General features: G+C 48.0%; 3 protein-coding genes and 1 long non-coding RNA gene across 4 annotated transcripts; 1 reads left to right on the plus strand and 3 right to left on the minus strand.

The window, feature by feature from the left end:
• Nucleotides 1-396: 396 nt before the first annotated feature.
• On the minus strand, nt 397-4,875 carry LOC148050830 (uncharacterized). Its single transcript, XR_015700668.1, has 3 exons — nt 4,766-4,875; nt 2,392-2,488; nt 397-2,139 (listed from the first exon to the last, which is right to left on the minus strand). It is a non-coding gene; the product is annotated as an uncharacterized LOC148050830 (long non-coding RNA).
• Nucleotides 4,876-20,478: 15,603 nt separating this feature from the next.
• CLDN1 (claudin 1) lies at nt 20,479-33,317 on the minus strand. Its single transcript, XM_009468452.2, has 4 exons — nt 32,968-33,317; nt 23,987-24,151; nt 23,398-23,482; nt 20,479-22,556 (listed from the first exon to the last, which is right to left on the minus strand). Exons 1-4 carry the CDS (start codon nt 33,188-33,190, stop codon nt 22,394-22,396), a joined length of 636 nt encoding a protein of 211 aa, XP_009466727.1. The 5' UTR covers nt 33,191-33,317; the 3' UTR covers nt 20,479-22,393.
• A 14,893-nt stretch (nt 33,318-48,210) lies between these two features.
• On the plus strand, nt 48,211-60,163 carry CLDN16 (claudin 16). Its single transcript, XM_009468453.2, has 5 exons — nt 48,211-48,993; nt 53,764-53,866; nt 54,127-54,291; nt 55,399-55,590; nt 55,933-60,163. The coding sequence occupies exons 1-5, from the start codon at nt 48,880-48,882 to the stop codon at nt 56,070-56,072; spliced, it is 714 nt and encodes a 237-aa protein (XP_009466728.1). The 5' UTR covers nt 48,211-48,879; the 3' UTR covers nt 56,073-60,163.
• A 2,342-nt stretch (nt 60,164-62,505) lies between these two features.
• Nucleotides 62,506-68,221, minus strand: TMEM207 (transmembrane protein 207). Its single transcript, XM_009468454.2, has 5 exons — nt 68,060-68,221; nt 66,197-66,234; nt 65,734-65,778; nt 65,145-65,287; nt 62,506-64,178 (listed from the first exon to the last, which is right to left on the minus strand). Exons 1-5 carry the CDS (start codon nt 68,132-68,134, stop codon nt 64,030-64,032), a joined length of 450 nt encoding a protein of 149 aa, XP_009466729.1. The 5' UTR covers nt 68,135-68,221; the 3' UTR covers nt 62,506-64,029.
• Between the last annotated feature and the right edge of the window lie 1,995 nt (nt 68,222-70,216).

Raw genomic sequence — 70,216 nt, forward strand, 5'->3', positions numbered from 1 at the left:
GTGTGCAACAGCCGCTTTACCATCGCGTGGTACCTTCCTAATTGCCCTCTTGTAGCTTTGAAGTAATCAAGGCACGCTCTGCTCCAGACTGTACTGCTTGGATTTACCATGTGTGAAAGTGTAAGTTGATTGATGCCATTTATGTGCTTCTTGCCACCTTACTCAGTATGGAGAGATTGCAAACCTGCAGGTGAAGCCAGGCCAACAGCAGCCCAGCTGTGCCACGAAAGGCACTGGGCTTGGTCCAGGGACCTGAAATCTCACACATCAGTCTCTGCATCAGACAAATGAGCTGATGAAAGAACCATGCTTGACTGCTAAAAACAACGAACAGGATCGTAGCAGTTTATTTCATACAGACTGGTCACATCAGCCCTGACAAGGTCATATACACAGAAGGTTGCAAAAACTCTTCTGGGAGTCTTAATGAGAGTAGTCTGCTTTACAGTCTCAAATTAAGTGAACATCGCTCACCTGCATGGAAGGCAGTAATATTAACGTTGCATTTCAGACATCTACAGCACTTTGCAGTGATTAACTAGTTAATACCCATAACACCTCTAAGCAACTTTTGCTGAGGCATCATTATTCCCCATTTTACATATCACAGGCGGTGGGATTTCTCCAAGCCTAAACTTCAGAGCCAGCAGTTCCCAGACTCTGGGTTCGTGGTCAGTCTAACTGTCTCTACTGCCATCTTCTCCAGATGGATGCATGAGCAAGGGCTGTGCACATAGGCACAAGAGATGGGGTGCAAAGTGCTCACCTGGCTGACAGGAGGGACCATGCTCATCGTGGCTTAGGTTAATGGGATCGACACACATCCCATGAGCAGCCTAGCCTAAATGCTTTGCTTCAAAGAGAGCTGGAAGCCTGATGAACTGACCATCTCTGGCTCATTTTGTCAGCTTTGTTTTCATGTACCAAGGAAAACTGTTAAGTTAAAAGCCTTGTAGGTCAGTGCTCCTGTTTATCTTGTAATCTTGTACAGCAACAGCAGCCACCATGAAATCTAACTTGACAGTGAGTCAGCCCTGGGCTGAGGAGCCTTTTTCTTCCTGGGCAGTTTTTCCACAGTCTGCTCCAGTATCTTGGCATTCTCACCTGTGCGGGGTCTGCCAAGCACTGCCCACCAACATCTCAGAGCAGGTGCCTTCCACAACACACAGCAAAATGGACATGAATTGCATAGGCAAGCCCCACACTAGGTTTTGTAGGATTGCTGTTAAAAAGCTTTGCATTGCTGCTATTAATAATGCATGACCTCCTCAGTCATGGCTGCTCCCAGGATGTTGGTTTTAGTTGCAGATGAGGATGTTTAAGGTCTTCCCAGTCCTCATATCCCCTCCTTGTAGAGTGCTAATCTGATCATACATGGCCTGGGTCAATGCAGTAACCAAATGGCTGTGGTTTCGAAGGTGTGCAGAGCCACCACCACAACCATTGCAGCCACCAAAGGAGCAATGAGAGTTGCTCCAGTCTTTGGAGGATGCAGGCTCTCCCTTTGACCGTTAACAGGCCACAGCCCTGCACAGAGCTAGGAGCAGGCTGCCACGGTCCCCTGCCTGTCCTGAGGAGCACTGAGTGAAGAGGGACACCATGGTGATGAAATGTTGTTATAGGCTCTGGCTTAACTGTTGATGGACTTTGCACTGAGGCCAAATACACCTTCCTGCCTGCTCCAGGGACAGTTGCAAGTGGCAGGGGGTAACATGGGCAAATGGGGACAGGAACCTCTGCATGCTCCTTAGACGACCTTCCCAGGACTTGCTGCCTATAGCTTTGTGGTCCTTTTTCTCCACAGAAATCCAGCAGCAAGCAGAACAACTGCTGGAAAGTTTAAAAATGTGGATGTCAGCAAATGGTTCACATCACACCAGGAGCCCGTGTCCCAGCAGGGACTGGAGCTAAAGGTAACGGCCACACATCCTTCCTCTCCTCATAGTTAGATGATGAATTTTTCCTCAGTGTCCCAGTGAAATCCTGTCTTGAGGGAAGATCTGAAGGAGGATAAAAAGGATCTTACAGACTGGTTCAAAGAGTTTGGAGGATGAAGCGTGAGAACACACCGCGTGGCGGGGCAGACAGTCGGACAGCCAGGTGGAGCGGCACCCCGGTGTTGCAATGAAGGGCAGGAACCTGACGGAAAGGGCCAGACAGCAACAGTTTGTGTAAGCCCAGCATGACCAACGCAGCCTGGATGGAAATCCAGGCTGCGGGGAGCTGAGCTCTGCACAGGCACAGCCTGGGCTGAGCACCTGCAGATGGAGCTGCAAGAGCGGCTCCAGCGCAGCGGCAGGCAACGAGCTGCAGGCAACACCCACCCTGCCTGCAAAGGACGGGGTGGGGGGTGAGGCAGGCAGGGGTGGAGGGGAGCACATTGACCCTCACCTGGCCTCAGACTTTGGCACAGGAAGACCAGGGCTCACCAGGCTGGGAATCAGTCTTTGTGTTTGGAGGAATCCAGCAATGCTTTGCGAGCTGTTTCCTAAATAGGGTGGGAGAGAAATCCCAGAGATGGTGAGAAAATGCCCTGACAACAGCACAAGTACCCAAACCAACAGCCACTAACCCCAATGTCAGGATATTTGCTTAGAAAAAAGGCTGAAACTCATGTTCTGCGCAGTTTAAGGCAGGGAGTGGGCCCACCACCACAAGGAGCTGTAGGGGCAGCCTTTGCGTTGCCAGGCTTTTCAATTAGCATAAATATTCAATATTCACTGACCTAGAAAGACTGACCCTGTCCCCAGGGTCTGGCTACAGGAGATCCTGCTAGGCTCTCCTGAGATTTCTGTCTTTTTCTGCAAAACCTTGTTCCCGAACTGTAGAAATTTTCCCAAGAGAAAAACCTAAACACCACCTATCACCATGAAACGCTCTGCAAAGTTTTCCAGTTTTGTGGAAAATTGTCACCATGAGCCCTCCTCCTGCACAGCCCCCCCCCCCCCCCCGGAGCAGCAGCTAGGGCAGTGCCCCCCACAGCTGCACCACACCCTAGGGAAGATGCGGGATTCCCCATGCATCATCCCTTCCAGCCCCACGTCCCTTCCCTATGCAAGGCCAGCTGCTCCAGGCATTTTGGGGTGCTCCAGCAGCTTCTGCCAAGCGCTTCCCCAGCGGAGTGCAGTTCTCCGGCAGCTCAGCTGGCTGCACTCTCAGCTCCGCTTTGGAAGCGAGAGTGCTTGAAGCAGAAACTCATCTCAGAGCCATCCAGGACCAGCAGGTTCCTGCGTTCTTGGCAAAGGAAAAAAAAAAAGTCAGCAAGTGAGCAGAGGCAATGGTGGTGTCAGCAGAGGTGGGGGATGTTCAGCTTTAGCTACCTGTGTGTCAGCCCAGGGGGTGTAACATCAGGGTGCTACAATCTCTGCAGAGTGCTCTGCTGGCTGGTATAACACTTAGCCTCTCTAAGCATTGCACCCAGAAAACAGCTCATCCCTATGCACCCCTCCAGGGTCAGGCATTGGCCCCATTTCACCTGAAAAATGTCTTTTTATTGCTGTTATTTAGTGTGAGAGCAGCCAGGAAGGGTGGGGGTGTACAAAAAGGTGGTCAGCTGGTGAGAGAGAAACACTCAGTAATACAGAATGTATCCACAGCCCAGCTCATTTCTCTGCCAAGCTCCCTGCAGCCCCCCAAGCCCATTTCCTCACCAGCAGTGGCAAGGTCCTGCTCCCCGTGAGATGCGAGCCCTACCCATGGGTTCATTTCCCCGGCTCAACTGCTCTGAAGTGACCCCGCTCTCTGGGAAGGGGCTGCAGGATCCAACTATCCAGGAGGCCAAACAAGGAAAGCCTTTCTTGGCAAGGGAGAAAAAGGACCTGGGAGGCCCCCTCAGCCCAGGTGACCCATCCAACCCCCCATTGCAAACAGCTATAAATCCTCCCGCTTCCCCACCACAGCATTCCCTGGTTCTCCCCCTCTCCCTGGAGCTGGGCCTGGCTCTGCAAAGCACGTCAGTGCTGGCCGACATTGGAAGGTAAATACACAGCTGGCTGACTTCTTTATCAGAGGATTTTTCTGGCTGACTTTAACCAGTGCATAGCACTGCTGAGGACAAGCTGGCTGTTTGGCTCTGCCAGGCTCCCTGCAGGACCGGTTCACCCAGACCCCGTTATCCGGCTTCATCAAGACTAGGTCCCTGCTAGGAGCCCCGGGGAGCCCGTCACCAGGCATTCTCATCCTGCTGCCATCAGCCGGGACTCACTCCATCTCTCTGCACTTGCCAAGTTAGCAGCAAGCAGTGCATTTCTGCCATGCACAGAAGGATGGAGTGTCAGGGCTGGCTCCTGCATACCCCACGGATGAGATACCTGCTCAGCAAGTCTGTAGAGAAGGATTAACTTGATAGAGATTAGCTGAATCTCCATATCTGTCCTCAGAGCCTCTCATGCCTCTGTCCATTTGTGGCAGAAAGCTGGGAAACAATCTGCCACGTTTCCCTTCCTCTGCTGGTTCTTCCCCCAGCTCCATCCCATCACCCCAGCAAGGCTGCTCCCAGTGTCCACACATTCTGCTGTCACCTCACTCTACACCTTCACCAGCCTCTCCTCCCCAGCCAAGCTCCCAAGCACTCCTCCCTCTCCTAAATCCCCCCTTCAGCGCAGCCTGTCCTGCCTCCTCCCTTCCAGGATCACCCCCCTCTACCCCCTCCCCATCCCAACCCCTTTCTTGCTGGCTTGGTTCTCCCTCAAGATATGCCTGCCCAGGAGGTATGAGTATCCATCTGCTCCCCACGCAGGGAAAAGCCCTCTGGCAGGGTTGTTACCTTGGCCCCCTGCCACGCAGCATCACAGCTCTGGTTAGCCCAGGGCAGGGGGAGCCCATGGGTGCCTCTGCCAGAGACCAGGGGGGTCCAGAAGCTTCCAAGCATTCTGCATGCAATTTATCATAGTTCACAGGTGCCCATACCATGGAAACTTGGTGTTTTCTGTAAGTGATTGCTAATTGTTACCACAGGGCTTACCCATAGTAATGGCACAAATAGGCTGCAGTCCCCATGAATCACACCTGGTGCAGATCTCAGCTCCTCCTCAGATGGAGAAACAAAACGCACAGCTGAGATCGTGTGGATAAGGGTGACACAAACTTGTTCATCCTTCAAGGTGCCAAGGGATCACCCATGCAGGAGGCAGGGTGCTGGTTTGGGGGTGCTGCCCTGCATTGCAGCTTCTGCCCCGTCCCGGCATTCACAGCACGAGCTGCCGGCAGGGAGGCTGCAGTGTCCTGCTGCGGTCTGGGTTTCGGGGGCCATCAGCAGAGGACACACGTGGTGGTGCAGGGTGTGGGTGACACCCTGCGAAGGGAAGGCAGGGGAGTGGTGGCAAGGCAGTTTCCAGGCAGAAGGGCTGTGACCCATGGGGTGCTCAGGTGGAATGTCAGGCAGGTCCGGTGAATCATGCCTTCCTACCAGTTTCTCCTCATCGATTATGAAAGGAGCCGAGATGGCTGCTGCAGATACCGGTGTGTGTCCCCCTCCGGCTGACTGCCACTGCCGTGGGCCCCGCTCCGCAGCAGCAGCCACCCACAAGGCGACCCATCACCCTATACTGACGCACCAGCACCATAGAGGCCCAGGCCACTGAGGATTTGCAGCCCTTGGGATAGAGACCTAAGATCTCTAAGATGTTTTTAAGAGGTTTCTGGCACTTTGGTTAAACAATGTCGGAGTTTGCAGTACAAACAGCACAGAGGGACCGCTTCCTCGAGCTCCTGCTCCAGGGAGCCAGAAGCTGCTAAAACTCACCAAACTTCCACCATCACCTTTTTTATTCCAGCTCAGTCCTTAAGGCTTAACTGCCCCATGTCTAGCTGCGTCCCACCCAACTTTTTGAGATTCAACAATATTATCCTTGGGAGCGTTAAACTCAAATACATAAGAGAGTCACATGTAGTTAACCTAAATAACAAGCTGAGGGCTTCCAAGAGATACTTCCTCACCAGCCCAGCCCAGCTACCCAAGATGTGTGCCTCTGAGTGATCACACCGGGTAGCATCAGGATACTTGCCATCATCTTCAAACCTTTCTATTAAACCATCTTCTGGGGCTGCAATGACTCATCATGGTCCTGTGTTTTAAATGGATGTAAACAGTCCTTGGCTCCTGTACCTCTTTACCCTTGTGCAGTGCCTGCATTCGAGCTGGAGCGCTCCGATGCTCAGATACCCCCCCACCTGATTTTTTTTTTCCTGCTTCAGAAGCCATCAGTTTCCACTGGCAGAATATCCCCCTGGTTTTAGGCAGGACCTGTGGTAAGAATTATTGTTTAGAGTGTGCCAGCTCTCTCAGTTGCTCCACACTTCAGTCAGGAATGCCCTTTTTTTTCTTTTTTATTTCAGGAATGTTGTAAGTAAATTCACAGCTGAACAACAGTGGGAATGGAAACCCTCAGAGCCGAGGGCTGCCGACGTTACAGGTACGGTAATTCCAAACTGATCCTCCTTTGTGCTGATAACAGGGCTGGCTATTGTTTTCCTGAAGTCCACATGTCTGAAAACACCGCAGGCGTAGATAATTGCAGTGAGCATGTGCTTTTGAATCTGTTTCTAAAACACGCCTGGGATTTAAGCTTTTTTAAAATCATGACCCTGATTCTGCTTTTTTCAAACTCAAAAGCAAAAATTCCCTTGGCTCGAAATGAAGAAGGGTTTAGCTCTTAAATACAACTTATAAAGGGGCAAATATGCCCCTCTCTTTTTTCTTTCTTGTGATGAAAGAACAAAGCCTGAAAGCTTTCAGTGGTTCCCCAGCTTCTTTCTTTTTTTTTTTCCCCTTTGATTTTATTTCCTTTTTTAGCCGTAGAAAGTCAGATCTTACCTGAAGTGACTGGATAATTTGAAACTCTACCGCTTTTGCTATTTTACTCTGATGACGATGCTCATTTAGGTTAAGCTTTGTCTTTGGCTATAGTGTAGGGTTTTCTTTTAGCTTTTGGTTGGGCACTTGGCTCACGATGGCCACCCTTTCATCCTTTCATGTTGTGCCACTGGGCAGCCAAGTCTGCAAACTTCATACAGCTAAAGAAAGAAAATGAGTGAGGGATAGCCTAATGAGCAGGATGCTTCCATAAGCTATTTTCTGGTGAAAACCAAGGTACCTTTTGGCCTCTTTGTTATCTAACAGGGTAGTAGAGATTTGGGGACCATTCGCTTGGGCTCTGAATCTTCATTTTACTTGTGTTGTATGTGAGCTGTTGGTCTGTAGTCCCTTCATCATTGATACACCAGCAAAGCACATGACACACAATGGAAAATGGGAAAAATCCTGAATATATTACTCTCCAGTTAAATATTTTTAGGATAGGACACAAGAAAGGAAAAAAAATTGCTCTGTGTCCCTATGTCCTTCTTCCCCATCTCCTCTTACACCCAAGAAGATTTTGACCTGGCCAAGGTATGACGTGCTTATGGTTACGTCGTCACGGAGCTGGCTCAGCTGGGACAAACGTGAAGTTGTAAACATGTTGTTACTCAGGGCCTAATTCCTCTTGGTGTAACATGGCTGCACAGTTGATGTTTGTATTGTGGATCCTTCAGCTCCCCATGTCCCAGCTTAGAGGGATCATAATTACATCTCACCTTACCGATCTTTTTGGCTTGCCTGCCTTGAATTGCTGCCACAGACCTGCTCGACTTGTTTGGCTGCTGCTTATTATTCAGCACAAGCCCCCACCCACTGCCCTTTCATGTACATTCATGTTTGTGTCTAAAACCCACAAAGGGACATTTTTTGAGGGGGAAGGTGACGAGCTGAAGTTGGCTGCTGACTGGACCCCCGGCTCGCTGGACTCCTGGGGCCAGTCGTGGGGCAGGGGTGAGTTGTGTGCTTGGTTCAGCACACAGAGCAAGGACAAAACAGGGGCTGGCTCAGTAAGAGTGAGTCACTCCATTTCAAAATACGGACAATTTAATGAGACGCTTCCTGAAACTTGAGTTTTGCTCCCACAAAGCACAGGAGCAAATGCAAACCAGAATAAAGCAAGGAGCTAAGGCAAGGGTGTAGATAGAGACTCAGAGAGGGAGCCCGGTCCCTTCCTGCTCCCCCTCCCTGTAACTCCAAAGTGGGTATAACGCAGGCAGGTGCAGGAAGCACTGATGGAAACAACCTCTCTGGGTGAAACTTTGCTCTCTCCAATGATGCCAGCTCCTTTCTAATGTGGAAAACTTGGTCTCACGCTGGCCCTTTGAGCAACATGGCTCTGACACTAGCAGTGAGAATCCCCTCACTGAACAGAGGGCTGCTTTTTGACTCTAGGCTTGGTCCTACCTGTTGCAAAAGGACTTTCTATGTGTAGAGGAACATGCTAAGGGTTAAGAATGATGTAGGAGATTTCATACTGCTCTGATTCTGCATGAAGAGATGGCTGCGCAGCTCCACAAGCAGCAGTGAAATGGAGGGGGCTCTTGCAGCAGGCATCCTGCTGCCTTAGACTGTATTTGGTGTTGCTCTGTAGACAATGACCCCAGCCTAAGGCAGCAGTTAAGCTTGCTCTCAAATCCATAAATCCTAGAGTGACTCCTTCATCCAGTGTCTGATTCACCTGAGTCTGAAGTCATACCGTGATTTAAGAGGTGCTCCTCAGTGAAGCTGAATGAGAGAGTTGGGCTGAGTCAGCCACCGAGATTGCTGATCGACTGGTCTCAGCTGGTGGGAATGGGCCGGACTCCCAGGCCACAGTTCCTCACTCGAGGGTGTCCGTGTACCTATCAGGATCCCAAGCTTTCACCAAGCTGTGCCAAGGTGCCCAAGAGCTGAGGCCCTGCAAAGGAGCAGCTCAAGCTGGATGCCCTAAAGAACTCACAGGCATTTCCCCAGCCTCTTCCCCTGGTGTGCTCAAAGCTGAAAATAGGGCCAGCTTGAGCAAAGGCAGCCTGTACAGGTGCTGGCAGTAGGGGTGTCCATGTGAGAGGTGGAAGATCTAATTCATGTTCCTGCTCTGGTCAGTTTGGAGGCTGCAAACATCCTCCGAAGGGAGTGCCCTAACCTAGGGGTGGTGGCTATTCTGGGTGGCTCCCTGTCCTCCACTCTGGTCAAGGTGTGCCTGGTTTGAAAACACTCATCAGGAAAGATGGGACTCAGAGAAGACTCCTGTGCTCCTGGTGAGTCAGTCTCGCTCTGGACATCTGAGTCACTCAAGGCTCGGCTCGGCTCCAGCAGGTGTGATCCTTCCATTCCCGCACCCTGCCCATGCTGCTGCAACGTTGTCACAGGAAAACGGCTCTGGGGCTTCTCTTTGGGTGGCCAGGTACAGGCGTACGAGGGGAGTGGGGATCATTAAGGTTTCATCAGACTTCTGAGACACTGGTATTGGAACAAGCCTGAGCATGACTGAGCGAGGCAGTTGGGACAGCAAATTCCAGGGGAGGAGAAACTGCTGCACAGGAACAAAGGAAGTTTGTCTGAGGGCAGAAACACAAAGAAAAGTCCTCGTTGTTGCAGCTCTAAGAGAGAGATGAAACTGTTTCTAAAGTTAGTCGAAGCTCCCTGCCTCCCAGCCATCCCTCATTTGTCACCCAAATTACACTGAGTCCTGGGGCAGCACCTACGTTTATTAAACTGAGATATTTGCATCCAAAAAGAGTGATTAAAAAAAAAGGTTCAGGCAATGCTACTGATCTTGTTCACCTGACCTCCTTTAAGATTACCGTCAGACTTTAGATTTTATTTATGCTCCTCTGGCATTTGATTCCAGCAGAGTTATATCTACTGTGCCGCAGTGTAACTGAGCTGATAATCAGATTTATCGATGCAAAGAATATACTTCCCTGAGTGGTGCCAGCAAGGAGTTGTGGCAGAGGCAGATGCGGGAAGCCTTCCTCCACCTGGATTCTGCTGCCAGCTCAGCCTGGCGCTGTGACCAGGCAGTGTGCCCTGCCTGCTCCCGCTGAAACTGCCTCTGACCTTAACGGAAAAGGGGAGAGTCTTTCTGGATGACTCACAACATTGAATATTATGTTGGGAAATGAGCAGTTTAGATCAGTAAACTAGCTTGCTTTCGTTTTCCGGAGTGACTGTTCTGTTGGATGGGGATCAGGGAGGCAAAGGGTGGTTTCTTTATCCAAAAGGAGAAAGGGCTTAGTCCAAGTTTTGGTGGCTGATGAGAGTCCAGAGTTGGTAGGTGAAGATTGCCCTCAGGGCACTTCCAGATCTGAAAATCTGATTACATTTTCAAATAGTAACAGTCTGGAGAGATTGGGATCTTTTCTGGATTTGAACTGGTGTGAGCACCCAAATGAAGCAGGGGCTCACCACTAGTATTGTCAGAAGCTTGTCAACCGCATTTAGGACATTTTAGCTCACAACTCAAGAGCTTTCTATTCAATCAGCTGCAGTCAGGAGTTTCTATCATGAGAACCAAGCGAGACCCTTTCCTAATGGGGTCCAATATACCCCTTTCCTGCACTAGCGTAAGGAAAGGTAGACGTGTTACATCTTTGATCTACTGCGTGCTTAATTAAATCTAGATAAAAGCTGGCTGTAGCTTGTTACTGTTTACTGAATGGTAGCTATGGACCAGATCTAGTTTGAATACAGACCTCAACCAGATGAGAAAAGGGATATGATGACAAAGGTAGCTGTAATAGCAAGATAAAGGAAAACCTCTTCCCTTCCTGTGTTGTTACAACAAACAAATGGACTTAGCCTTTTTCCCAGTGGGAACCCCATATAAAAATAACAGAAATTGCCCCACAAATGGCAGCAGTCCCAAGCTTTCATTACTCTTATGGTGCTGCTAGAAGCCTTTTTCAAGCAGATGCTGTGATCTTCTCTAACGTTCTGGCATTCGCCCTTGCAAAGGTAGTCCAGTGTGCATTTGTCACCTACACGTGTGCGTATGTCACCTGCACGTGTGCACACTCGCACAAATACACTTTTAGACCTGCAGGTCCTAGAATGGATACCCATTCTCCGCTCTGCTGAGTAGTTAAACTTCACCCTGCTGGAAGGCTGCCTGTGTTGGGCTGTGCTATATTACACTGACACACATGCACAGCATTTCCAAAAGGCAGAATTATCCTGGGAGTCTAACTTCACCAGTCAGCTTAAAATTTGACTGATCATCTGTAACAGAATCTCGCTAACTGGTTTTCACAGATGAGTAAGAAGAGATATTGCTGCTTTTTTTAATTGCTACCATCAAGCTTAATTGGATGTTCAAGCTGAATGAGCGTAGTATACAGAGGCGGGTGTGGGAATGTGTCCCAGATTGCACCCACCACATTCTTCTGGTCTTCTCTGGAAGTAGATATCATCATTATAGTAACCATCCTTAGCCATCCCACAGGTTTTGGGCTGGATGGAGCCCAGAGCTTCCCTTCCCCACCTGCCCTGGTCAACCAGGGATAACGTGTGGGAAGCTGACATTGCCCCCACCCCGTTCCTCTGGTCTGAGCATACAGCAGCCTCCACAAGCTCGAGTTTGCTGCCTTTTGCCAGAATTAAAACCATATGAGAAACATCTACCAGGAGAAAAGAAATCTCTAACACGGAAGAGATTGCACTGCAGAGGGGGCTCCAAGGAGCACAGGGAGGGAGGGAGACGGTGCTGAGTTAGTGCTGTTGGGAGCAGACCCGTGTGCCATGCTTGTGGGGAGAGACGCCTTGTCGCATCCCGGGCTGGCTGTTATGGCACGTCCGTCAGCAAGTGCACTGGTGGTCTCCACAAATATGTGTGCCCACCTATACTGAGAAGAAAAACACTGCTACAAACACTGACAGAGACACCCTTTCATAGGAACTCACCTCAGTTGCTCTTGAGGAAAAGGCACGACTCTGAGAGGAACTCTTCCAGTCTCGATTAGCTGCCTTGTGAGTTGTTTTGCAGATGAATTCCAGGAGGAGAAGGAAGAGTGTTTGTTTAGCTTTTATCACCATTTCTTCTGAACTTCTTTCAGTTCTACACAAAAATGAAAACTCAAATGTCCTGCAAGAATGTCCCATGGGAAGTCATGGATGTTGTAATCACTGCTTTTAGCTCCTATTTGTCCAGGAGATGGGAATCAAAATCACCCATCTCACAGGGGAGCCCCAAACAAGCCTTTCTCTAAATCTCTTCATGGAAATACTCGCACTGCTTTACTTGCATATCTCCCCTCGGCAGGAAGGGAGAAGGGCATTCCCTGCACTTCATATGTCATCTGCAGCTATGCTGTAAGAAATGCTTAACTGACCAAAACAGGGATGGGACTGTGGTCAGTCCTGGGACCCTATGTACTTTATGTGTCCTATGATTTCCATAGGTATCCCTTCTTTAAAATCAGTAGGAACAGCCAAATTGCATCCTGAAGGGGAGTTCAGGTGCTGCAATTCCCGGTGTAGGCTCAGGGACACTGAAGGCAATACTGCCTGCTTCACCAGAGCTATTACTACGCTTAGGTATGCATGAGCAAGTTGATTTAAGTGTATATGTTTGGTTCTGTCCCATCCTTAATACATTATTTATTTTTTCAAGCTCTGAGCTGTTTGTACAGCACTTAGCAACAACTAAACTGAAGCCACTGCTCAGAGGGTCTGGGGAATGATATCATTTCTATAATACTGAAGGAATTAGGGTTAGCAGAGCACCAATGGAAACCTCTGCCAGTTCATGTGCAGAGTGTATCACTGCCCCTTTCACACAGCACAGATTTCATTATCCAGGTGAATAATAGGAGGAAAGGGAGGGCTAACTTCTGAAAGCCAGGACATAGATAAGCAAGTTTGCCAATATTAGGAGAGGGTAAGCTGGCTTAGAGCAGGTACTTTACGAATCAGCCTGAATTCCCTCCAAAGCCCTTGTGTTTTTGAGTCCGAGCAGACAAAGCAATGCAATCCTTCAAGCGTTCCCAGTGTTGACACACTCTGCTGAGCTCCGTGTATGCCAAGATAAAAAGAGGCAGCCTGCACTACTCCATTATTCAGTGCTAGACAACTTGATTGTGATGGAAACAAACTACACTTTTGCAATATTGACATTGTGATCTACAGTAACAAACAAGTTATAAAAGGCCTGTCACATTTTGAACTACTGCTATGGCTGTAATTAATGTTTTTAACTCGATCTGAAACACCTGATCTGTCTTCTTTGGAGAAAGGTTCATGCAAAGTGCAATCCTGTAAGAGCAATTTTCATCTGCTCCTAACTTGCATCATGATGTCATCACCTTTCAAAGCTGGCCTGAGCCTGGTTCTGGGGAAAAATTGTAAGGAAATTCCTATTAAAGCATGGTCTTGTGGTGATAAGAGCTGCTCTGCATCAGGACTAATTCATGCCTTCAGCAGAAGTAGGTGTGTACAAGGAAAGCTTGGTCATTTCTCTGCAGCATAAAACACCAGACAAGAGTCTTACTTATTTTATGTTCCAGTTTCTGAGAAATTCTGCAGAAAGCCTGGGAGCTTTGCTGGCCTGCCATGCCCCAGGGTTCACCAGTGCCAAAAGCATGGTCCTACCCCACTGCTCTGCTTTTCTCTCCCGCCTCTGAGGTGAAGGGTCTCAGCCCTGCTCCCTGACTTCTGCTGGTCTGACCACCACATGACAAATTTGGCAGAGAACTATTTGCTCCACTCAGTGTGCTTCAGAGATGGCAAAAAGAAGGAGGCAAGAGCACACAGCCAGCAAGGATGGAGCAAGGGAGACCTCCCCCTTTCCAGGGCAGCTTGAGGACAAAGTGGTCCATGTTTATCCTGTGCCTGCACCCAGAGCCGAATAACTCATCACAGCTGGTCAGTCCCAAACCAGCACACACGGAGCTCCCCGAGTGCATGGTGGATTTGTGGAGGAGAAGGAAGGTTAGAGCACCAGCACAGATGACAGGACACTCAAATTCAAAGCCTCATAGATCTGTAGGCACTTCCCTTGATTTCAGGGATTTAAGGTTCAGGGCTATAGTTTGCTTGCTGCCCATCTGTAAGCAGAATGAACACACTGTCCTAACCCACCAGACTTCTCTGAGGATGATGAAGACTTTAGGTGTGCAGATAAAACTGTGAAGAGCCATGTAAGTCCTGTGGAGATAAACACCCACTCTGGAGTTGGCTTGAATTTCAGACAAGTGTTTTCTCTATCTGCAGGGCTTAGTCCTGCAGACATACCCTGACACGTGAAGCAGACAGCCTGGAGCGGGCCCATGAGCTCAAGTGCTGCATAGGTGTAAGCAATTATTAATGACAAATCTACTAGGCAAATGGAGAGGCATGTTTGAGCCTTGACAATGTTGTATCCCAAAGTAGCACCAGATCACAGAGCAGTAATTATTTGCTCTCAGTGCAAGTCCGTCTGTCGAGTATCCGTGCAGGGTATACCACCCTGGCACCCCAGTCTATGCCTAGAGATCATTTGCATTATTTCTGCTATCATTGTTGGTACTAACAACAATATCCTCACTGACGTTGTCTGGACTCAAAAAGCAGCAGTTAGGAGAAAGCTTGTAGATGGGGGATGGTGCTTTGTTTTTTGACACTGTTGTCAGTGATTTGGGGCCAGTTCCAAAGCTTTAGGGAAATATTCCTTGATCCAGTGCTAACACTTGGAGTGTAATTAACATGGGCAATAGCTCTTAACGAAGAGCCAGCATTACTGCAGCAGGTGCCAGGCTGGCACATCCTAATTGGCTCTGGAGGGTTCAGGGGGCTGCTCCCACCTCATGGAAGCCCCAACAGCTTGGCCCCAGCCGAGCTACTGCCCCGTTATTTTTGCAAGGATGGTCCAGCCACAGCCCAGTGTGGTGTTGTTTTTCATGTCGATGGAACATACCGCAGCTCCAATGTGAGCAACACGTTAACATCAACAGAGCCTTTTCCCCAAGCTAAACATATTACGGCATCAGCAAATTACAGGGCACTGTAAATTAGACTCCCTCTTGTGCTCTGCTTGCTGGGGCAAGGCCACATCCCTCCCTTAAGGAAGGCAGCGACAGAGGGTTTCCGTACTCCTCGGTCTCCCTTGCTCCTTGCACAGGGCTGTGTGCTTGGGCATGGTCACATTTCTGCTCCTGTTCCCAGAGCATCTGTCCCATGCATACTCTCCAAAGGATGCTTCTGTCATGTTACACCATGACAGTGACCACAAAAGACACAATCCATAGGTCTGGGTCAGTGGTAGGGCATTTTTACTGATTAACAAAAAGAAATGCACGTAGGAAGAGACCGGCTTCCGCTTGCTGTCCTCAGTTTCTGAGCACCTGAAGTGAGGAAAGGTTCAAGCAACTCCCCAGAGCACCTGCTTTGAAATCCTGGAGTCAGATAAACAAGCAGCCCTGGCTCGCTGACGGATGTGTTTTGGCCGATGTGTTTTTACCATTCTAGAGAACTGCAAAGTGTGGAGAAATGCTATTGCAGGTCTGGGAAAAACAATAATTAAAATGAACCATTGAGCTCTTTTTGCTGGAAAAACAACAAATGCAGCCCACACTCTCCCATCCCCCTTACCGCAGCTGGCAGCTTTGCTCACAGGAGTAACCCGGGGTGCACCGGCTCCAGCTCCGGTCGCATGTGGCAGAGCTCTGCCAGCTCTGGTGCTGAGGCTGTGCCACACATATCTCAGTGCAGCCGCCCCTCCAGGAACTGCATTTAAGAAGAAAGGTCCTAAAAAAAGCAGCCAAAGAGGAGCACACACAGGTAAATGATTATTTACAGCTGCTGTGTGGGGAGCATTACACAAGGGGAGGGTGGAGAATGTTCCACGCCCTTCCACGGCTTGTGGGCAGAAAAGCCTATCACTGCCATGGTGTTTCTACTCCCCCAAGACGAAGTTAATGCTGTTTACCTTGTAATAAGAATGCTATTTCTTGCTTTTTTTTCCTTGGCTGAGCTTGTTTTCATGGCTCCCCCACTGCTCTCCTGCTGGGGGAGCTGGCTCTGAAGGCAGCCAGGAGTGCTGGGCTCGGAGTACCAGCATCCCACCCCTCCCGCCTGCTGAACGTTGCTGTGTGGTTCCCAAATTAAAAATCAAAGCCCTTGCCTCCAGCAGGATGTGAATCTGTGGCAGGGGAGAGCACTAGTACTAGCACTGAGCAGTGCTTACATAGCTGGGTCTTTCCCAGGAGCCAGGGAAGTAGGAAAGCTTGACACTAGCTAGTCCATGTTATTCTTCCCTCCCTACCTCCTGCAGGATAGAATCTTTCTCTTTTTTTTTTTTTTTCCCCCCATTAAAAGCCACCTGCAAACTATAGGGCATTGGCAAAGGCTGTCTTTGTACCCCTCAGTCCTGGGGATCCTTGCTGGGAATGCAGCTGGAGGTCCTTAGCTGTGAGGAGATGGTTTGTTCTCAGCCCTGATGTGAAAATGCAGTTCTTTTCTTATGTCAGTCACACCCTTCACCTGCCTGGACCAGAGTCAGTGATGTACCTTTCGCAGGTATGGTATTTTGTGATGTGGTAGGTGAAGTACAAAAATATCATGGTAAGAACAGGACTTGTGCAATGTCCCAGACACAATGTGCCACCAGTTCATCCAACCCAGCCCAGCTGTGCCAGTCAGGAACAGCCTGGTATGGTCAGATGGACTTGGTGATGCAAGGACTTTGGAAAAGTCCTTCCTCAAGGAGGAGGACCTGGACAACTGTAGAGAGGGAGGGTAGAAGGGGAGCAGACCCCAGTTTCAGAGCAAGGCAAAAGCTGAACACACAAAAATACCTAAATATGGGAAACTTAATATCAAAATTCAGGTTCCTGACATGAAACCTGCTCCTGGGCCTGGCTGGTGAACCAGACAGGAGTGGAGGGCAGTTTCTCTGCCTCAAGGCAAACCTAGCAGATGGGTTGCCCAGTGCTTGGTCCACAGCCCGGGCAGGACCCACCAGCTGGCATCTGCTTGCAGCCCCTGTGGCAGCAAAGCAGAAGTGCCCACAGGTTCCCATGCTCAGGGGCTCCTGGTGTCTCCGGCAGGTCTCCATAGGAAATGTAGACCCTAGAAACACCAAGTCCCTGATGCAGTATGCTAGGAATCCAGGCAGGGCTTTTCTGGAAAAGCTGTAGGAGTTGGGATGTTTTCCAATCGAGCACATGAGGCTCAACAAAGGAGTGTTTTTCCCTTTCTGCTCAGTGATGCAGATGCCATAGCATGCAGGACTTCTCCGGGAACTGCAGATAGGGTCAAAAGCAATGTGCTATAGAAGATCGAGCTCCTTGTCACAGGCTGGACTTCTAGAAGCAGGGAAACAGCAACCAGACAAATTGAAGAGGCAGTGGGATTGGAGGAATGAAGAGTCTAATGAAGGGGGATAATGAGAAAATCCTTGCAACGCTCTTTGTGCTGCAATCAATGGGCCAGTTTGGAAAGTCCAGCTCAGTTGCCCAGTTGGATGCAAAGCCCCAGCTGAAACATGCGGTTGTTATGACTCTGTGGCTGATGGGGTAAACTGCAGCACTCTCTGAAAAATGAGTGCACCTGGACCAGGTCTGTGAAGAGCGATCCTATTCCTCTGGCACCTCTGCAGGGACAACAGACATCTGAACAGAGTAGCTGAGAAGAGGAATTTTTCTTGATTATGGTGGTGGGGCTTACAGAAAATTTAGAGGGACTTTGTGAGAGGCAAACCCTTCATAGGTGGGGTCTAAGTAATAAGACCCATGCAGGTTGAAGAGGAAGAAGGAATGAAAAAGCCTCAAGAAGAGCAGACAGAAATGCAGTCACAGGCAGTTACAAGCTCCCTCTGTGGATGCAGGTAGAGAGATCTGAGTTCCTGAGGTGGCAGGGTCTCCTCTACTCTATCTTATCTCACAGCAGCCATTCCTGTGGGCAAGGAGAGAGGGAACCCACTTGCACCCCTCTGCTCTGTGTGATGCCAGCCATCTCCTCTGCCAGTCGGTGGGTGCTAAGGTGGTGGGCAAACAGCATCGTGGGGGAGAAATCCTGATGGTGTACACACGCATATAGGTGCTACTTGCTGGCAGGACTGTTTGGCCACTTGCGATATCTTACATTGCAAGATTTGACTGCAGCCCTGCCACTGTGCAAAGAGCTGACTCTGTGGGATGCCTTTTCAGGTAGACAGAGGTATAAGACCCTGAAAGAAGATGCTGCTACTGTTGGCATCTTTTAGATATCCTTTGCGAAAACACCGAGACAATTTTACATCACTGTCAATGCTATCATTGGCTGCCTCAGTGTTATTCCGTATGTCTTCACGCTCAGGACAAAGGCTCAAGCTCTTTCAGTCTGGTTACTTATCTAGATTTGTAAATCTGCTACATCTGAGCAACTTCAGGAAGCTACTGGCATTTCTGGGGTTTGCTCTTAAGCAGAAGTGCTGCATTAACTTCTTTCCCTCAGTAATGCCATTACTTCTCCTTCTGCCTTATATTAAAAAAGATTCTGAACTTGTATGAATATTTCACAAACATTTTTTGTCACCAGCTCTATTGGTTATTTCTGGGATCTCCATTGTCAGAGTTTTCAGTGCTTCAATACACTATATCTATGTGCTCAGAGCAGTACAGAAAACAAAGGCAGATTTATTATAAGCAGCTCATGTGTAAATCAGAAACTGAATCTGATAAAGGCATTAGCGCAGACAGTTTCTTAAAATTATCGAGTTGGAGAAGCCAAGAAATCCAACAGGCTGATGCTATTCCAAAAACATCTTGAGCTCTCTTACTGCTTTGAAATATCTAAGCAATATAAATGAGCATGTAATTCCCACTGACAGTGAAGTTCCCTGCACAGTATACATAGCTCTGGCACCATGTGAATAATAAATATGGTGTGGAAGAAGATGCCAAGAAGCAGTCAAAGTTCCCATTGTCTGTACAGACAAATGCCATCATTTCATTGCAAGATGGCTTTAGCAGCAGGAATGTCAGTCACATGCAAGAATTGAAATCCAGTGGGAAACTCTCCCCCAACTTTCAACCCATGTTATTCCTTTTCTATGCAACCTACAGCAGAGATAGCCAAAGGGCTGTAGAAAACATGGCCAAGTGGAATTGCATGATCACACATGAAAGGCAGGGAAAAAGGGTTGGAAAGCTTCCTTCCAAGCAGGGTCAGGGTCATCTCTGGAGACATCAGCCCTCCAAGAGATACTGCCCCTTGTCACCACTGGACAAGAATTAGGATCACAAGCCATATGAAACAATGTTTATCCCCAAACTTCATCCTTGTCTTTCCAGCCAGCCTGCTGGCAATCCACAAACCATATCCAAATGAAAGTTTGGCTGTGAATTTTGTCACATTAAAAGCATAGCAAACAAACAAGCTAGCCTCTGGCTCCTTCCTGTGTGCTGGCCTCACACAGATCTGTGTATCCTGCAGTGGCCTATTTTTGCCAACAGCAGAGAAATCCTACTGACCATTTTATCGATGGGATTGCTTTCCTTCCCTGTTCTTCTGCCCAGGAAACTTCAGAGTAGAACTTGCAAAAGTCCTTGGAGAGGGAGCAAGCATGAAAACATGGGAAAAAATTAATCTCAATGGAAATCCTTTACTAATTGACAGGTTGGAATAAGAATGACCATAGACCCCAAACTATGCCAGGCAACCAGTCTGCTCCAGGCACAGCAAGCTCACTCAGCCAGCCACATGTCTGGCTGTTTTGCTCTGCCAGCTTTACAAGGCCTAATTAGCACTATTTCTTTTGTTTGTAATTACAAAAGCAAACATCCCTTCGAGAGTGAGGGAATAGAAGAGGCAGCTCCTTGACTGAGCTTAAGAAAATGTTTGAAATAAAGTTTGCCTCTCATCACATGTACTTGAAAATATGAAAGGGATGAACACAAGAGCCCTGGTGAATGGAAAAAGGTTTCCAGGCCAGCCAGGTATAAGCAACAGGGATAGAGCTTTGCTACCCTGGGGAGGTATCAGTGCAGGTTAGAAGAAACCATCCCCAACTGGAACCATTCTCTACCTAGCCTGCAAAAATGGTCCACCTGACTGGTTGTGCTCATTGCACAGCTGGGAAAAGCACAGTATCCTCCCAAAGGAGCTTTAGAGTGATATGGATCCTCCCATGGCCCATCTCTTCATGATCCTGTTAATCCAGAAATATCAAGGAATTATATGTTAAGAGTTTGAGACAGAAATCAGCAGGTCTCTTCCTGCTCTGGAGGCAGAGCATCTTGTGCAGATAGGGTACATGCAGGCTGTGGCTACCTCAGATAAAGCTACAGATAGCAAAACACTCCTGCAACACAGAGCACCTCTCCTGGGAAAGCCTTGGCTCCACACCCCATCCCTTCCCCATTCCTGCAGCTCCCACTCCCCTGCAAGGGAGCCATCTGCCTTCCCCCTGCCCATTCCTGCTCCACCCAGGGTGCAGCTGGCCTTGCTGAGGAGCAGACCTTCTCATTCCTGAGCTGCAATCATAGCAGATTACTGGGCGAGTTTCTGCCAGAGGCCACAACTGCCTGACTCACTGCAGAAGATCTGTCCCCACCTATGTCTGCTATAGATACACATTGCTAAAACAAGCTCCATCCTGGCAAGCAGGCTCCCAAAAGCCAAGCCCCCCTCTTCTCTTCCATGCACACTGTCCAAGTTCTGCTCAAAGAAATGAAGTAATACAGTCTGATTTTCCTTAAAAAAGTCAATTTATTGAAATTGTTTAAACACTTTATACAAGTTCCCAATACAAGCATCTGCTCCCTGGCTCAGGGTTAATGCAAATACAAAAGCACAGACTTCAGGAGCTCTTTAATGGGACCCAAGCTGCCACCTCCTAAGACAAGGTCTCATGAGACAGCTGCTGTGCAGCACAGGCAGTTCCCCATGGAGAAGTGGAAGCCACATGACCCAGCTCCAAGTACAGGCCAACATCAACTCAAGCCTGAAGCATATGCTCTGGTTGGTTTCTTTTAGTAACTTTGATTCATGTTGCAGAGAGTCAGGTCAGACAGACATACAAGGTTTATACAAACCAACACCATGGTTGCACATTGCTCAGCCCCAGAGGCTCTCCCTGCCTGCAGAAGGAAATCAAGAAATCTGATGCCTCTGAATACATACACAATTATAAAGCCTGGTCAGAAGCAACCAGTTTCTTTCCATAGAAAAAGCAAGGTTGAGCTTTGGAGAACTGGTACCATCCTTCTAGGTATTACGAGACCTAACTCCAGACAGCCTCAGCCAGTGTTAGTCAAACACCAAGTGACTGACTTAGTGTTTCAGAGGAAGGGTTGGGAACCTTTGATGAGCTGCATTTTTTTTTTTAAGATATGACTTAATATGCAAGGATGGTTTTATCTTTAAAATGCTAGTTTCTTCCTCTTTGGTGAGCTTGAATTAAAAGAAAATGCCATAACCTTTGGGTCAGTTTCCTTGGAATTTGCCTTCATATCATCACTGAAAGTGTTTACAAGAAAAAAGACAGGATCAAATGGCAGCATGTGAGGTATCCTTGGGGAAACATCAGGGAGTGGCAGTGCATTCAGTTCGGTTTAACACATTTAGCTGCATAAGGCAAACCGAGATCAGTAACTAAGCCCAAATGAGAAAGACTCAAGGAATTAGGAGAGTTTGTTAAGAAGTGGCCTGTAACACACAGAAGGGGATAAAGCTTCAAGCTTTAGGGTGGAAACATGGAGAAACAATCACTGGCAGCACTTGGTGTCTACAGAACTGCAGCAACAGCCCCACCGGAGACACCCAGTGAAAACAGAAGGCAGTCATTTTCTTTAGCTCTTCCGTGGCATCAGGGAAACCTGCAGCTGCTTTGGGAGTTTCCTAACCTCTGTAGTTACGATTCTGCAGCCTTTGGCTCAGACACAATCAACTTACAAGATCTTGTCAAAAGAGTGATGACATACAGTTAAGCCAAGCCACTTTACACTGCATCTTCTGTTGGCCAACAGCATGCACATGGACAGTTACAGATTTCAATTTAAGTAACAGCAATTTAATTGTGTCTGACCCTTTGCCATGCCAATCTGCACAGAAAGGAGGGTGCTGAAGATGATGCCAAGACAACAGTACAAGAGCACTTTAGATCTCTTCAAACATTCCTACATGTAAAGTCTTTTCCCTAACATTATGTTTCCCCTTAAGCTATTGGTTTCATCACTTTGTATATAATATATGTTCCTTTAATTTCTACACACGCCACACTGGGCTCTAACTTAATGGGATATGGGACTGAATTGTTACCATCTATTTTTTTAAAAAACAACTAAAAAAGCACCAACAGCCATCTAAAAAACAGTATCATTTTTCCCTTTTACTCCCAAATACTAAACTTAACCCAAGCTTGGAGGTTTCATCTTTCCAGTGGCAATACCTATGAATCTAGGCTAGCCTTCCTCCATGGGCTGGGAGAGAAAGGAGAAGTTATGTCCAGTAGCAAAGAGGATTACAAAAATATACACATTTTTGGGAGAAGAGGAAGGTAGAACCTAGAGTCTGAACTCTGCTCAGGACAGTAGCATTGTAGTGTCCTCTCCAAAATGCTTTCACTACCAGTGCTGGCAGTTCCTCTTCTTTGTTTCATTATACATAATCCTTCCCTGTGGAGGGGGCATTTTTTGGATAGCCTCGGCTGGGTGGATATGAAGTTTCTCTCCGTGGACAGGAGCAGCAGAGGAAGGCTCCCCCCAGCATGGCCAGAGAAGCAGCTGCCCAGCCAATGAAGAGAGCTGATCCAAACTCAAATCTGGGGGAGAAACAAGGAAGAAAGTGAATACTACAAGTAATGCCTCTGGATTACAGCGTTAGCATGTCCACACAAAGCAAAAGGGAGCCAAAATGGGGATTCCAGCTGAAGTCTCTCCTAACCCTCAAAGCCTGGATGTTTGCACACTGGGTTAGTCCAGTCTGTTAGTTCACCCTGCACAGCTGCAGCAGGGCCAAGCTCTGTGCAAACCAGGCTTTAAGCATTTAGTGGAGGAAAAATGCAGAAGTCACAGCAGTTAGAATCATAGAATCATTTAGGTTGGGAGACACCCTTAAGATCATCGAGTCTAACTGTTAACCTATCACTGCCAAGTCCACCACTAAACCATGTCCTCAAGCACCACATCTACCTGTCTTTTAAATACCTCCAGGGATGGAGACTCAACCACTTCCCTGGGCAGCCTGTTCCAGTGCCTGACCACCCTTTCAGTGACAAAGTTTTTCCTAGCATCCAATCTAAACCACCCTGGCACAGCTTGAGGCCGTTTCTTCTTGTCCTGTCACTTGTTACTTGGGAGAAGAGACTGACCCCCACCTTGCTACAACCCTCCTTTCAAGTAGTTGTAGAGAGCAATATGGTGTCCCCTCAGCCTCCTCTTCTCAGTTAGGTCTCTGGCAGTGATGCTGCCTTAAGTCTTCGCTTCAAGAGCCATATGGATGATGAGATCTGGTCCTAATGCTCCTTCTGCACAGTATGAAACCAACCCAGCTAGCTCAGGAAATTAAATTCCCTTCTTTGTTTTGAGCCACTGCTACTCAAAACTAAGGCCTGTGAACATTTGTCATGCTATACTACAGTGTTATATCAAATGGGTCAGTACCTGGTGTTGACAGGAGTAAAAGGGTCATAAAAGGCCCGAGCCACTCTGTTGCCATACCATGACGTGGCCACCAGCGCTGCCAAACCTGCACACAAAGGGAACACAATGTCATGCCTTATTAAGAAGAAACCCAAAATAAACAAAATCACTGCAAAAATTGTGTGCAGCATAACCAGAATCTGGAGTGATGCTGAACTGCTGCTACCCTGGGAAGATCCGAGCTGTTACTTAGTGCTGGTTGGGAGAGAAATTAAGAAAGGATTTGATGTCACCCACAGTTACATTGCACCAAAAGCAGGACTGCTGACAGCCTTTCACTGAAGCAGGGCATACAGGTCAAACTCAGCTCTACTAATAGAGATGGAAGGCATGCAGTCCACATAGAAAGCATCATGCTAGTGCCAAGACACCCGTTTGGTGCCTCAGATAACCAGCAGCTACTATGCCAAAGTTTGCTAGGGAATTCCCATCCCAAAATGCTCTTGGAGCAATGACAGTAAGCCCTCCCCATCCTCTCACACCCTATGCAGGAGAAATACCATTCAGGAAATGGCACATTTAATATTAAACACATCTGTACATTACCAACCTGCAATAATGAAGATAACCCCACCGAAGACAGCCATCCGCATCTTCTTCACCTGGTCATCTTCCATGCACTTCATGCATTTCATGCCAGTCACAGCAACAAATACAGCTACAAGGCCCAGGAGTATTGCAGCCACCATCAAAGCCCGTGTGGCCTGCAGACTGCCTAGAAGACATTAGGATTTAAGTTACCACAAAGAAAACTCAAGATACAAATAGAAATTCAAATTACTGGGCTCAGTAACCATGTGTCAAAATATTCTGCTCCATGTTACACAGGATACAACCAAGCAAGACATTCCTTTTTAGCTTTAAGCTCCAAGAGCCTGTCATGCATCAGGATCAGAGGACTCTCAATCTCTTCTAAGATGCATGGCAAACAAGGGCATGCAGCTCTTTGCAGGAAATGACCTGGGAATTGCCCTCAGACATCTCTTGTTCCTTGATCATTTGAATCTCAATTGGAAGGGCATATCTGTTTATCAAAAGAAGTATTCAGATTTAGGCTGTACCTTGACAAAGCATTTAAGCACATGTTTTAATATGAATAGCGCCATACATATGAATAGTCCCGCAGGGACAGCAAGGCCCCTTTATTGCTCAACACTTCCAAAACCTGTCTCTTATACAACTACCTCAGTGCTGATTTAGATATTTCTGCATTAAATCCTCAGTTTGAGTCCCAGAGGGTACAAAAATACAATTATAACAGAAACAGGATTTTCCCAGCCAAGGGAAAAATAAGGTTTTTTTTTTTCCCTGCCTAAAATATTTAGCTTATTAGACTCAAAGATATTCAAATGTTTTAAGAGCCTCTTGTGCTTTTGAAGAATTGGAGCATCGAGTGATGCCTCCCATAGGCAAGGGTTGTATTTGCCTGGCTTCTCAGCAGACAGACTCGATGTACTTTAACCCAAGATCTGGCTTTATATTGACTCATCTGAAGGCATAGACACACTAACCCTATGCAGGTGAGCTACTGAGTTCAGATTTTCTTGATATCAACAGAGAAAGAAAATAATGATATAAATTAAGTCATTACTGAAAAAACCTGAGGTGACAAAACACCTGAATAGCAGTGAAATAAGAGCCTGAGCTTTATTGCCTGGCAAATCAGGTTTGTTTGAACAGCATGGATTTTAATATACAGTCCTGTTACAATCTGGGTATAAACAGGGCTGGTTAATTAAAGGAACAAGCTCCCAGGAGCATGCTGTAACCAAGGCAAAAGTGTCCCCTGACACAGAAGGTTATCTAGCAGTGACACCTGTACAGTTTTAGCAAAGTATCACCAGAACCTGTTCCCAAGTCTGGAGCTCACCCCACAGAAAGCACACCAACTGCATTCTGCTAGAGCACTGCAAAGCACTTCCAGCTTGGACAACCACAGCTGCAAGGTTTAAGCCTACAACAGAGCACCTGCAAACTTATCAGTCAGCACTCAGCACTGGTATGGTGAACCCATGAGAGCCTGTGCTACAACAACAGGCTCTTTGGTTCAATCTGAACCAGAGAGGAGTTCAAATCTAATGCTGGCCCAGCCACACACCCATCCTCTGCAGCTTCTCCACTACACTTTGCCCCACAGCACTGCTTGTGCAGGAAGATTCTTGTGACCCACACAACAGGCTATCAGGCTCTAGTTCTGCTTTAGAACAGATCTGGACCAGCCTCTATATACACAACTCTATTGTTCTGTAAATAGATTATGAAACCAGTTAAAGCAATACAATGAAAAGGCAATATCCAGGGCAATAGGAAGTGACACACTTTCTTAAGAAGAGAGTCTTGGCTTTCTTGAGAAAAATCCCACAATCAGCTTGGCTAAATGTCTTCTTTCAGTTCCTTCCAAGGGGAAGGGTGACACACCTCTGCACTGCCCAGGTGTTAATCAAAACCCATCTGCTGCATTGATTGCAGAAACCCATTTACAAAGCCATTTATCACTTTAGCATAAATCACAACAGCAGTATCCAAGCACATTTTAAAGAGATTTATCTCCAATGCCAGAGATTACACTCTAAAAATAATCTCTAGCTTACAAAAGTTATGCCAATTTTCAGAAAGACCTCAGCTGACAGGTTACCACCCAGACAACCAATTCAGCTGCCATACATTTAAGGCTAAATTGTGCTTTACAGCAGCAGCTCTGGAGAGGCCAATAGCTGAACACTAGGTCATGCTTTGTATGGGAAAGGACATTTTCTGCAGAGGTACCAAATCCATTTCATTAAGTCTACAGTAAGTTGGGCTTAGTCTTGCTGCAGAAGAAATTACTCTATAGGACAAGGTTTTGAAAGAGTTCTTTCATGAGGCTGAAAATATGAAATGTTATCTCAAACAACTAGAAAACTAGTTATAACGGTGGGAAGAGACCTTTCGCCTTCAAACACAGTACTAAGTGACAAACACAGGAAGATGCTTGAAAAAGTTTCTATGACCTCAGAAGACCTAGCTATGAAACCTGCTAAAATCTCAAGATGGACAAGTATTAACTGGATGCATGCCACAACATCTTTGCAGAAGCAGCCAAGCAACAAGCAGCATTGTGAGCATTTCCCAGGGCTGCCCACTTTGAGCAGCAGACCCTGGAGGGACATCTCCTGGTGTCCTCACCCCTCTCTTATCCATGGCTCCATGGCATAAGAGGACAGAGGCATTTAAGAAACTTTCAGTAGGACAGAAAAACAGGTTGAAGCATTTGCAGAACAGACTCTCCTCTTTATCCCAAGAAGTTTTAATGTGACATGACGGTATTAGCCAACCATCCTCCCCTCTGCCTGGCCTGGCTGCCCTGTGCTCATAGCACATGCTGGGAGGCAGAGCTTTTGTCCTCCTACCACTTTTGCAATGTGTGCAGTACATTGACTGCGGTTAATCATCATACAAGCTATTAGTTATTATGTACACATTAACAACCACATTGTCAATGGAAGCTGCAGATCCGGAGCCTGGGAAAGATAGTTTAATATCAGTTCTGTTGTTCGTGTGGGCCTTTCCAAGCGCTTTAATATTCCCCAAATGATATAATATTGTCTTAACCTGCTAAACAGGACTGGCTACAAACAACAAGCAGAAGTACTCTACAGCTATTTAACTTTACAACTTCTATCATATTAGAGAGAAACAGGATTTCCCCCACAGTCCTTGCTGCTGCAACTGTCTCGCCAACAGGAACAGGTAGCGAAACGCTTGTGGCCTCCCACGCCATACACCATGGCTGTCAGAAAGCCCAGGCAGTCTTGGGAGCCCTACAGTGCTGCAGAAGGCAAGACAAACTGGCCTGGCACCCTGTCCTGGTTTCAGCTGGGGTAGAGTTAATTTTCTTCCTAGTAGGTGGTACAGTGCTGTGTTTTGGATTTTGTATGACAATAACGTTGATAACACACTGATGTTTTAGTTGTTGCTAAGTAGTGCTTATGCTAGTCAAGGACTTCTCAGCTTCCCATGCCCTGTCAGCAAGATGCTGGGAGGGGGCACAGCCAGGACAGCTGACCCAAACTGGCCAAAGGGCTATTCCATACCATACAATGTCATGCTCAGTATATAAACTGAGTGGAGTTGGCCGGGTGGTGGCAACCACCGCTCAAGAACTGGCTAGGAATCCATCAGTAGGCAGTGAGCAATCACATTGTGCATCACTTATTTTGAATATTCTTTTATCATTATTATTTTCATTTTCTGTCCTATTAAACTGTCTTATCTCAACCCATGAATTTTACTTTCATTTCCCCCCCAATTCTCTCTCCCATCCCACTGCGGGGGGGAGGCTGTGTGGTGTTTAGCTGCCTGCCCAGTTAAACCACAACACAACCAACAACAGCTGTCAGAAGGCAACAGGATTTTGTCAATATAAACAACTATTGACTTGGAAGCCAAGCCTTTTTATTGCTGGTTAGTAATGAGAGACCTTGAATGAAAAGCCTAGAGCAAGAAAGCAGCAAGTAAAGGACAGAGGCTTAAAACTACTGAGGACAGTTAATAACAAATGTGAATTCTGCAAGCCGTAAAATACTGTGTAAGTCCATAAAAATGACATAGCAACTCACACCTGTTTCACATAATGAAACCCTCTTTTTTAAAACATGCTAACAAACAGCTCTGACTTATTGTTAGTGGGTTTGGACACAAACTACATGATGCAGTTTATCTGGAGCCTACATAAGACTTTTTCCTTCCCACAACTATCATTACCTGACACAGAAGTAATTCCTGGCAACTGCTTAGTTATAAAAAAAGGACTTCACCGCCATATGTTTGAGGTTATTTTTCTGTCATCACATTTCCTTATTTATTCTGTTTATATCATTCACATTATAGAAAAGCTGTTGGGCAAGTGCCATGGGATTTTTGTAATGCCTGTCTGTAATGCAAAATTGCTGCAATAACTCTGTGTGCAGATTATTTTCTGATAGGGATGCTCATTGACTGCCTTGTCTGTATTAAATGATGAACTTTTTCTTCCCTCCCCTGGGCCTCCATGCAACCAAGTGATGACAGAATACAGGTGAAAGATGCTGTGCAGCTCCCTCTAGTCTCTGCAAGGGAAGCTCCCCAGGAGTTACAAGCACCCCTGTAGTACAGGAAGCATGTTACACTGTCCACCTCCAAGAAGTCAGCAGCCTGCAAAGCCTTCCCACTGGGGTTTCATGAAAGCTGAATCTCCTTGAAGGAGCAGGATCTGAGATCCTGCTGTTCTACCCTGCCAGCATGTGAAAGTTACTTTCGTGCAGCAGTCAAGGCAATGAAGATCTGAGCAAGCAATATTAGCTCCTGAAGTAGCCAGCAAACATCTCTCATATTTGCAGTCATTCCAGCTTGACCCAAAAGCCTGCTAATGGCTTGGAGGCTTTCAACCCCCTTACTGGCCCCTGCAAAGACATGCACACCCATCACCATCAGATATTCCAGTGTGGACTCCGTCAAACCACCTCCCCACGAGCCTAGAAGACTGTACAGAGGAATCTGGGCAGCACGCAGACTCAGACAGGGCTATGTTTCTTGCTGAAATGGGAAGGCTGGCAAGTCCTCACTGCATGTCCAGTGCAAAAGAGACAAGTTCAGAAGGGGACAGTGGCCTTGTACTCTGCCTACCCCAAAGCAAATAAGGTTTGATGCCCTCCTGCAATCACTCAAAGAGTAGAGAAAGCTTGCTGGTAAGACAGGCAACAACACATAGTACCACCATTTCCAGACTCCTGGTCAGAGGAGACCTGGGCAGCCTGTTTTCCCACGAAGCCTGGAAATTCCCTTACCAAGAGATTTAGTAACACATAGTAACACAAGCTACTAAAGCTGCTTAGAAGCTGCTTGTAGAGCAATAAAGCCAGTGCATTGCAACAGCTTCCCATCCCCTCTTGCAGACACAACAGGGCACCGCACAGGAACAGCCTCAGGAACAGCCTTGGTGGCATTCCAAGTAACCCTCTACCTTCTCAAAGCCCAGCACAAGTAGTGAGACTGCTTTATCACTCAATCATGATTTTTCATGAGGAAGGAACAGGGATTGAGAAACATGGTAGCAAATTAACCCTTAACCCACATGAAAGCACAGATACCAGCAAGTTCTACCTGCTTACTCCAGATCTAAAGATTAAGAGAGCTGACCAACTATTTGGACACATTTGTGCCTCCTGCTATAGCTTCGTCCCTCCATGGGCCACCCTCCCAACTCCCCCAACATCACGACAGAGCAGCAGTAACCTGAGCATGAACCCTTCCTTCCCCCCACCCATCCTCTTCCCCAGCTCCTGGAACAGGATCAGCCAGGGTGGTAAAGATGTAGGAGGGAAGATTTCACATTTCAGTGATGCTGTTTGACCCAGAGGGCATCCACACCCTTGTTTATTTTCTGGGCTAGGGCACAAAGGCTCATTGTGGATGCACTAGGTTTGGTGATGAAGTGGTAGATGAGTCTCAGCTTGTCTCAAGCACAGAACCTCTCCCAGCAAAACCAAACAGGGCAATAAGTATCTTCAGCTAAAACAGCCTAGACAGGACCAAGAACAACCTCTGCTTTTAACAGGAGAGTGTGGTTAGGTGCAGCTGAAAGCTTCCAGAGACAGGTACCAGGACCCCTTCTCCCTCTTGTCTGAGACCATCCCCCTGAGACACCGGAGGAGCACAAAGCTGACCTAAGCTCCATGGACGATGCTGGAGGGCTACAAGAACAATGCTGAGGCTGTGCAACAAAGCCTTGTTGCAAGGGTGGCTTTTGTTGCCTCTATGTCTGCATGTGGCCACGCACAGCTTTTCACGTAAGCCAGCAAAACGCAGCCTTTCTATTGCCTGAATAGGAGCACTGACATAAGCCCTCAGCTGAACGCAGCTGCGGGAGAAGTGCCAGCATGGGTGCACTCCAGCAGCGCGGCCACACGGGAAGCTGGAGGCCCCTCAGTTGGCTAACAGTGCTCATAAGCTTGTGCCAACCCCATCTCTGTCATGCAGCATCAGTCCAAGCAGCCAAACACTGACACATCTAGAGGAATGGCAATAGCCACCAGATACCCAAAAGCTTGCTGGCAAAGCTTTCCAGCATTCCCACAACCATGAATTACTCCAGGTGTGAGGAGACTCAGTCCGTTCTATGGGGACAAAGCAATGCAGATCTGAACCTCTCCCATCAGTGCATGAGGCTCTGACACGTGGCTCAGAGCATTCAGGACATGTGAAGCTCTGGGTGGAAAGCATGGCCAGGCAGAAGTTCTTCTGCCCGCAGAGCTGTGCCACCTTCACCATGACAAACGAATGCAGTAAGGGAGCTCCCCCTGCACAGCTGCACCTGTCTCAGGGCGCGGCTGTTGAATTGGCTGTAAATGGGAGGGTTTTCGCACCTCCACCCAAAGCAGCACTGCTGGTCCCTGCCCAAGCCTATGCAAGACCTTGAAGGGAGACCAGGAAAAAGAAAACAGCAGGCAAGGTGTATGTCCCTAGGCATCATCTGCTTTCAAGCGGGAAAGGCACAAGCTGGGGTACCGAAAGAACAAACAGTGATTTAGCCAGTCCTAACTGGCTTTCCCAACGAGGAAAACATGCCCTGTGATTTCCATATTTCTTGGGCTTCCTGGGAATTTGCAGGGAAGTGTGTCCTGCAGGGCCAGGGGCTCTGTAGGAGCACAAAAGGCCACTAACAGCTCAGCCCCGGTCCCTGGCACCTCTCACCTCCCTCCCCCGTAGTCCGGGAAGAGAAGAGCCCTTATTGTTTGCAGGACAAAGGTGAGGGGAGCAGCTGGTTTCCAGCACTCAGCCATGAATGGGGCAGGGCTGGAGGTCCCGGGGCAGGTTTTTAAGAGTCTGTTCAAGGCAGGCTCCGCATCTGATTCTGCGGGCAGGTCCCATTTACAGCACAATGGGCTGCAGCCACACAGCCCCCGAGGCAAGTTTACCTTTCGCAAGCCATCCAGGGGGTGGCTGGAGATTCCTCAGCCCTGCTGGCATCTTCACCCCCCACCCCCAGTGCGAGATAAGAGGCTTGAAGCTGAGCTTATACATAATAACTATTCAAACCACCCCGGACTGTGTGCTTAGCCCAGCCCTGATTATCCACAGCCCTGCACCCTGTTAGTGCTGAGTGGGTGCACCGCACTCCTGAAGGGAGTAATTTGCGCCTCTGCCAGCTGCAGGGCCCACGGGTGTTCGAGACAAGGGAGCAGGAGTGATTGATGTGGGCTAGGGTGAAGGTGGGGCCCGGGGTGTCCGGCTTCGCTGCGTGACACACAGGAAGGGTTGGTGACAATCTCACTTGGGGATCCTCCCAATGGTCCCCGGTTTATGTGAAACTGCCTGTCCAGAGGTGACCAAGGTGGCAATTATTATTTCATTAATCAGGGAGGGAGAAGGATGAAGGTGTTCCAGGACACTACTGGACTCGGGATGAGGGGAGGGATATTGAGAAAGGATGATTTTATTTTTTTTTTTAAACCCCTTTGGGTGTCAGCATAAGTTATATGCTCCAGTGCTCTAGCAACAGCCCTCACTGGGGTTCCAGCTCGGCGTGACCTCCCTGAGTGACATCCCAGCAAGCCAGGCTGCAGTTCCTGCATGCATGAGATGGCTTCGCCGTCACAGGACAAGGCAAGAGACCTAGATATTACCCTGATGTACCGGTCTGCCTAAAAACTACAGGCAGTGCTACCTGGGCTTAGAGTCCAGCTCACCTGCCAGCCCTTTGCTTAAAAGCCCCACGGGAGTAGCAGCGACTTTCCCAGAGAACAAAAGGCCAAAACACTCAAACACAGAAAGAAAAGGATTCGCGCTCGAAAAGACCACTTCAGCACCGCTGCTGAACTTTGTTCCTGCTGAGCCATGCCCAACGAAGGCAGTCCCTGTCTGAACTTCTACAGCCAAAAGCTCTTGTTCGCAATCACGGCGCTTTCCCGAACACACGTGGAGGATCCGATCCTTCCCCTCCCGGGACGGGCACCCGGCGTGCGGGCAGGGGGCTGCGGAACGGCGCCGGCTCCCCCCCGGGTACCGCCCGGCCCAGCTCCCCGCCCCGGGAGGCAGCACCGCCGCGGGAGCCGCTCCAGCAGGCGCCGCAGAGCCCCGGCTGCCCCGAAGGACAGTCACCAGGGTTGTCACCCTCAGCCCTGGCGGGGAGAGCCACCGGGGGAACCCCAAGAGACACGCATCTGAGCCCCGACGGGACGATGGGTGACCTCTAGCCCCGCACCTTCAACCCCGAAGCGACAGGCGGCATAGCTCCAACCGGACAGAGCCCTTGAGACCTGGCGGCACCGGCACCCCCAGCGGGACAGGCACTGGGCGAGAGGGGGGCCACAGGTCTAGCACCCCCAGTCCCAGCACTTCGGCCCGAGCCCCGCCACGACCGGCACCGGCGTGGGGGTAATGACCCTACGGGACCGGTACCCTCAGCCCCGGCGGGAGAGGCACTGGGGCGGAGGGGATGACCCGACGGGTCGGACACCCCCAGTCCCAACAGGGCGGGCACCCCAACCCCCGCACCCCCCAGCCCCAACTTACTCTCCAGCTTGAGGAGCGAGTCGTACACCTTGCACTGGATCTGCCCCGTGCTCTGCATGGCGCACGACATCCACAGCCCCTCGTAGAGCGCCTGGGCCGTGACGATGTTGTCCCCCGCGTAGGATGCCATCTTCCACTGGGGCATGGCGGTGCTGATGATGATGCCGATCCAGCCCAGGAAGGCCAGCACGAACCCCAGGAGCTGCAATCCCCCGCTGGCCATGTCTGCGCGGAGCCGGGCCGGGCCGGGAGGGGGAGCGCGGCTGCTCCGCTCCACTCCGCGCCGCGCCGGCGGAGGAGTGACTGCGAGGGGAGCGAGGGAACCCGGCGGCCCCGCACTGCCACCCGCGTGCCGCCCCGCGCAGCTTTTAAAGCCGCGCAAAGGGCGCCCCCTGCCGGCCGCGCCCCCGCCCCGCCCCGCGGGGTTTTCCGCGGGGGGACGCGGCCCCTCGCACCCCCCCGCCTGCCTCCGCCGTGGGGCCGGGGGAGCTGCCCCGGCTGCTGCCGCTTCCCTCACCCCCCCGGGGCGGGGTGCCGACACCCCGGGGGTGAGAGTGGCAGCAAAATGCACCCCCCGCCCCCGAGGAGTGACCCCCTCCTTCAGGGTTTCGCCCCGGCCCGCAGCCCCAGGGGCCCACCCTCCCCCTCACCGCCCCTGGAGGAACGGCTGGTGGCACTGTCCTTTCTGCCCCCCACGGGGCGTGCCAGGGGATGCTCTGGCACCCTCGGAGGTTTTGGCACCTCCGAAGGGCGCTCTGGTTGTGCTCCCCCTCCCTTCCAGAGCTGGGGGCCCTGAGAGCACGAACCCCCGCTCACTTTCCTTGGTCTCGCTGCCTGTTGCCGTCCTTTAACAGCCGGAGCTATAAACTTCCCTTTTCGGTGAAGACACCTTCCCTGAGCCAGCACATGGGACGGGAAAGGGAGAATCGGGAGATCGGGCCGTGCCCGTCCCACCCGCCCCGCTGGTGTCCGTGTGACCCACCTTCCCCAGCCCACCCCAGTGCCGCCACTGCAAGGGGGGCATTTCCCACCCCACCCGCAGACTCGCTGCCCGGCTCCCGGGGCACGCAGCACAGGCGGGAATAAACTGCTGCAGAGGAAAAGAAGTCATGGAAATTATCAGTACTATGATTTTAAAGAGGCAGCTGAGCAAACACTCATCATCCGTGTACAAACGCTGGCAGGACCCTAAATCCAAACTTTTGAATCTACCATTTTAATAAGGACGATGTGCTGTACATCTTTGCATCACTGGGTCTCTCTTAAAGGAGAAATTTCGATTTTTGAATGCTTCAGTGATTTACTAAGGTTTACTGAACAAGGGGATTACAGGCCAGGAAGGAGTGTCCTCTTTCTCGGGTGTGTTATTTGTCCAGTTACTCTAGGTTCCCTTTCTCCTACGTGAATATTTGAATATTGACAGATCTGGACTGGAGACCAGGCGGAGTGAGGAAAGACTGTCTCCTTCAGAGGGTCTGGGTGGTGCTGCCTGTCTTCACCACGGGCTGGATGGAGGGAACGTTCAGCCTGGACCTGCTGTAATCCCAGGCTCTGAGATAAACAGGTGATAATTACTGATAAAGGTCCTGCTGGAGGTAGGGATGGGGTTGTATTGTTTTGACACCGTGGTTTGCTGCATTCTGATGACTTAGGAGATTTTGCTGGAGCTGCTTCCTGAGATTTGCAAACAGACAAACAGACTCGTGATTACCTGACCAGTCCTACGCAATGGCGGGGGGGTCAAAGGGGAGAAAAGCAACTGCAATCTCGCCACACCAGGCAGAGACAAAGCAAGGCTGGTTTGCTCTGAAAACACTTGCAGCTGGCAGTCCCCAACGTCCGGGCAGCAGCCCTGATGTGATGAAATCCATCCTAGTTACCTCGTAGCAAACTTTTCCAGTACTGTCCTTTTTCACTTGCAAAGGAATAAGGGAGCTGTGAATCTGCCGCTGAATAAATGATATTTTCCTGCATCTCTGTTGGCCCCAGTTTTATAGCTTTGGAAGTGAAGGAGGGGAAAGCAGCAAAGTTTTCTTTGTCAATGAAGAGATAACAAAGTAGGTGCATCCCTCTGCATACTCATCAAGAACTCTACTACAGGGAGCAGAGAAACCAGGGTGGTGCTGGCTGTTGGAGCTGGTCCCTGGGAGGAATAATTCCTTGCCCGATGAAGAGGCAGGGCAGAAACCATGCAAACCTGAGGAAAGCAGCATTAGCAGTGTCTGGATTTGATCACTGATGTCTGGGTAGTCATATCAGTCTGATACCGTCCGTCTGCAAAGGAATGTGCAGTGTTCCCAGGTGCTTCAGAGCGCTGAACTGACTCACCCCTCTTCTGACCCTCCTGCCACCCCCCCCCAGCCAGATCAGGCAGCTCCTGCTGATTCCTGCAGTGTGAGGTCAGCTCTGGACGGGGGTACCAGTTCCAAAGATGTGTTTAGCAGATTTAGATCCTTTTGCTACAGGCTCCGAGCAGACAGGAGGGGGAACAGAGATGTTTTGTGTGGGAAGGACTTGGGCTTTCTGTTGAACCTTCTAGGAAAGAACAGGGAGGAGTCCTGGGTGGCAACAATCTGACTGCACTTGCACTAGGAGGGACATCAAGAGTGGTCTTGAGGAGATGCATGTAGCAGGCACACAGGCATGTGCTGTATGATGTAGCACTCTGACCATGCTGCGGGCTCTTGGAAGGACTGCAAACCACGCACACCCTGTACTTGGGAAAAGCTGGGCTTAGGGTGTGTTCCTGAGGGGCTGTGCACCCATCCCATTGCTCCTCTGTCCCTGATGGGTGCTGCACTGGGCAGTGCTACTGGGTGAATACATGACAGAGTGGCCTCAGGTCAAACAAAGCCCGTGAAAGGCAATCCAGAGATACACCCGTGTGCTCTTGGACCTCCCATAGTCCACGTAGGCTGCAGCACAGGCTCTTCTCTGTGCCTTTGTGCACACTTTCTAGGCACAAGTTCTGTGCCTGCATCTTGCTTTGTGGAAGTGAGAGCTCGAAGACAAGTTGCTCATGTCTCTTTGACCATTGAACACCTCTGACAACCCATATGAAGACCTCATGTGCCAGCTTCATGAACACCCAATTTATATTTTGCTTTCCAGGGACAATTTGTAGTTGATACTTACTACTCACATTTCATGAACGATTTCAAAACTCAGCAAATCTTTCTGTGGACATCACAAGGAATTTACAGAGCAAGATAAACACTGAAACTCCACTCTTGCCCTTCATCACTCATCAGTGTTCTCAGTGCTCTGGAATTTGCTGAGAATTTTACAGCATCCCTAAGATCATCACTTCTCCTATTCTGGACTTCCTTCCTTTCTTTGAGACATGAAATATCTTCTTTCTTTTCTTTAGATGATTTTCTGCACTGGTTCAATGGGCAAAATAAACCCTCTTTACTCAATAATCACTGCCTTTCCTCCTTTGCCTAAGATTCTTTTTTCACTGGAAGTCCCAAACGGTTTTCACTCTGGTTTTGCCTATTTTTTCTACCTGACATTTGGGGAAATACCATTACTTCAGAATGTTAATCTCACCTGAAAGACCAGAGTTTATCCAAGATGTTGCAATCTCCTCTGTATTCTGTAGGTTAAAGGTACTCCAGTACTGACAGTCTTTAGTGACTGGCCTGTTCTTAAGTAAACATGTGAGTCTTCATTTTTTGCCCTTTACAAAAGCAGCATCAAGTGAGAAGAGGCATGTCTATAGACAGTTACTGAAATCAAACTGGGATGTTTTAGTCTGCAGGTAGACAGACTGCTCTAATTGTTCACAGAGATTGTTCTCATGTGCAACACTCCTTGCTGCGCTGAACAGATTCTTAACACCTTGGTCATGTCGCTCCTTTGGCTGCTGTCACTCAGACGAGCAGCCTTACCTCTGTACTCAGCAGAGAGATACCTGTTTCCTTTTCTGGCAAAAACAAGCTTTAACGCTTGCCAGGACTTGCAGGTGAGCAGCCTGTTTCCCTCTTCTCTCAAACATTTCTCGGGGAAGGTCTCACTGCACAATGCCTGTGTTTGGAGAGCACGGGGTTGAGTGTGATCCTCTGTCGTGGTGTCCCCCAGTGCTGGCCCCTGGGCTGCCCTGAACTAATCCTTGAGCTAAAAGTGATGTACAAGGGAGAAACATCTCATTCTGATTATAAGTTGTTATAAGTCGGGGCAGGTGCACAGAGCAGGCACAGCTGCACGATCCTGGTTTCAGAGTGAAGCCACAAGCTCCAGCTCTGGACTAGAAAAGGGGAATGGCCAGACAACATCAGCCCAGTCCACTGTTTCTGGTGGCAGCCAGTTGTAGAGCCAGGGAATAACACAAGCACATAGTGACACTAACCCAAAAGGTGTTGCAGCCCGCCCTGAATATATCCTGAGACAGTACCAGTACTTTTAACTTTAATTTTGCTCACTGGATTTTTCCTCCGTAAGTTTGGCTGTTTGTTTTTTTGAAACTTCTGGCACTTGCAGCATCCTGCAGCAAGGAGTTTTGCAGGTTAACTCTGTGTTTCACAGGAAAGTACAACAGCTTGTTTCTTTTGAACCTTATGTTTCATTTGATGTCCCCAAGGTTCTGGGAAAAAAAGGGTGGATTTCTGGGACCACATCCATTTAGCTCTGGTTTACATTGTCTAGAAAAAAGCCTTAAAATTACTTTGTTGTTTATCTGAAGGCTGCTTTTGCTTCTGTCTCTCCCACTTACTCCCCCATCCATCCAGGAGAAACACTCCTGCTGAACCTTAGTTCCAAGCACTGTTTTGCAGGCAGCGCCCAGATGTCTTTGCCCAGATGTCAGGAGGATCTAAGACAGCTGCAAATCTTCCCTGGGATTAGTCAGGGATTGTGTCCAACCCAGTCTGCAGTGGGGGGCCGTCCTTGTGTTTGACCATGGTAGCAGCCGAAGCAGCCAAAGATCACAGCTTGCAGGGCTGCAGAGCACAGCAGCACAAAGAAAGCTTAACCCTTCATCAGCTGCTCACTATTGCAGGACTGCCATTCAGTACTGGAGCTTTTCCCTGCACACCTGGATTGAAATCTCCATTTCCAGGAGGAAAGTTCAGATTTTCTCTTTGGAATTGAAATTTGTGGTTGACGGAGGCAGCATCAGTTAGAAGTACTGACTGAACTTACTTGATACTGACTACACACAGGGGATATATTGTGAAAACTGGATATTAAATGGGCTGTATGAACTATTCCTTCTCAAACGTTGGGGGTCAGAAACACCTTAAACCTCTCTGTGTTTGGTCAGCAGACATGACCTGGAATTCCTAACCTGCTGGAGATAAACCAAGCTAATAATCAATCCTCTTCTTGCAGTCATTCAAACATTCATGTTTCCTCACTGGCTATAATAAAGCCACAGTTTTGGGAGTAGTTTCACTCTACTCTTCACATGATGGATTTCATATGGCTCTAGTTAAAATGTGCTTATATGTAACCTGCTGAATTTGCATGAGGCTGGAGGCTGGCTGAACTCCTGGCTTCTCCTCCAAACCACCCTCTGGTGAGGGCTCTGGAAGGGATCGTGTCTCCTTCCCGACTTCTCGATTTTCACCTGTTACCTTTATTTTTCTTCCTCTCCTGAATCAGCAACCCACAAATGACCACAAGGCCCGAGACTGTCCCTCAGAATGCCCCAAAACACTGAAATCATTCCCGTCTGTAAACAAGTGGTTTTGGCATGTGTAAAGCTGCACCGTGTGTGTCATTACCCACAGCTCTCAGATCGCCGGGCTTGTCTGTGCAAGGCAGCAAGCTGCTGAGAAATAAAGGTGGTCCTGCATTTGGCTGCTCACGTGTTGTTTTCCAAAGTGATACTGGAAGCTCTGATAGAGATTCCATGGCACGAAATCCATCCTATGGAGGCCAAGAGATTTGACCCATACGGTAGGATTTATTTTGCTTTCAATTTTTCTATTTTAGGATTGTTCTTTCACTGGACATTCTGTACCAGAGGCCAGATAGAAAACAAAAGTCAGACACAATCAAATTAATAGCAACAATGAGTTTCACAGTACTAAAGAGGTAATGGTGGGAAAAGCAGGGAGTTATTACACTTGCTTCTGCATGCTGTCAGTAGAAGGTAGCTCTCTGTCATACCATCAACAAATGTCTTTCTCAAAATGTACAAAAGTAATCATGGTGTCAGATGATGGGACAGATGTGGTGGGGCATCTAGGGAAGAGGCTCAACAGTGAAGTGGCAGGTAGAGAGTGTGCCTTGTTGGAAAGGTCAACCACAAAGTGTGGCCACTTTCCCCACCATGATCCACTAGGGCCAGGTGGAACACAGCAGCTTCTGGTGTCAGAGTGCCAGGGCAGGAGACGGGGAGCAATGAGAATAAGTGAGACCCAGGCCTGACTGAGAGGGAGAGGGAGGCATATCCATGTGTGTGTGAGTGTCATACTCAGTGCATGAGCCATAAGAGATGGGCACCAAGGTCCTGACAAGATAAAATTCATCCCTGGTACCATCCATGGAAGAGTTTTCTAAGTGCAATTAGGAAAACATCTCTCAGATCCTCCAGGAAATGGGCTCTGTGAAGACCTAACCCTTGGCATCCAGCCAGCCTGTTTGCTCTCATCATGTTCCTGATGCCTCCAAGGTCTTCGTCCTGATCCTCCAGGGACCAGTTACAGCAGGGATCACATTTCTACCTATATATCACCAAGTCTCCACCAGGGACTCAGTGATGGGTGGTGTCTGTGCTTATGTATGAGCTTGATGGCCTGGTTATGGAATGAACTTCCTGAGACTGGCAAGAATCTGATCACCTTCAGGACCACCACTGAAAAATTTTCCTCTTTGGAAGAACCTCAGGTCATTCTTCCTGAAATCAGATGAAGGAAGGAGGGGGCATTGGAATGATATAACCAAAAAATAGAAGGAGGAAGAAGAGAAGGTGCCTAATGATTGGATCTGAAGTCCTCTGCAGGAACTGCTGTTAAGCCAATACTGAAGACAGAGTTACCTCTGCGAAGCCAGAGTTACCACCATTTATGTTGCTCACCCAGTGAGTAACTAAGCCATCAAGCTCAGGTACATGTGAGTCTGGGTTTGGGGCAACCTTCATGTCAAGGAAAAGTCCAAGCTGTATTCAGCATTTTAGAGATTACTCAAAGATTCACATCCTAGGGTATGGCTATGTCTCACCTCTTTGTGCCTGGACCACAACCTCTATCCATTTCCTCAGCCCTTAAGACACGTCAGATAATTGGTGCGGGGAAGATAAAGTGATCCAGGGTCCTTCCTAGAAAGGCTCTGCCATAAACTGCTGCAAGATTTGTAGCTTAGACTGTTCAGAGGCAATATAAAGGCTAGGACATGAGGCTTCAGGTCTTTTTTGGGGTTGCTGAACTTAGTCCCTTCCACATATTTCTAGGAATTCCTCTGGGGATCCATAAGACCTAACCTGTTTGGGATGTACTTGGATATTGGAACAATTCAAGATACACAGATTACTGTGCTGTAAGAAATCTTAGAATCATAGAATCATAGAATTATTAAGGTTGGAAAAGACCCTTAAGATCATCGAGTCCAACCATTAACTAACACTGCCAAGTCCACCACTAAACCATGTCCTCAAGCACCACGTCTACCTGTCTTTTAAATACCTCCAGGGATGGAGACTCAAGTACTTCCCTGGGCAGCCTGTTCCAGTGCCTGACTACCCTTTCGGTGAAAAAGTTTTTCCTAATATCCAACCTAAACTTCCCCTGGCGCAGCTTGAGGCCGTTTCCTCTTGCCCTATCACTTGTTACTTGGGAGAAGAAACTGACCCTCACCTCACTACAACCTCCTTTCAGGTAGTTATAGAGAGTGATAAGGTCTCCCATCAGCCTCTTCTTCTCCAGATTAAACAACCCCAGTTCCCTCATCTGCTCCTCGTAAAACTTGTGCTGTAGACCCTTCACCAGCTTCGTTGCCCTTCTCTGGACATGCTCCAGCACCTCGATGTCCTTCTTGTAGTGAGGGGCCCAACACTGAACACAGTACTAGAGGTGCGGCCTCACCAGTGCCGAGTACAGGGGCACTATCACCTCCCTGGTCCTGCTGGCCACACTATTCCTGATACAAACCAGGATGCCATTGGCCCTCTTGGCCACCTGAGCACACTGCTGGCTCGTGTTCAGGCAGCTGTCAGCCAACACCCCCAGGTCCTTTTCTGCCAGACAGCTCTCCAGCCACTCCTCCCCAAGCCTGTTGCGTTGCATGGGGTGGTTGTGACCCAAGTGCAGGGCCCGGCACTGAGCCTTGTTGAATCTCATACAGTTGGCCCCGGCCCATCGATCCAGCCTGTCCAGGTCCCTCTGTAGGGCCTGCCTACCCTACAGCAGATCAACACTTCCACCCAACTTGGTGTTGTCTGCAAACTTACTGATGGTGCACTCATTCCCATCATCCAGATCTTCAATTAAGATATTGAACAGGACCGGACCCAGTACTGAGCCCTGGGGAACACCACTCGTGACCAGCCACCAACTGGATTTGACTCCATTCACCACCACTCTCTGGGCTGGGCCATTCAGCCAGTTTTTAACCCAGCGTAGAGTGCACCCATCCAAGCCATGTGCAGCCAGCTTCTCCAGGAGAATGTTGTGGGAGACAGTGTCAAAGGCCTTACTAAAGTCCAAGTAGATAACATCCACAGCCTTCCCCTCATCCACTGAGTGGGTCACCTTGTCATAGAAGGAGACCAGGTTAGTGAAGGAGGACCTCCCTTTCATAAACCCATGCTGTCTGAGCCTGATCCCGTGGTTGTCCCACACGTGCCGCGTAATGGCACTCAAGATGACCTGCTCCATGACCTTCCCTGGCACCGAGGTCAGGCTGACAGGCCTGTAGTACCCCGGATCCTCCTTCTGACCTGTCTTGTAGAGGGGCGTCACATTTGCTAACTTCCAGTCATCTGGGACCTCCCCGGTTGACCAGGACTGCTGATAAATGATGGAGAGTGGCTTGGCAAGCTCCTCTGCCAGCTCCCTCACTGTCCTTGGGTGGATCCCGTCTGGCCCCATAGACTTGTGAGCATTCAGGTGGAGGAAATGTGACAGGCAAGAACTGGTGAACAATTGCTCAGCATCCTCACAGATAAGCTGACCCTGTACAACCATTCTCCAACAAGTAGTCATCTCTGGAAAGTGAGAGGAGCAGTAGGATGGGATTGGTAAGTATTGCTATTCAATATGCTTCAGTCCCCTTTAAGACACTGAAATCAGAGCCAGGTATTTCTGAAGCACTAGGTAGCTGCCGCTGTGACACACATGCCTGGATTTTCCAGTGGGGAGCAGGGTCAAACATTTAAAGAAGTCTTTAAATGTGGCCAGTTATTCTAGTGCCTACATGGGAATGAAACTCTTGAAAATCCTTTGCTAAGTGCAAGACCCAGCTGCACTGGAAGCAGAACTTATGCATGCATGTGTGTGCAAGGCAGAGGAGAAGGGAAGGAGCTCCTTCCCTGGACTTTCTAACACACCCTTTATCGTTAGGACTGGGAGAGCACATTGGCCACCCAAGGTCATATTTCAATGCCTACAGGGAGTTTAAAACCCCAGTTATCTGGCTGGACGCCAGAGGCTGGAGGTGTTTCTCTCACAGTTGTGTCTCTCTGCTCATGAAAACTCTTCCTTAAGCCCGATGTACACAGAGGCTTTGCTGATGGGTGATTCGGGAGCACTTGTGTGAGCCCACATCCTGTGCTGTTGACAAAGAAGGCGTGAACTGGCTTAAGCCAGAAGTGGGCGGAGGGATGGTCTCCTTTGGGAGAACTTAGATGAGGAACAGCACATCTCCATAAAGAACAGAAAGGGAAGCCAAGCCCTATGTGAACCATGACCAGCAGAGCAGAATAGGTACTGAATAGGAGAAAGAGGGAAAGGACATGCCATGCTCTCCCATCCTAGTGCCCAGAGAGACTCCGATGTGGGGGAGAGGACAAGGCAGGAGAGACAAGAGGAGAGGAGGCCTCTGAAGACACTCCCTATAATAAATGCCTTGGGCGAGATGAGCACTGGAGGCTGGAGTCACCCGCTGTTGTCTCCTGTCCCAGGGCTGAGACTGCAGCTCTGCCCATGTCTCTGCATTCCTCAGGGAGTTTCCATCAAGGATTAGGCTGTCCTTCCCCTTCCTCCCTCCTCTTCCTCCATGGTTTTGTTCTCCAGCAGACAGCACAGCACAGCTGAAGGCAGAGGGTGATGGGGTCTATGTGAGCCATGAGGGGCTCTGCTCACAGTAGTTTGCTCAGCAGCAGGGGCAGACATGTCCCTGCCCTGTCCCCTACCCGCGCAGGGAGAGGGCTGGAGCGAGGGGGTGGCCTCATGGGAGTCTTTGGGGTGTTTTCAGTTGGCTTCTCCCCTTTGCCAGAGCCCAGCTGTGCACAGAAGGTACAGCGCCTCATGGGGGTCAGACCTGGGGGTCACTCTGCATCAGCTCCGGGCAGCATTTGATGTCCAGCTTGGATGCTGGGTATTAAACAGAAGGGAACAGCGAGTCTGTGGTGAGGGACTGGTGACGGACAGGTGGACAGACACTGATTCTAAGGGAGTTGCAGCCCCAGAGCTCTGCAGGGAAACTCCTTGCAGATTCTGTACCCACACCTGACCCACACTCACCTAACCAGGTCCCAAAACTGTCCTGTGCTTATGGGCTGTGAATCACAGCAGCAACTGTTTTCTCTGAGCCTCAGCTCTTGCCCACCTTGCCTTGTTATAGCAGATCAAACATCCTGTTACCAAACTGTGCATTTCTAACCCAGTAGTTACTTTTATCCCCTCCTTGATGAGTCTCCTAGAGGGTCTTTCATCACTCTCCGATAAGCAGGCTGGTGAATAGGAGCGAGGGGCACAGAGGTCTGAAGCGGATGTTTCTTGTGAAGTGAGTCACAAGAGGGGCTGGAGTTCAGCCAGGAGAGCCTGCAGGGTGAAGCGCACGTACGATGGCCCCTCTCACTCAGGTTAAGGTGAACCAAGTTTCTGAGAAGCAGCCACCGGAGCACAGACACAATGCAAACCCCTTCCACCACGGGACCTTTCTTCCTTTGCTTTTCTCTGGTACTGTGGAAAGAGATAAATATTCACCCTGCTTTCCCTTCCCTTACTGCACAATTGCTATTAGTGGCACAGACCTTGTGCTTCACTTGCATTTTATCACCTTTGCATCAGGGCACGGGAAAGTTCAGGCTCACGCTGGGAAACACACGCTTGGATGAGGATGACGTGGCGGGACATCAACAGCCCCCGGGGTGCTTGGGGACGAGGGCTGTTCACTGGAACTACTGACATGCCAAGAAAAGGTGTGTCTAATCCACTGCCCAGCTCCTCTGCCTATACACGCCTGCGTGAAGCTGGTATGCAGTGACGGCACTGTGTGTTCTCGGTGGCTGCTTTCAGGAAACCCGAGTGGTCACGCATGTTTTCTCTGATAAGGATCTCACCACGCCCATGCAGAGAGTGCTGCCCCGGTGTTAAAGAGGAGCGGGACTGTGACTCCTCACTCTCGATCTAAGGCACTTAGTCAGTGCCTCGGTTTCCCCAGCTCTAAAATGGGGTTAGTAATACATCGTTGAGATTATGTGTTTCTCAGATGTGGGATTTCATAGACAGCTATAAAAGGAAATTTCTTGTACTGAAGAGAAGTTTCATGGTACTTTGAGAGTCTGAAAAGACTGTATTGAAAGGCTTATTTTATTATTTATTGCATCGGAGTGATTGAAAAAAACTGTTTTAAAGGAGTGTGTGCACGCCTCATACCTATGTGTATAGTATCCATACACACACACACACACACAGAGTTTTTACTTACCGATCCTTTAAGCTCATATCTACTAGAAAATTCCTTTGCTTTCCTATTTTCTTTTAATCCTATATATTGCCTGCTTGAAAAGTCACAGGTTGCTCAGAAGTCTTACTGTTTTCCTTGGGGTTACCAAGCTAACTCCAAGCTAACTCCTAGGGTTTTGTGACCCTAGGCTGGAGTGATACATTACAGCTGACACACACTGCTCTGTAATTCATTCGTGTACACATCTCATGCCCAAGGAGCACTGCTCTGGAGATGAAGACACTTAGAGGCCATGGATGGTGGTATATGAAGCAGGAAAATGGAGGGGGTACAACCAGGAGGGAGGAGTGGGAAGGATTGGGCAGACAAGCCCATGGAGTCTTCCACAGCAGCAGAAGAGCTCTTAGGGAAACCCCTCCCGAAGTTCTCCATCATCTCTGGCTCCTGAGCCGTGCCCGTTGGCCAAGCCCTTGGCCCTGAACACGACAGTCATCTCACTGACTGCTTGCTTGCTTGCTTGCAGATTTCATGCATTAATGCACAGCATCACCACTTCCCTCTTGCTCAAGGCCCTCTGCCACACTATATATTAGACACTGTGGAAGTAAAGGAAGGACGCAACCCTTCCCTGCTCACGGGACTGCAACCTCATTGGGGTGTTGCTGCAAGATTGGTTTTGTAGGTAGATAGATGAAAACCAGCTATGATCCTCTCAAGACTGGCAGTAGTTTCTATCGCTCTCTGTAACATAATGGCTTGGCTTTAATGGAGAGCACAGACCACCTTGTGTTAATGAGTAATAAAAGCAATCGACCCGTAGTGCATTCGTCTCTTAGCTGGGAGTGTGTGTAGTTGAGGTGATAAGGCTGTTGCATTAGCAAAGTTATGCTACACAGTTTAAGAACCCTACAAGGCCAAGCTCTAATAATTAAGTATTAGGATACCCTAATGCTTTTGTTAGTGTCAAAGTACTGTAAATGTTAAGTGACCCAAGAGAATGAGATACAGACAGCATATATAGTACAGCCTACAAATCCATTTGCAAGCTACACTGAGTCATGTCAGCCAGGGTTTAGGCTACACAAAGACATCTTGGGAGATTATTTTGGGAGGGCTGTTTTCCGAAGCTGAGGGGACATCTGTGGAGCTAAGCTTGGAAAGCAGAGTATGATGCAAAACTGCTACAGACTTTGCTTCATGAAGACGCTGGCTTGTTTTAAATAAAGAGTATTAAATATGTATCTTGCCAGTTTCTCCTGAATAAGAATATTGTATTCTTTCCAGTAACTCCAGCAGTTTCCATGGGAATGTTTGGAGACATAGACCTAAAGAAGGAGCAGACATTGGATTGGCCTCTTTGTCAGGTGAAAATCACAAACCGTCTTCATTGTGTTGGATGCTTTGAAGCAGCTTTACACCAGGGAAAACTGGAGGATCTTGACATGCTCTGCTGCCAAGGCCAGGATGCTCCTGAGCCCTGAGCTAGGTGCAAATGGCTGGTGTGAAGCCACTTCCCATCCCCTGGTGACTCAAGGCCAGGGAAGCACTGGCATCCTGCTCTAGGAAGGGTCACTCGCCTGCCCTGCTCTGCAGGGAGGGTGAACACAGGGAGGTGGATGGAGCTGGGACACCAACACAAATTACTGGGCATGCGGAAAATAAACAAGAGTTTGCCAGGACTGACGTGACAGCTATGGAGAGATGGAGCGAAGCACAGGCAGCACTGGCACCTGGACACGCTGTCTTCATCCCTTAGTGGAATTTGCTCCTTGGGCTGACATGCGTGGACATCTGATGTGCTAAGATGGAAGAACAGAGTATGATGTGCCCATTACAAAAGCTTAGAAGCACCACTCTGGCTATTACCATGGTCCTGCTGTTCCCTTGGGAGTTTTTTGCTTTCTACCTCAGTCATGCTTGTATTGGGCACAATTTCACCATGCACCGAATGAGGAAAAATGGCCCTGTTCTCCCCAGCTGAGCTTATCCTCTCTGAAAGAGGCTTGTATTTGGGTGCAGGACAGAATGAGAAAGCAGGGAGGTCCGTATGGCTATAATACATTTGCTGGTTAATTCTCTGCTAGTGTAAAACGCTGCTCTTGCCACCTCTAATGACTTAATTCTGTTTGTGGAAGGCGCTCTCAGATTTTCCAGGCCTTTTCTGAGTTCACCACACCACTTTTTCTGCGTTACTACTAATAACAACTGGCTAGGATACCTTGTTTTGAAAACCGGTGCAGCCACAGGTTAATTAACACAGTGCAAGACAAGCATAGGAAGACGATGCCTGTTATCAGTACCTGTCTCATATCAATGCAATCTATATCTATGTGGCTAATGAAAGTCATTATGCTTTATGGGATCTGCATGGCCAATGCCCTGTCCCTGTGGGTCAGAACTGTTGGAAACACAACTCTACCTTTGTCAAAGAAAGCCATGATGTGAAGATCATGGGTATTTTTGCCTTATATAGACACTTGGATGCCAGAAAACTCAGCAGAAAACATCATACCCACATAACCATATGAAGACATGCATCTGGCAGAGAAGGAAGAAGGAAAGTTCCTCACTTGTCAGCTTCTAAGAATGGAATTAGAAAACAGAGAGCAGAAAAGCTAAAGCAGCAGAGTCCTGCAGACCCTGGCCTTTTGACTTGGGACTTTTGTTCTCCACCCAGTGTCTCCCAAAGCATGTGCTGAGGACCTCTGTGATGTGACCTCTGAGGAACAGAATGATCCCAGGATCAAGGCAAAACATTGTTAACTCTGACAGTAAAACTGCCTCATGAGGTTATGATGGGAATTATGCGGATTATATATTGTAAGAATAATAAAATTCTTATTGCTATTTTATTTGGAGGGAAATCTCAGAAAGAGAAAGCAAGCTTTGAGCAGTTCTGTGAAAGTACCGATTGGCTCCATCTGGAGGTGACAGCTGAGATGACAGACACCATCAGTTTCGGAAAGCAGATTGTAAGCAGAGCGAGAATCTGCTCCTCAGCCCTGTGTTGAAGACTTGCCCACTAAAGGCAGGTCTCCAGTCTTTTATGGCTTCTCCTTTCAAAAATAAAGATCACTGAGGATGTGATGGTTTCCGTGCATTTGTACCTTAGGGATGGGAGGAATTTCTAGTCCCACTCCCCCTTGGTTTTCCTGGGAGGTGCCCTGGAGCCCTGATGGGTCTCTCAACGCTGCCTAAGAGGAGGCGTTGAGTGAGAAACCTCCTTACAGAGACCCTGTCTTTCTGTCCCCGGCAGCCTGTGTGACCCCTGCTCACCCAGGGGGTCCTGCAGGAAAACAGGAAGGTTGCAATGGCAGTAAGCGAGTTGGGCAAAATCCAACCAAATCAAATCCCCCAAATGGCACTGTCTTGGAAAGTTCAAGATTCCCACATGGGAGCTGGACTCAGGCCATGAACAAATTGAAGTCCAGGGCATGAGAAGTGTCTAGGTTTAGCTTAAATGCAGAATAGAGAGCTCCATATCTCAGCTGGGATGATTGTTGGTGTTGGCTCTGAAGGCCCATGACTGCTACCTTTTCTATTCCCTTTCTAGTGACATTGAACTAGATCATCACTGCATCAGAGACCAACAGGGTAACCAATAGGCCTGGGATCTACACCAAGACACTTTATAGTTGCTTACTGCTAAGGCATGAACCAATGTACAGGAACAAATGTGTGTGTGCACGAGAGCTCTTCTGTGTGTCCCTTAGCAGTGCTCAAAACTTCTGTTTGAAGAACAAGTTTTGATTCTTTTTTTTAGTTCCTACTTTGCCAAAACCTGCAATGATATCTGTTTTCCTTGCAAGTCCAGGACTCCAGTTACCTGCATGCCACTTCTGCACAACCCCATTTCTCTTCAGCCAGGCATGACAAGAGCTTTAACTGTGCAGGGCGGATTGGCTGCAGCAGCTCCCGTGGACGCTCTCGCCCTCCTCCTGTCCCCGTTGCAGGTCAGCATTGCTCCTGTGGCCATCACTAACGGATGGCATCTGCAGAAGTGAGAAGTTCCCACTGTTCATGGCGACGGGAAGAGTGTGGCAGTGACCTGGGACACTGAGGCTCTGCCTCTACCCCAGCTTTTTCTCACCCCTCTGGATGTGCTGAGCACCTGCTGGCATGAGGTTTTTCCTCCAGTATGTGGGCTGTTTTTTTGCTTTTTTCTCTACTGGGTTTTTGATAGCATCTACCTGGACAGACTGCTGGATGGTGAACGCTGATGATTCCCTGGAGGTAAGATCGGGATTAGGAGAGCCTGATCACCAAAACAAATGGGTCCTTGAGAAAGTTTGGTTCCCGGCATCATTGCTCCACTCTCATGTACTTTTTCCCTGTTGTGCTGGATGAAAGTGGATGAAAATGAAATGAATGACTCTGGCAGGAGCAGGGGGGAAGTGATATCTTGTGTAATTCTCCCTGCCAGACTTTATTAGCCAGACTCTGCTCTCACTTAGTAAGTTCAGGAAAGGTCTACAGGCTCTAGGTTCCAATGCACATGAACTTGAGTACGGTTATCCTGCATCTCCAGCCTGCGTGGATCTTTTGGAGGTGTTTCTAATTCTGTAGGTCAGACTCCTTGGTGGAAAACTCCAGCGTGTACATCTGTGCTTTTCAAGTCTTTTTCTTAACAGCCATTGAGCTATAGGGCTAGCAGAAATTTATGGGGACCATGGGGACTGGTGTCAGATCCATCACTCAAAAATATATTCTTGAACTTGGGCAGACATTAGCACTCTCATGTTAGAGAAAAGCATTGGCAAAAGTAAACTGCAAACAACAAAGGAGCAGAATGCTGCATATGTGCAAGCTGCACCCCAGAGACTCCAGACCCCAAACCATCGTTGTTTCTGTAGCACTTGGTACTGCAAGTTTGTATTTTTCTTCCCAGAGCAGCCAGCCAGCACTTTCTATATATTTAAAGGCTGCAGGTCCACAGTGTGGGAATCTGCTCTCTGGTAAACTGGATACTTTATGCAGTGAAGGTGAAACACCTTCCAAGACACAGAGTTTGGCTGAATATATCAGGAGGAAACCTTCTACCTGCTATCCAGCGTAGGAAAACAGAAGAGCTCCTCTGCATTCAATGCAACGTCTAGCTGCATCACATCAAGTGATGAATTATCTGAAGAAAGAAGGCTAAAAGTGCTTACAAGAAAAATACCTTTTTTCTCTATGTCACATGAAATCCCGACAATCTGACTGCCAGTCTCACCCTGGAAGGTGGTGGTAGATGCTGAGGCGGTCATAGATCCAGTGCTGTGAGGTTGCTGATGGTCAGTGCGTCTGCTCCGTGAGCATCTTTATGGGGAAAACAGTGTGCACCCACTGCTGCTGGCTGGAATATCACTCTTCGTTTATCGTCTTAATTTAGGAGATATTTTAGATTAATTTCAGGAAGCAGTGAATCACCTGGAGTCAGCTGAAGATATCAGTATACTCAGAAAAGCTAAATGTATCCCAGATTGTGCCATTATTTCCAAGAAAATCAGAAGAGGGAACCCCAGCTCCTGAGTAAAGTGAGACCAGGAAAGAACCAGCCTGTTACCCTGAGGCTGTGTAACCTTGTCTTCTTGGCACAAAGGCACCTGGGCTGGGCTGTCACGAAGTGCTCCATTAACACCTGGTTTGGTTATTAGCAGCCACTACTCTCACATTCCTGCTCTGAGTGTGAATACTAAATAATGGAGAAAACCGCCCCCAGCCTTAATACCTGACCGACTGATCTCCTTAATGGCCCTAATGACTCACTGCCTCTCTAAATACGGGAATGCAAGTAAACTGTCCATGGCCAGAAAGGCGTGGAGTCCACAATGACTCCTGTTTTCAGCTGGTAAAGGGGTAATTCAGGCAGCTTTTGATTTCAGGAGAAAGGAACTCCACCATCCAGCATAGAAAGTCGCCTGGCTTTGACCCTGGCCTGCAGCAGCTGGGGAGGAGGAAGTCCTCCCTGTGGTCCCACTGGAGAGGAGCAGCCCAGGAGATGGAGGCCGGGGAGCGCCAGGAGCAGCCACCTCCGGAGGGGCTGCGGGGACCCCAGCCAGTGCTCCGCTTTCGCAGCCCCTTGCCTCCCATTCACAAACAACCAGGTTACGGCAACACAGAAAGTGGTTTAAGCTGGTGCATCCCTTGTGAGCATCAAGACAAGCCTGGATCAATTTGTGCAATAGTTTGTGCTGGAAAGAAACCCTAATCTGCTTCCCAGCAAGCACTGTATTGTGTACACAGTCACTCCCTGTTGCAGGCGGATTAAGAATATTACCACTACTGCTAAACGCTGCCTGTTTTACTCTCGTGCTGGGCTTGTAATCATTGCATGTTGGCCTCTTTTTACAGCGCAGTAAAACACTGTGACTAACATCACTCCCATGTTGTCTTCTGCGCGTTCCCCAGAAGGGGAAGTGTGTGCTTGTTCTGTCATTTTTTTGTATTAGAATTATTTTCATATTAATTATACATTATGCATAGGATATAATTATATATATATATTACAGTCATTACACAGTTTATGTTTTACATGCATACTTGTGTTAGGGAAAGCAGGTCGTGGCAATGTGTTTCGTAATCAAAATGGGAGATGAGGAGTTTGGCCGTGATGCTTAACTTCTCGGGGAGTCCTTGGCTGGGCCCAGGTAAACTGGAGCAGATTTGGTATGGGGGGAAAGAGGTGATGGGGAATTAGTGCTACCACCACGGTGCATGGGTCCGGCCACGGGATGGAGAAATCCATGCCCCCACATGACACCCCAGCCAGCCCTGACCCCTCTCCCGTTTACAGCAGTGAGCTCCCGTGTGCTTGAGGGTCTGTGCTGTCTGCGCAAGGGCAGATGCCCAAGGGTGGTTTGGGAGCAGATTAACAATCAGAAGGACAAATGGTGCACAAAGCAGAGTGGAGCAAGGGATGGCCAAGAAGGTTAAAAGGCAGATAGCTGAAACCGGACTAGCTCAGTAGTGGCTCAGGCCGGCCACAGGCCCCTGCTCCGACGTCTGTTCCCATCAGTCCTGCAGCAGGCAATGTACACTTCTCCCTGGCTGTGCACGTGCTGCATAGAGATGGGCTGATCCCTGCTTCTGCCCGTGTTCAGCGCTAGCAGGAGTAGGTGACAACCGAAACATCCCAAGAAACACAAAACACTTATCAAGTTTTTTCTTGTGTGGGAAAGGGGTTGTTTCACAGGCTAGACCATGATAACAACTGTTGCACCTTAAGACCTCTGTTTTGTGTGGAGGCTGACAAAGCCTGGAATCCTGTTAGTCTCCTTATAAATAATTTAGATGAAGATGCTGCTTGTAAAATTTAAAAAACAATAGTAATGTGAGCAAGTGAGGAAGTAACTGAGACTATTAGCTCAATACAGAGCAGTATGAATAAGCCTACAGTGGTTTGGGAAGAACATGAAATGATATAAATACAAGTGGAACAGAATGTAATTTAATAAAAATATGCTAATTTCAAGCACCGCCTGAACAGTGGTGAGTTAAGACAGAAGAGGAGCTGCAGCTGGATGAAGAGGGCCACGGTAAAAACTTACATCTAATATAAACATGGCAAATTGTTTTACATGACACTGTTCTCTTGAAAACCACAGAATCAATGAAACCAGGTTTTTCCAACACTGCTTCTCATTTTTTGTGGTATTTTTCATTAAACCTGTCCTGAAATTCTCAGTAATTGTAAGTAGTTTTCATTTTCATGAAACAAAACGTGTAGATTGTTTTCATTCAAACATAAATAATAGCTTTTTTGCCAGTCTGAAGTAGTGAGTCATTTTTACTCACCTTTTATCCATGGTGCAGTATCACAGAGAAGGTGTACAGTTTGGCTCAGACATTGTATTGTGGAGAAAATATTGTGGTTGGCTATGGACTTCAATGCATCCTGAATGAGACTTTATTAAGTGGCTGAGATATGTTATTATCTGCTTTGTGATTTCCACAGTGCAAGAGAAATGTATTTATTGTGTCATCCAAGCAAGCCTGGTCCCCTTCCCCTGCGTGAAACCCATTTCCCGGGAGAGTTTCTCTTTCCATTAACTGCAGTGGGTGTCGCTGGCAGCGGTGGGGCAGGCTGCAGTCCAAAGTTGCGCCGACATTAACTCTGCTCCTTGTATGAGCAATTCCAGGAATGTTTTAGAGGTGCTTGTTGCTGTATTTGCATTGGTAATGAAAATACCTCCCATATTAAAGTGATTTATGGAAGACTGGACTGGGAACGGTATCTATGGCTTCAGGACAGCGGAGTCGATTAGCCATGATGCTACTGCAATGTCGGCTGAGTCTGGATGTCTCAGCGATGAGTGTGGCTTGGGTACGCGTGGTCCCATAGCCGGCAGCACACTGGGAGCCCTAGGGCCAGGATCAGCGCTGGCTGCCTCTCATTTTCCAGCCAGTGTTTACAGCTGAGTCATTTGGAGGCAGACCTCCACACGCGTCTGGAGAGGGGCTCACATCCACACCTCTGCTTTGCAGCAAAGCACTCCTTTACCCTGCCGCAGCCACCTCCCATTGCAGGCGCCTGGCTCCTGGTGCAATGCCTGCCCTGCCAGTCATGCTCCCCTCTGAGCTGCTCCTTCTTGGCAGGAGGATGATGTAAGGGGAGCATGGACAGCAAAGTCTCAGGTCGTCTGGTCCATAGCCCTGCCCAGCTCAGCCTAGACAAGCATTTGGCAAGGAGTGATCAAACCTGCTCTTAGATCTCTCCCACCAGCCACGTCCCAGCTCCTCCCAGAAATTTCCTTCAGAATTTTTATCCTTACCAACAGGAAGGTTTTTTTTCCTAATGTCTAGTCTGAATTTCTTTTGTTCTAATTTAAAACCATTAGTAGGGACACATAAAACATTGTCCTTTTTTCTCCATCCTGCCCCTTTTTTTCTTCTTCAAGCTAAACAACTCAGGTTTGCCATCAGCGTAACTGGATCAGGATTTCTGTTGAAAGGCATATCTGACTGTCTGCTGTGTTTGTGAATATATTAACTTACAGTCTTCTTTCTCTTCTCAACCCACAGGTGAGTACAAAATGCCGTGGCCTGTGGTGGGAATGTGTCACAAATGTTTTTGATGGGATCCAAACTTGCGATGAGTATGACTCCATCTTCGCCGAGCATCCTGGTATGTAAAAGTCAAAGATGTTTCTACAAGTGGTGGGGACACCTGAGTGTAGACAAAAAGAGCATTTGTTCTACTCAGTGACAGATGATTTGGTGCACATACATATTAGAGCCATGTTTCTTTTCTCAGTGAGGTATTACTCCCAGGGGAAGATGCAGAAAGCTTCACCCCAGAAAAAAAAGTTCCCACGGGATCTGACCCCATTACCCACCCACATTTCTATTCCTTGTGCACTGGAATGATCTGCTTTTGTCCTGCAGTGAAGCTGGTGCTGACCCGAGCCATGATGATCACAGCAGATATCCTGGCAGGATTTGGATTTCTCTTCCTCCTCCTGGGACTGGACTGCGTGAAATTCCTTCCTGATGAGCCGCTGATCAAGCTGCGCATCTGCCTGGTGTCTGGAGTTACATTGCTCATTGCAGGTATTCATCCGCTGTGCTCCCACGCTGCAGAACACCCTTTAGCAAAGGGAGGAAGCTTTAAAGCCTTCTCTTATTTTGGGGAGAGGAGTTGGTGATTTTCTAGAGGGTGAACACGGAGGAAGGATCTTTATTTGCTTTGTGCAATATAGCTTCCTCTGTTCACTGCCTGCCCCTAACAGCACATAGTTGAGTTTATCTGCTTTCATTTCATGTATTGACCAGGTGACTTGGCTCTGAGTTGACTGACTTCCATTTACTGCTGTTTCACTGTGAAGAAGTCAGCTTTGTTGATGAGGCAAAGAGACCCAATTGTTGAAGGACTAGAAAGTCCTGGCATCGTGGTTTGGTTCCTGGCTCTGCCGCAGATTGTGTGACGTTGGGCAAGTCACTTAGCCCAAAATCTCTGCAGCTGATCTCTAATAAAATGATAATAACACATCCGTCCCTCCTAGGTGATAAATACCCAACGGACTGAGGTGCTTTGCTGTTACAGCCAGTGCGAGAGTTTTAAATGCAAAAATAAATAGACAGCCAACCAGGTACCAAGTAATTTCATTTGACTTTATGCCAATATTGAGTATCTACCTCTGCTTCAGTGTAAGCAGATTTAACACATAACTCACCCCAGCCACTGGGAGCACATGTAAAGCACTCTGAGACGTTCTTTTAAACATCCTCCATTCACCTCCGAAAGCTTGTCTGAAAAACACCGTCAAAGTTCTGAAAGTCAAAACGGATTAGAAAATTAAATGCTTGAAGCAACTTTACAACAAGTTGATAACCAAGCTGAGAAGGGAGGAGCTTTCTGCCTTTTACTACAGAAACCTGAGTGCTGCCAACCGGCACCAATGGTGTGTGTGAGTGCCAAGCCGCGAGGCACAACCTCTGCCTGACAGCGCTCCAGCTGGTATCAGTAGGAGCCAGGGTGAATCCACCTAAGTGGCCGGGCTGAGACTGAACAGGGGCCAAAACCTGCCATCCGGGGAAAGTCTTCCCATCCTAAAGTCTGACCCAGCAGACAGCAGGCTATAGCTCCAGATTTTATGTTTGTGATCTCCTCGTGGTCCATCCAGGAGCTCTGTGTGGCACCTCCCTCCTGTCCTGCAGGTCTCCCAGGCATTACTGGCTCGGTGTGGTATGCCGTTGATGTCTACGTGGAGCGCTCCTCTCTGGTCTTCCACAATGTGTTTCTGGGCATCCAGTACAAGTTTGGCTGGTCGTGCTGGCTCGGCATGGCGGGGTCACTCGGCTGTTTCTTATCCGGGGCCCTGCTCACCTGCTGCATGTATCTCTTCAGAGGTGAGGAACTGTGGCTAGGCTGAAACACAGTTCAGAGACAGAGCCATTGCTCGGGGCGTGCTACAGGCACACGGGGTGGGGAAAGTCCTTCAGGGACGTCCTTCAGGATGGTTGCTCATCCCCAGCAGCAATATCTTCAGCTGTAAAATGGGAATAGTGTTATTTCAGCAGCTCTAGAAAGCACATGAAGGTCTTCAGGTGGGAGCTGAGGTGTAAGTATGACATAAAATGTGTTATTATGTCATATCTTGGAGTGCTGCTTTCTCTGCATTTCGAGGCTTTGTAGCTGAAAGTCACCAAGCACTCGTTAGCAGATCCTGTTTCTCTCCCTGTGCCTCACAGAGACCAGCTCTGGAAGACTCCACTCTGCCTACTCCTTGAGGAAAGGCTATTCCTCAGCTGGAACAATTGTAACAAACATGCATTTGCCATCCTCACAAACAGCTACTGCCAAAATGTATGCAGTGGATACAAGAGTGTGAGGGGGAGGTAAGTGCTCCAGAAAGAGCTCTACTTTTATTTGTAGTGGATTGCACAGAGACCCAAGCTCCTGTGATTGTGATACAGATGCAAAGTTAAATTTCAAGGATGTACTACTGTATGCTACAATGTTTGCATTATGAGAGCTTCAAAAAAACCTTCCTTCAAGAAAGTAATCTCTGAGAAGATCTTGCTTTAGGCAATCCTGTTGTCTTGAGTGCTGAGGCCACTTGCATAAGCACAGACTGAAATAACAAACTCTTTCAGCATTTGGCTCAACACTATCGGTACAAGTGAGATAAATCAGCCGCTCCTGGATGAGACCCCAGTGTTCTGCATGAACATCCCCAGACTGTAAGATGGGTCTGTTCCATGTCTGGCGACGTGTCGACAGAAAATATAGGTGAAGAGAGGGACTGATCATCTGGCCAACATCTGGACCCTGTGCACCCAGCATGGGGGTCTGCTCTTCTTAAAGGCAGCTGGAGAGTTCAGCAGAAGATACAGAGCTGTGTTAAATGCCTGGCCCTCTCTTTGGCCCGTGAACCTCTGCACTGACAAAACACTGCAAATTCAGGTGCATTCTTCCCTGCAAAATACAGTTCTTCTCAGTAAGTGTTAAAATGTACATTACAGATGCTCTAGACTTACTAAGATCTGGAAATTGCCAGCTTCTTTCTGCTTAGTAAAAATTTTGCCTGAACAAAGACAAAGTGAGTGAAGATCCAAGATCTGACCTTGTGCATGACAATATGCCTATACCAGCTAGAAACTAAGATAAACAATAGTAAAATCTGTTGTCCCTTTCTATTCAAAAGATATTTAAATCCAGTTCAGGACTGCTGTCCCCTGCTGCAATCCAGGCTGCCATAGGCTGGGTGAGGCTAGTGCATCAGCCATGTCTTCACTCAGGTTGGTGAAAAAACCCAGCATGGTTTAACACATTCACCAAAGATGGATGCAAAAGTGCTGACAGCCCTTCCATGCCTTTGAAGGAAAGAGAAGCTGAGACACAGTTTTCTTAGGCTTGGTAGGAACTGCCCAAACCCAGCCTTTTCTACCATGGGCACCACATCATATGGTCATGGGCACCTGGAGCTGAGAAAAGGCTCTCAACACAGATATACCTGTTCAGGGGGAGTGGAGGAACAACAGTGGAGGCTCAGGAGGGTGTGCACAGCCTTGGGTACTGAGGCTCCACCAGAGGTAGGCTTCCTCCACTGACTGCTGGGTGGGGAGACTGGATGGAGAAACTCCCTTCCTCCCCACAGGCAGTATGAAGTGAATCCTCATGTTATGAGGGCCAGAGGGAGATGGGATGGCTGTGGATGGAGTGGGCTATGTCCCAAAGAGCACCTCTGATAGCCCCTACAATGGAAGATAAGGGGCTGAGTCCTCTCACAGATTTTCCTGGAAGCAGCATGTCGTGCTGCAGTACAGAACTGACCAGCAACGGTAAAACATAACCCAATCCTGACATGGCTCCTAATGAAATAACACTCAGGCCCTGCGACAGACGGGACAACAGCAGGTCCATATGGCTTTGCTATGGGCTCAAGCACCTCCACAAGGCTCAGACCATAATGCGACCATCTCAGCAAGAGTCCTTGTGGCAGCACTGCTGCCCAGGTGAGGGAGGCTTTGTGCCTGCAGAGTTCATGCTGCTTTGGTTGGCAGACATTTATGTTAGCCAAACAGAAAGCAACTTATTGCCAACAGATGAGCTATATTGAACAGATGTAAACGCAGTAGGAGAAGTGACGGAAGCTTTTTTACAACGTCCTGAGAGACGAGGAGTACAAGAGTTATGAGCGATGTGATGAATTCATGGATTATACCAAGAATGCACCCAAGACATCTGGAGGTGACAGGAATTTCTGCCTGTTATTGCAGGAAACTGGAGAGGCAAGGCCACATCCAGAGCTTTTTTGGTTTTTTGAAAAACTTTTTTCACAGTCATGTCAGAAACATGTATTTGCTGTGGGTCTTTTGGGGTGGAAGAGCTGGAGTTGGTACACCGTGCTGGGGAGGGAAGTTCTGGGGATGTTTGTGGGTCTGGTTCCTGGGCTGTGCCTCTGCTTCCCTGCTCCTTCAGGGACATGCCGGGCAGGAGAGGGAGGGTGAACCTGCTGCAGAGGCAAAGCTGTGCTCTGCCACTGCTCCTCCCCAGGGAGGCCAACGCTGCCTCAGCCTCCCCGAGGGAGGAGAGATGCCCCGATGCCCCGGGCCACCCCAGCCTGACTCACCCAGTGCAGAGACGCTCCTCGGGAGGAGGTACTGAGCAAAGACATCATCACTTGGACGAAAATCCTGAATCAAATCCTTCCCAGGCTATGGCATGAAGATTATCTCTTGCTGGGAAGATTTATTTCTTGTTTAGCAGAGGAGAAATAGTCTGGGATTGCCTGCTAATGCGAGTGTAATTGCAGATCTCAACCATGGATTTCTCCTGTTCTTTTTCTCCTGTAAGCTGTAGTTGAGGAGACTTCTGGGCCTTTGTCCTAATGGTCTTCAGCTTGTTTGAAGGTGGTGGGAGGTGTTTTGTGACTTGCAACACGTGGGTCACACCAAGCAGTGGCGCAGTGGACACTTTGGGATTAAATGTGTATGCCCTGGTCAGGGGTGAATGTAGCGGACAGGTCTCATTAGTCCCCCCAGCCCTGTGCTCCCCCTGGGGGTACACAAATAAGGCACATGCATATCCCAAATACTGCCTTAACTCAGGGTGCATCATCCTTAAATATACATGTATACAAAGAATGTTGCATAAACATTTATGAGCCTTTCTCTTCTTCAGTATCTATGTAAAATAAGGGTTAATTCTTTAACCATGCTCCTGTTCTAGCTACACTCTACAACAGCTTTTGCGGATCTATCTCCTGCACAAGAGGACTAGGAAAAGGTCACAGCAAACCTTAGGTTTGCCGGGTTAATGTTTTGTAACAACCAGTCCAATGCTGCATTGCTTCATTATTCAAATCCTGCTGACAGTCTATCTGATGTTTTGATCAGTTGTTAATATTTAATTGTTAATTCACTGTTTGATTTAATTCTGACTCTGATTTCATGACTGCAGTATTCACTCCTCATTAGCTCATTACCATGACACAATGCAGATCTATTTTAGTTTGGTTGTTTATTCCTTAGCAAGAAACCTCTCAGAAAATACACAGAACTTCTTTTTTTCTTTCAAAATCACAACCTGTCCCTAAGGCTAAAGACGCTCCAGGTGAGCTCAGATATTAAGGTATTTCCTTAATACCTACCTACATCCCATTCAGCAGCAGCTTGCTAGTAATGACAATAGACTGACTTTGCCTTCCTGATGGCCATTGATGGTTTACCAAGGCTCTTTGTTCAGTTGCAATTTCCAGCTGAGGCCAAACATTGAATCCTTCAGTACCAACAGCCTTTTAGGCTTCTTCCAAGGAGTATTTTTGTATGTTTGGGCATCTCAGTCTCATTGCTTCAATTCCCAGGGTATAGGCAGAGTCAGGGACTTAGCTGAGAGCTGGGACTCCCACATTTCCTTCCTGCTGTACCTGCCCTGTGGTGTCTCCTTGAACCTGGGGCTCCCCATTGCCCTCTCCACTGACAGCACACAGCTCGGTGCAGTCTGCCAGGGATCTGGCTGTTTGCAAGTTATGGAAAATAGCAAAGTCTTGTAGGTAAGCTCTTTGCTAATTTGATTTCATGCCTTACAGATAGGCATTGATTTCCCATTTTGATATATGCAAGTGAGAGAGAGAGAATAAAACAATGACATCTGCAATAGCTGTCCTTTTCTTCATGCAATATTTTGTCCTCTCACTACCTCGATCAGCCTTGTTCATAAGGGCTCTTAATAACTCTGGCTGTAATTAGGACTTACTCTTGCTGTGACCTTGTGAACTAGACTATCTCGTACTGCATCTGCATGAATATTTCCCAAAATATGGATTTGCCGCCTTTTCACACACATTGTAATGTGATTTTAGCATGAATTCAGTAGATCTGAACAATTATTTTCAGTAGATAAGAATGTTACTTCAGAATTCTGTTTTCCTTACATATTGTAACGTTAGTGAGATGTAATAAATGCAGTTGCCTTTGAGTGTCCTGTTTCTCTAACCCACGTCCAAGTTTCGCCCAGAAAGGTGCTTTGCCAGGTGACCTGCTCTGACTCTTGTGAGGGAAATACCTGCTCTCCTGCAAGGACACACAAAAGGCAGCAGCCCAAACAGGACTAGCCCTTGGGAAAGTGGGGTGTGATTTCGGAGGCTGCCCAGACCTTTGCTGGTAGCTACAAGACCCCAGACCCCAGTGCACACCTACAGCAACAGTTCTTCGACAGCTGTAGACTTTATCCTCAGTTTAGACACATCTACTTATAGTCATTTTATAAACTTTCCAAGAGAGAAAAGTAAAATTCCACCAAGAAAGCAAGGTTTTCTCTCTCAGCTGAGGCTGGACCCCCACCGTTTGCTCTTCTGCATCTGTTATATGTTGCGGGCAAGCGATTAATGACCAAAATACTCTCTCCAAGCACTGTTACAGGGAGCAGAGAACAATTTTCTCCCGGTAGCTCTTGGGTCCCTGCTGTAAGATGCCTTTGAGCAAGAAAGGAAAGAGCCAAAATTGTGCCATCTAGTGACCCAAAGAGAGCGAGCATCTGTCCCCGGCCCCACCCTCTTCCTCCTTGCGCAAAAGCCTTTAGCCCACAATCCAGAGTCTTCAGATGACAACAAAAAACAGATTAATGAGCATTTCTATTATTTTCCCATCTTTCATGTGTAACCCTCCTGGTAGCCCTGACCGACCCCCTGTTGTGACTCAGCTGCCTTTGGTTTTGCTCTATTTTGCCTGAGCACCAGTTTATGACTTCATTATTCAGCTCTTGATGCGTGGAGGTGAAAGTCCAGCCATGCATCTCACCACGTTCCCTTCGTCTTTTGCTTCCAGATGGTCACCAAGCAATTAGCTCCTCTGCACTGCTCCCGTTTCCCCCCTCAAGGCTTACTGACAACAAGTTCCCCCAGAAATACATCTGCCTTCTAGTGTTTTCTGGGTTTTTCTAGAGCAGTTTGCCATTTCTTCTCAAAGTCAGCAGGAAGTATAAGTCAGAGGATGAGCAGCAGCCAGAGGTTCACAGCAGAACAAGTGCTTTTCCAAAGTGGACCCTATTCCTAAGGTGACGAATTATAAAGAAATGGCTCACCTTTCCTTATAACTCTGGAAACGTCAGCCAAACTGCATTAACTGCCCTCATTAAGGGCTGAGTGTTTACAAAAGCATAAGATACCAGGAAAAATCTCTGCTTTTGTAAGAATGGTAACACAGGTCTGGAGAGACCTTGCCCATTCTGCTGGAGCACCTGGGAGTAAGGGGGCAGGCTGGGAGAAGCAGCTTTCATAGGACTTGGTAGGTCAATGGGGCCATCCCAAATATATTTGTAGAAGGAAGGAACCCATCCTTTTCTCCATTTCAATGATCAGGAAGCCAAGGACCAGGGCAGTGCCCACCGAGCCCCCTCTCAGGGTACTCTCCTTCCTCACTCCAAGCCAGCAGCAAGGTCAGTTTATGCCCCCCCCCTCCCCCGCCAAGCAACCCTACACGAACTCTTTTTGCAGATGGGTCCAGCTGGAGCCTAATTTTGTGAGAGCCAGTAGCCTTCTTTACTGTAAGCCACTTGATGCAGTTTTGATGGAATAATTTTATTCCTTTTGTGAGTAATTAAAGCACCCCAGACACGAAGCTGAATGCACTTGAATGCTCACCAGCAGCAGAGAAACACAAACCTGTTCCCACAAATGTTTCTGCAAGAGCAGCAGCCTCCTGGGTGCTCTGCTGAAAGCCTCGCTTGCCCTCTGTTGGGTGGCTGGGGAAGGATTTACTGCTTCGGTAATGAGTGCCGCTTACTGGACCTTGTGAAACAGGGATGCAGAGTGATGGAGGCATTGAAACCAGAGCAGTCCTTGCTTGTTAGCCTCTCCAGCCATCTGATTAGAAGGTGACATTCAGTGAAATTAAAGGCAGCAATTTCTTTAGAGCCAAGCAATTAATAAGCAGGAGACTGTAATGTTTTACGCAGCTTATAATGCAGAAAACCTGTGGAGTTCACTTCCACGAAGGGGTCACTGAAGCAAATGCAGTGTGTAGGTGGGAAGGAAGTGATGGCTTATTTAATGCCCACTAGCAGGCTACGCAAGCCGAAGTGACAAACATAATCAAATCTCATGCTTCAGGGCATAAATTGAAGGGGTTGAGTAGTGGAAGCAGTTATGTATATAAAAGGTCTGATCCTGAGAGGAGCTGGTTACCTGCAATTCTTACTAAGTTCAGCCAGCAAAAGGACACTCAGGAATTGCTTGACTTCTTCGCTGGCTGAGTCTGTACTTGCTAATTTTCCTTATTAATAATCCCTGTAACATTTTAGCCTGCTGGCACAAACATTCATTTTGCTACAGTAACATTTATTTCCTTTCACACAAGAGTCAAACATTAAAGCTGCTTCTAAAATAAGATTTTATGGAGATAATTTGCGGTGGTGCTGGCAGAGAATTTGTCTCTCAAAATATGCTATAATTCTTTATCTAGCGAAGGTACTTGCATAGCCTCATTACGAGAATATGTGAGCACTTCATAACCTTTCATGGATTTATCTTCCCAGTTTCCTTCCTGAGCAGGGGAACTGGTGCTAACCCCACTCTACAGGTGGGGAGCTGCTCCATGTGGCAGGCTGTGGGCTTCCATTAATCTTTTGGGGTACCTAAGATGGACCCAGCTGCCCACTTTGACTGTGAGGTCATGGCTCCCTGGGCACGTAATGCACGGCACTAGGTGTGACATTTACCTTCTGGACCAAGAGGCATCCGATTGCATCTGATTGCAGCCCCCAGCCCTCACCATTGAGAGAGCAGAGGTAGAGAGGTCAGGCAGGCTGAATCCAGCCTTCAGTGACCTGCCCATGACAAACAAAGGAAATCTTTTCTTTCATCTGGAATCCAGCTAAGGGGGAAATTTGGCATCTTTCCTCTGTAATTTGAGAACTAGGCAGGCTAATACCTCCTAGGATGGCTTAGGTAGAGCTGATCCTGCTTGGGTATAAGGCAGTCTTCTTGAAGTCTCTTCCCATCCTGTCTGCAGTCACCTAAAAGAAAATGGCGTTCTTTATCCTAATACATTTCTGTAGCTAAGCACCGAATACCTAAGCCCATAATTCATGTCTGTGGGGAACTGCCATGTGGGTCCTGGGCCATTCAAATCCTGTAGGTCTGTAATGCTAGGGCAAGAGTAGCTGGGGACAGTCACCATGAAATTAAGAACAGCTTAAATGAGCAAACTCAGTTTTTTTCATGTTCTGTAGCCAGCTCCTGCCGCTGCCTACTCCCCCCATAATCCCCATCTCTTGCTTTCCCTCCCTGGCCATAAATTTTCTGCCTTTTGCATTAGACAAATCTGATATGCTGCTCTAAGTATTTCAAATGTGGCAAACGATCCTTCATCGCAGAGTGGCATGATTGCATTACAATGTATTAGAACAACATGACTTTGCCAGAGGGTGTTTTTTGGCTCTGTGCCGAGTGAAGGAGGCAGCCCGAGTTTGAGAAGTAACTATCAAGTCATTTATCAACATTCAGTCCTAAAACACATGGGGTTGCACCAGCTCGAGCAGCCTTAGAGAGATAAATCTGGAGGCTGAGCCAGAAACCCCGAATACACACAGACCTTTGAGGGAGCTTCTTGAAATCCAGAGCCCTATCAAAATGTCAAGCTGAGCTCCTGTGACAGATTCAACACATGCTTTTGGCATTTATTCTGTTGCATTTTGTCTTCCCTTTTAGGTTCAGATGAAATATGTGCTGCTTTTCAGTCTCTCGTCCAGCCTGTGGAAAGCGCTGATTTGATCTCATGCTACTGTAGCATAATGGAAGATCTCTGATGAACCAAGTGGAATTGCAGAAAGCCAACACGTGGCATCTAGAGCTTGTTTTCCATCATAATGTCCTCATAGGATGGAGGCAACTCAGTTCCCCCAAGGCTGAACCGTGGGCCAGGAGAAGAGGACATCTCCACAGTCATGCAGGGGTTTGGAGATCTGGAGAATGGGCACTGAGGTGCTTCACTTGCTGGAAAAAAGCAAAGCCATAACCATTCATAGATAGGCGTGAAGAGCAAGCATGGGGGTAAGAGGGGTGAGCCTGGGAGGAGCTGTCAAACCACTTGGAAACAAGAAAGGCATGGATGTAATTTTTGAAGCATGGCATCACAAAGCCTCTCACCATAAACTCCAGATGCAAGAATTGAGAACAGAGGAATTTGGGTGGGTTTAGGGTGCGTCCTCCCTGTGAGGACACTGTTCATGACCACCCAGAAAGCAGGCAATACCTCCTCTGGGAAGGGCTTACTCTAATGACAGAATTAGCTTTATTCTTCTTGGAGGGACTGTTGTCTGGCCCAGACTGCTGATGCTCCTGGCAGTACCCCAGGTCAGTGCTGGGTGCCACACATAGTCATTGTAGCCCAGTCCTCAAATGCCTGGGTGCTCCTGGGGGAATGCTGAGGGCACCTACCGTGATGAACAGCACCCACCAAGACAACTTTTTGACAGACCCCAGGGTGTATCAGCCATTTGAGCTGCCTGCTGGGGTGGCTCAAGTAGACCTGTGCGGTCTTGCCTGAGTGAGAAATTCAGGTCACATGTTGGAAAGGGCTGCCTGTCCCCAGGCAGTGCCCATGGCTGAGCATGTTGGGTGCCCCAGCACCAAGGACAAGGTCCCACATATCTCCAGTGTTAGCATGGCCAAGCCCTGACTAGGCACCTTTGGGACACATGGACACAGGGAAGTCGCTGAGTTCAGCTGAAGGTATAGCTGGGGAAAAGAGGACATGGCTTGCTTAAGCCCTCCAGTCCATGGTCTGAACATCCCCCCAAGATGCCCGAGCTGGGCATCCCTCTGTTTACCAGAAACACAGCACCTGGCTGCAGTCCAGCTCCCACTCAAGCCTGACTGCCTCTTACTGGGCTACGGATGGGCCACGGAGAAGCCCACCGGGGCCAGTGGGACCTTGCAGCAGGTAGGGAGACCACTAACCACAAAAGGCATCCGAGTTGCTGAGCGCAAAGACAGCCAGGGTGCGTCGGTGGGGCAGGCAGCTCCGCCGTTTCAGCCAGCACTGCAGGCAGCAGCAGATCCCACAGGACAGGAGCAAGGCCAGGAAAAACAATATCAGGAACCTGAGGCAGAGGCAGCAGGGGAGGAACAGTACCATCACCATCTGCGGGCAGCACCGACAGATGGCTGCTTGTCTTCAAATTAACATATTCATTAACATCTTTTGCAAATAGCCGTTAAATGTTGCGGTTTGCCCATCAGTGTACTGGACATGATCAAAGTCCCCGGAAACCAATGTCTCAGTGCTGAGTGCTCAGCGCCGAGCGCTGGCTGGAAATTCAAACATTTCTCCCCAAAATCATTCGTCAGTTTTGCCCAGCTCAGTTGTCAGCATACAGTGAGGAGGATATGGATAAATGATTCCCATTAGTCAGTAAAGACAGAACACAGGGACAGCCCAGGAGCAATGCTCGCTAGCTATCAGTCTCTCTTAATGCCTTTCTCTCTATATATCCATCAAAGAATATTATTTGCCAGTTTTTCCTTCTAAAACAGATCTGAAACTTACCACACATACCAGCTGCTAAAGTTTTCATCACTCTGTCTGATGCACCTAACAAGGGAAAAATAAAAGGAACTTTCAGTCCAGCGTGAGGGGACGATACCGGCTCCAATGCACATCTACCAACATGAAGAAAAGCATCATCAGTAAGTAGAGGATTGAGAAGTTTTCCTACATCAAGTGAACCCTATTAAAAGTTTCTCTATGTAGATGGGAGCAGATGCAGAGGATGCATGAAGCAGTGTGCAACTGGTTTGCCTTTGAACACTGGCACCCACCACCAGCGTTTTTGCTGAAAACCCAAAGAGTTGCCAGTCTCCCTTTCCTCTTTTGGAAGAAAAACTGAACGGTCCTTTCCTGGAAATCCTCATTCCTCTGCCGTGTTAGTGTGCCAGGCAGGAGCACAGCATCCCCAAAAGAGCCCAGGGTGGGAGCAGCCACGGGTGAGAAAACACAGAGCCACACTCACCTCTCGCCAAGCTCACAGTCCGACTCAGAGTCTGCTAACTGAAAACACATGTGTAAATCAGAGAGGGCAAGTATGTATTGTCTTTTTATAATTTACCGGTATAATTACTGATCTTAGAGTGCAAAGTTGGAGAGGAAGAGCCGTACAAGTGCTGGCTACTGCAGGGATGAAAACCAGACCTCTCCCTAGAGACTACAGACCTGAGCTCTCGCCTCTGCGCGTCTCTGGTCTGAGCTAGCCCATATTGAAACCAGTGGATAACCTCACAGAGAGATCAATAAATTCAATAATTTGCAGATGAAAGCTAGGCCAAGGGGAAAGCATTTCTTTTGATGTGAAAGAGAGAAGGGTGAGAGCAGGGAGACACAAGCAGGTGTCAGAGACCTGTTTACAGAACTGGGCTTTGCTATTCAGAAATGTCTGCTGAAAATGTTCTGGGACCAAATTCTTGGTCTGTAGCTCATTTTCCAGTAGCTAATTGTGAATGTAGCTGTAATTTGGAGCTGTTTTGACCAGACATGTCCTCTACCCAGCATTTTCTTGTTTTCCGATAGTAGTGGTGCATCATTCTCAGAGTCAGGTTTCAGGTATTGCAAATATGTGAACCTGAAACTTGTTTTTCAGGTATATTTTCTACTCTCCACTCAAGCAAGTTTATTTTTGCAAGCCTTGTTGATTTTAAACTCAGTTTCAGATTATCTGGGCAAAAAGTAACTGGAGTGGCTCATCAGTATGATTGAATCAAATTCAATACAATTTTTGGCTGACTCGCATTAGGTGTGTTATAACGCTTGCCCAAATTTGCTACAAAAAACTTCAGATCAAGTATAGAGTTGCAGTAACACTAGGAAGCAGAATGAGAAAGATGGAAGAATTTAGATTTATTTTTTGGAGAAAACTATTAGAATGTAATTTGTAAATCATTACTTTACTTTGAATTTCCTTCTGCATATATCCAAAACATGTAGAGATTTCTGACTTTCTTTGAGTCAAACTGGAAAGCTCTGTTCTGTATTGGAAATTTGTATCAAATTTGTATAATTGAGAGATCTCACATTACATCTCTAATTACTGGGACTTCTTTGTAAGGATTTTGTTGTACAAAGCTTGTGTCACTGTAAACAGTGAGAAATCACCCCACAAATCTCTGTAACATGTCTGATCCTGTGCACACACTGCCTTTCAGTCCCTAGTTTCACCAAAGGTCTTTAGGTATAATAAGTCTTTCATATAAAACCTTATCTATGAAATTTCATGAGCGGTTGAAACCCAAATGAGGAATAGAGAAAAAGAAAGAAGCTTCAGCTCTTCCAGATGTGTCCTTTTAAAACTGAGCTAATTTGCCATGTCACACATGCACCCTGGTGCAGAATATTTTAATTTTGTTTTTGCACTTCAAGTCTTTATTAGAATAACAGGTCAAAACCAGACAGCCGATTACTGTGATTACGTGTACCCTGAGTATTCTTCATGGCTGAATGACAACCTCTGGACTCGCTTTTATCATCCTTCAATCTACCTCGGCAGAGCTACCTTAGTGTAGTTAAACTGCAGCAAAGTGCATCTGCTCTGAGGCAGTAATCTATCAATGCAGCCAAACACCCACCCGTGCTGCTGAAGACCCATGGTCTTCCATTTCAATAGCCATAGGCAGAATAAAGGATTAAGGCAGCCATGTTTTCTCTGCACTAATTGCAATTGTTGCAAACATTAAATCCTCCCCAAATTCGTCAGGTCCTCAAAAAATTCTTCCCCCCAAAATAAAAAGGGCTGGTGACTAAATTCTATAAAAGTTGAAATCTTCTCCCCCCCCCCCCCCCCAATCCCTGAACTCAGCCTGGTCCCAGTGAAGGGTTTGGTTACCTGGAAGAAGGTTAAACACAGAACTCCAGTTCCTGTGATCCATGAAGCGAAACACAAAGCTCTGGGTCTCTGCATCACTAGCAGAAGAAACGTGGGAAGAGCTTTATTTGCAGCAATGTTTTACCCTCTGTAATTTGGAGGTTTTAAAACTTCTCTGCACATTGTGCCTTCAGCCAGAGAACACGTTACCCAATGGCTTCCTACGCTTCAGAAATTACCGCTAGCCAGGGAACGAATTTGGGTTTGCATGGACACACTCAAACAGCTGCTAGAAGTTAAAGGAACACTAGTTTAAGGTCAGCACCTTGCAGTTGTTTCGGTATTTTCATAGCTGTTCATAAATTCCTGTTGCTGAAGCTTAGTTCCATATTAACCCATGGCTGTATTTAACAGGACCTGCTACAAATAAAGAATCACTGGAGACCATACTGTGAGGCCGTGCTTTCATTACACGTTGCCTTCAGCTATAATTCTGGCATTACAGAAAAAGCAGAGCTACCTCCAACCCATCTCCTACGCACTGTGCCTACCACCTCAAACATGCACCAAGGATGAAGGAAACGCTTCCCAGCCCGAGACAACCACCAGCGCGACCTCTAACTGCTGTTATGCAGCTCCCAGGTGTTGGCTTGCTAGGAAAATGTATCCAAAAAACCACACATCCCCAATGGTTCTCATGAATGAACATTTCATTGCACAATATGAGGACTGATGTGATCCTATGGATACAGCGAGATGACATAGTAAAATAGGGGTGGAAGATGGTTTGCACTGTAGCTCTGATCACTGCAGAACGGACAACCCTGGTTTGTTCGACAGCCAGTAATAGATTGTCACTGAGGTTTACAGCTCGTGGCTGAAACACACCATTAACTACAGTTCTTCCAGATTTAACACAAAGGGTGTTGCCATGAATACGTTTAGCCGTCACTCCAGAAGTTAAGCATTATGTTGTGATGCCATTACTTTAGTAATGATTGACAAAGCTAAGCTGTTCTTGAGATATACCTCTGTGGCTTTGCTTCAACTAAAAGGTCAAGAAGTCTAACCAACTCTGATATACATACTAAACCCAGGTTTGTTATTTATTGTTAAAGTTTTGCATAAAGCCAGTCCAAACCCTGGTATTCTCAAATGTTTACTTTCAGATCACTGCTAATTAAAACCAAGACTCTGAAACAATGCCCTCTGAGAAAGCATCTCTCATCATGTTGCCGAGTGCATGTGCTACCCAATATAAATGGTCTGAACATGTTGGTGTCCTGGTTCAGACCAATCCTTTTCAATTTTGTTCAACAGTAAATTGCCAAACCAATTTCTTAGCTGTTTTCTTAAAAGAAAAAGCTCCTGCAGTATAAAAATGTGCACAGCCTTGCTGGAAACCTTGTGACTCTTACAATTTCAGGCTTCAAAGAGATCATCCATCAGTGAACTAATTTTGGATTTCTTACTCTCACAATTACTTCCCTCTTGCCAGCACCCAGGATACTTCCAATTTAGAGCTACCGAATGGATCATCCCCAGTATTTCGGGGGGCAGGTACCAAAATGAGCTCCTGGTACTGAAAAATAATGCATAGCATCTGTTCTGGGTCTATTTCTAGAAGAAAAAGGGAAGACTTGAATTCTGTCACTGCTCAGCTTCCTGGCCTAGAGGCAAACTTTGAAGTTTTCTGCTGGTTGGTCCAATACAGAGGTTTCAAGTGCTGGTGGCAATTTGTGGAGCCTGTCTCTATACTCTCGATAACAATGCTGGGAGGAGAAAGAGTTGGCTAAGAAAGGGTCCACAATAGCCCTGTCTTTTGCTTGAGGGGTGATCCTGATACTGAAAAGAGCTGCTGCTTCAGCAGGAAAACTCTCCCTGTCTGTGATCTGATGAGCAGCTTGAATACATGAATATCATAAAAAGTCCCAGCACTTGCTCTAAGCCAGCCAGGACCTGACACTGAAAGCCCAGAGGAGCTCTGCACTGAAGCCCATGGCAGACTGCGACCCCTCCTGCCCGCTCCCTGCCTACTGTGACATTGCTGCCTTTGGGGTTTTGCAATACCGAGAGACTCAGCTTCTGGGTAGCCTTGTGTCCGAGGGTTATCTCCAGTCTGAGGGATTTTTCTAGGCTTTTTGTCGTTCCCCCATGAGGAGACATATACACACATAT

This window comes from Nipponia nippon, unplaced genomic scaffold (genome assembly GCF_047370975.1).
Source record: "Nipponia nippon isolate SJK-2023a ecotype South Korea unplaced genomic scaffold, ASM4737097v1 scaffold_7, whole genome shotgun sequence".
In the NCBI taxonomy this organism is placed as follows: domain Eukaryota; kingdom Metazoa; phylum Chordata; class Aves; order Pelecaniformes; family Threskiornithidae; genus Nipponia; species Nipponia nippon.

Bases quoted from the DNA above. Each gene is read 5' to 3' on its own strand.
- TMEM207 (XM_009468454.2), bottom strand. From the start codon at position 68,134: ATGCAGAGACCCAGAGCTTTGTGTTTCGCTTCATGGATCACAGGAACT. The intron at 66,235-68,059 runs GTAACCAAACCC...ATGTGTTTTCAG, and splicing joins TGTGTTTAACCTTCTTCCAG to TTAGCAGACTCTGAGTCGGA. The intron at 65,288-65,733 runs GTAAGTTTCAGA...CCTCTGCCTCAG, and splicing joins TTTAGCAGCTGGTATGTGTG to GTTCCTGATATTGTTTTTCC.
- CLDN1 (XM_009468452.2), bottom strand. From the start codon at position 33,190: ATGGCCAGCGGGGGATTGCAGCTCCTGGGGTTCGTGCTGGCCTTCCTG. The intron at 24,152-32,967 runs GTAAGTTGGGGC...AATGTCTTCTAG, and splicing joins CTCGCTCCTCAAGCTGGAGA to GCAGTCTGCAGGCCACACGG. The intron at 22,557-23,397 runs GTACTGACCCAT...TTTCTCCCCCAG, and splicing joins TTTACTCCTGTCAACACCAG to ATTTGAGTTTGGATCAGCTC.
- CLDN16 (XM_009468453.2), top strand. From the start codon at position 48,880: ATGAGGTTTTTCCTCCAGTATGTGGGCTGTTTTTTTGCTTTTTTCTCT. The intron at 48,994-53,763 runs GTAAGATCGGGA...CTCAACCCACAG, and splicing joins ACGCTGATGATTCCCTGGAG to GTGAGTACAAAATGCCGTGG. The intron at 54,292-55,398 runs GTATTCATCCGC...CCTGTCCTGCAG, and splicing joins AGTTACATTGCTCATTGCAG to GTCTCCCAGGCATTACTGGC.